This window comes from Mangifera indica, unplaced genomic scaffold, assembly GCF_011075055.1.
Source record: "Mangifera indica cultivar Alphonso unplaced genomic scaffold, CATAS_Mindica_2.1 Un_0038, whole genome shotgun sequence".
Lineage (NCBI taxonomy): Eukaryota > Viridiplantae > Streptophyta > Magnoliopsida > Sapindales > Anacardiaceae > Mangifera > Mangifera indica.
Window position 1 is genome coordinate 115,860 of NW_025401130.1, and position 52,930 is coordinate 168,789.

The 52,930-nt window shown below is 33.0% G+C and overlaps 4 protein-coding genes and 1 pseudogene across 5 annotated transcripts; 2 read left to right on the forward strand and 3 right to left on the reverse strand.

The window, feature by feature from the left end:
- Positions 1-6,940: 6,940 nt before the first annotated feature.
- LOC123206499 lies at positions 6,941-8,650 on the reverse strand (annotated as a pseudogene).
- Positions 8,651-13,403: 4,753 nt separating this feature from the next.
- Positions 13,404-15,169, reverse strand: LOC123206481 (berberine bridge enzyme-like 15). Its single transcript, XM_044623709.1, has one exon. The coding sequence runs from the start codon at positions 15,149-15,151 to the stop codon at positions 13,538-13,540; it is 1,614 nt and encodes a 537-aa protein (XP_044479644.1). The 5' UTR covers positions 15,152-15,169; the 3' UTR covers positions 13,404-13,537.
- A 2,181-nt stretch (positions 15,170-17,350) lies between these two features.
- Positions 17,351-21,285, reverse strand: LOC123206475 (WD repeat-containing protein WRAP73-like). Of its 2 annotated transcripts, none has more exons than XM_044623702.1 (6): positions 20,974-21,285; positions 19,841-20,329; positions 19,068-19,289; positions 18,902-18,974; positions 18,400-18,507; positions 17,351-18,158 (listed from the first exon to the last, which is right to left on the reverse strand). In XM_044623702.1, the coding sequence occupies exons 1-6, from the start codon at positions 21,088-21,090 to the stop codon at positions 17,791-17,793; spliced, it is 1,377 nt and encodes a 458-aa protein (XP_044479637.1). In that variant the 5' UTR covers positions 21,091-21,285; the 3' UTR covers positions 17,351-17,790. The 2 variants fall into 2 exon arrangements, with proteins under 2 accessions (XP_044479637.1, XP_044479636.1); XM_044623701.1 differs by having other exon boundaries at positions 18,400-18,510.
- Positions 21,286-26,159: 4,874 nt separating this feature from the next.
- LOC123206490 (uncharacterized protein At3g06530-like) lies at positions 26,160-47,217 on the forward strand. The gene is made up of 39 exons (XM_044623715.1): positions 26,160-26,465; positions 26,917-27,130; positions 27,239-27,334; positions 27,429-27,546; positions 27,628-27,801; positions 28,120-28,290; positions 28,863-28,918; positions 29,997-30,086; positions 30,174-30,316; positions 30,565-30,647; positions 30,722-30,850; positions 30,933-31,007; positions 32,618-32,786; positions 33,317-33,453; positions 33,564-33,656; positions 34,461-34,641; positions 34,848-34,945; positions 35,066-35,218; positions 35,300-35,456; positions 36,643-36,776; positions 36,955-37,036; positions 37,124-37,286; positions 37,795-37,870; positions 38,027-38,200; positions 38,288-38,356; positions 38,456-38,560; positions 39,067-39,156; positions 39,672-39,883; positions 39,996-40,197; positions 40,318-40,500; positions 40,802-40,897; positions 40,989-41,056; positions 41,132-41,477; positions 42,714-42,929; positions 43,216-43,884; positions 43,996-44,405; positions 44,834-45,092; positions 46,076-46,246; positions 46,722-47,217. The coding sequence occupies exons 1-39, from the start codon at positions 26,306-26,308 to the stop codon at positions 46,950-46,952; spliced, it is 6,453 nt and encodes a 2,150-aa protein (XP_044479650.1). The 5' UTR covers positions 26,160-26,305; the 3' UTR covers positions 46,953-47,217.
- A 935-nt stretch (positions 47,218-48,152) lies between these two features.
- LOC123206479 (ubiquinol-cytochrome-c reductase complex assembly factor 1-like) lies at positions 48,153-51,573 on the forward strand. Its single transcript, XM_044623707.1, has 7 exons — positions 48,153-48,563; positions 48,635-48,848; positions 49,122-49,288; positions 49,898-50,022; positions 50,268-50,328; positions 50,806-50,854; positions 51,136-51,573. The coding sequence occupies exons 1-7, from the start codon at positions 48,414-48,416 to the stop codon at positions 51,210-51,212; spliced, it is 843 nt and encodes a 280-aa protein (XP_044479642.1). The 5' UTR covers positions 48,153-48,413; the 3' UTR covers positions 51,213-51,573.
- The last annotated feature ends 1,357 nt before the right edge of the window (positions 51,574-52,930 follow it).

The window sequence follows — 52,930 nt, forward strand, 5'->3', positions numbered from 1 at the left end:
TCTTTGTTTGTCCACTATGGTACTAGGTGACACAGAACCTGATATTTTAATATTTCTCTAATGACTCAATTAATTTACTACTTAAAAACAGAAACGTGTTCACATTTTCAGCAAGAATTTTAGTAATAGGCTTGTTCGTTTTGGCTGCTTCTGCTCATAGTTATGATTCCATATATATTTAAAGTTTAATTATTAGAAGTTTAAACCTGCTTCTTTGTCAACACTGGATTTATCAAATCGGTAAGGTTTAGGCAGATTCTCTCATTAATCATTATTTTAAATGCTGGCGGAAATGTTACGGTGGAAAGGCTACCAATGAGAGAAAAAGATGGTGAAAAAGCTAGTCAACGGCAAAAACAGATTCCAATCACCAAAGAAAGAAGAAAAAACTTAGAAAAAAAATGAATTTTTTAAATTTTTGTGTAAAAGAAAATTGTTAGTTTTTTAAACTAAAATGAAAAAATGAAACAAAATTTTAGATTTCTTTTTAATTTTTTATCAAATAACAGTTTTATTTTTAACTTTAACAAAGAATTTTAACAGAGTAAGTAAATATTGAGTTTTTTAAATCTTACGGGTGTGAGTTTTGAGATTTGACCAAGCCTTGGGTGAGATTGGGAATAAGTCTTTTGGCCTTATTACTCATCGGAAAAACTCACCTCCTAAAAAAATGCTGATGAATATACAAATCCAATTTCCACGATGTGAGACTCAATTGGATTTGTTAGTTGTTACGCAATCCTACTTTTTATTTCATGAACTTACTACTCGAACACACTGCTAATGTGCAACCGTTAAAAGCCAATTGAATGTGAATTCCGAAAATGACTAACATTTTTAGGGAAATTAAAATAATTGCCCTAAAGATTAAGGGCTAAAACGAAATTACCCCTAAATTTTGACACTAAACTAAAATGCCCCAAAATTGCGAAGAGACAAAAATGCCCCTCCACTCAAAATCGTCCATAACCACGCGTACAACAGCCAAACACACAAAACTGAAAATTTTGAATACACGATTCGCGCACTCGGCAACTCCGATTTCATCCGGCGATTTTTTCGACGTCTTTCGGCAACGACGATGGACAAAAAGGTTAGTAAAAGAACCCTTGTCATCTCTTTATGCATTTCGTTTCACAATTTGAGCGATTTGATGCGAAATTTGGGTGTTTTGAGTTAGGGTTTACGGTTTGAAATTTTCGAAGAAAATGTTTGATTTCTTGCTGATTTTGATGAATTTTGTTAGGGCTTTTATGTTAGATTAGGTTTAGAGTTGATTATTGTTGAAATGGAGTTTAAAAAACGAAGTTTGGAAGGTGAAATGTGGCCACACGAATTCGACAGTCACCACGCGAATGGCGCAGTGACCACACGAATTCGTGTGGTCAGAATTCGTGTGGACGGGGAGGTGTTTTGAACTTTTCAAACTTCGTGGACTACACGTGTTCGTGTGGTTGGGGGTGAAAATGCGTGTTTTCATCGTGTGGTGGGGCATAGATAAATAGGAAAACGTTATGGGCTGGCAAAATTGTGGTCAACCCCCCGAATTCGTGCGGTTGACTCACGAATTCGCGCGGTTGACGCGTGAATTCGTGTGGTGGGGCAAATTGCGATTTTTCAGAGTTATCCAGCATGCGTTTCCTCTTGTTGGAATCAGGGGGCAGAATGCAATTCTATTAAATTTTAGGGCTGTTTTGATATTTTTCATATGGGATCAAATTGAAATTTAACCATCTTAAGGTTTTTTGACGTGTAGAATTCGAATTTGATATCTGTTTTTCCGAATAAGGCCTCTATGTATAGAATTGAATAATTTATTCTCTAAAATTTATAAAAATTTAATATAATTGTAATTTAATTTCATACAGGGAGCTGTATAAAAGAGAAAAAGAGACGAAAGCAGAGATGAACTGCGATTCCCTCTCGAAAAGCACTTCAAGGCTTAAGTTACTACACGTGAATATAGAGATGTTGGAGCCGTGATAAAAAAATTATTAACAGAGAGACAATTACAAATGTTTCGACGTACATGTTTCGGACACTTCCTAGAGTTGAAGGATAGTCGATTTAGTGAGGTCCTAATACATTCCTTCATCCTTCGAGCAGTAAATAAGGTGACTTCGGGAGAGGAGTTATGGTTTCGGGTTAATGACGTGGATGTCAGATTCAGTGCATATGAGTTTGCTATTATGACGGGCCTTCGATTCAGTCATTTGGTAGATATCGACCTCTACATTCCATCGAAGGCCACAGATCGGATCCTCCAGACATATTTTCACGAGTGTAAATCAGTTACATATGCTGATCTGAGTAGTGTTTTCCAGCAGAGACCGTGGGGGGAGGATGACACTGATGCAGTTAAGTTAGCATTGTTGTTTTATCTTCACATGGGGTTGTTAGGGAGTGACTTGAGAAAAATAATTCCCCAGAAGATATTACAATTAGCTGATCATTTGGATGGGTTTAATGCATACCCGTGGGGAGTACGAGTGTGGCAGATGACATATCGCTCTATATGCGATAACATCTCCCGAATTTCTATTGATTCAGGTCCGAAAAAGAAAAAGGAAAATCAGCTTAAGCAATATGGCATTATGGGATTTCCATTAACGTTTCAGGTAATTATGATATTTATTAATTCAAACAAAAAATGAATGTTTAAAATAAAATTAGTTTAATATGATTGTAAATATATACAATAATCGATTTATATTGACATTGCAGTTTTGGATTTACGAGACGCTGGACTCGTTATTTCGATGGGTAGACGAGTCGCCGTATGTTGGAGCCGCCCGGATGTTGAGATGGCACACGAAGGACATTCCGGGATAGGATTCTATCTCAGCTATCTTCACTGGAGATCCAGTAAGTACTAATTAATTAAATATTAACATATACTCTGGATATGACAATAATGAATACTGAAAATAAATATCTTGTAGGATGATATTAATTTTCCATTAGATTTATCTCCTGTTGAGAGAGATACGGAGTGATATGAGGATATCGTCCGATATACAAGGATATCGGATAGTCGATCTTCTTCGGCGTCAGGAGATGCACCATCGAGTCCTCGTGACGTCAGTTCTCCGATCGTTGCTCCTCCTCCTGTTGATGCTTTTGTTCAGCCCCCTCCCACGTGCCTGATTAACGATCCTATCGAGGAGCTTATATCATCGGGTCCCGGGCCTAGACCCCTTACCACTGAGCACATATCATCGGATCCCGTGCCTATGCCTCCTACCACTGAGCAGATATCAGATGATCGTCCTACCACTGGGTCAGATTTCTCCATTCATCACTTTGATGCTGCATTGGCTCGATGGGGAAATCTTATCTTAGATCGACTTACTGGATTAGAGGCTAGGATGGAGGATAGGTTTAGGGTCATCGAAGGTAGGATGACTCTTATGGAGGATAGATTGAGTCGTATAGTGGATACAACGACTCGTACGGAGGTCGGACACTCTCATCACCACAAGTACATGTATGCTCCGTCAGGTCTACCAGGGCATCATATTGGCATTGGCCACTACCAAGAACCTGGTATCGCTCAGTTGTTATAGGACGCACTTCTAAGTTCGAAGACTTTCGTACATGTTTTGCGATCTTATCTTCAACCCAAGGTGTGACTGGACTGGTACAAGCATCTGTAAATCATATAAATATAAATTCATCTGGTTAGTAACCAAGTATAAGTTTGGTAACACACATTTATAACATAGTATAACAGTGAATATGAACTTACTAGCATGATTTCTTCTTTCATAAAACCATCGCTGCAATGTACCTCTAATGAACTCGATCAGCATAGTAATAGGTAAACCTCGAGCGTGTTTGACTAAGGCATTAAACGACTCAGCAATATTGGTAGTCATTACATTGTACCTATGGCCTGGAAAATATGCTCGTGCCCATCGATCAAAACCCACTTCATGCAGGTATGCAGTTGCCTCAGGGTGCAAACGGGACAGTGACTTCATGATCTGTTGGAATTCAAATTCAGTGTATGCCTTGGCTGCTTTCCAGTATATCCATGCGACTTTAGCATTCTTTTTGTACTTGGACCGCATGTTACAATGGAGATGGTGACAACAATAACCATGATGCACACCAGGGAAAACTTCAGTCAATGCAGAAAATATGCTGACATGTTGATCTGAAATGATGGCCAAATGAGGTACCTCCCCAATACAATCCCTCAGTTTTGTTAAAAACCAGGACCATGTGTCATGATCTTCCCTGGGACCAATCCCAAAAGCAAGTGGATATATTTGATTATTCCCATATAATGTGATAGCAATAAATAGTTGACCCAGATATCGACCCTTCAAGAAAGTAGCATCAATACAAATAACCGGTCGAATATGTTGCTGAAATGCACGGATACTACAACCGAATGCCATGTAAAAGTATTTAAATCGATCCTCCTCATTGTTAGTATATGTGTCACCGTCCCCGGATTGCAACGCTGTAAATTGAGGCAATACTTTGGCAGCAACATAAACGACTCTTCTGGTGTGCCCCTCAATGATTGAAGCGCCAAATTTCTCGCCCGCCATGCTTGTGCGTTTGATATATCAATTTTATATCGGTCGACGATATCAGCAATGATCTCCTTCGGTCGATAAATACGATCAACTAAAATGAATTTAGTCCTCAAAATCTACCCCAAAGCTCGAGCACCTGCTTGCCTATGATGAGGTAATATTTGATTTCTGCAACATGTGTGACAACTATCCATACGACGTAATTCAAAGCTATCAGTTTCTCCCACCCTAACTGCCCGTGCACCCCATTTACATTCTTTGTTGCGACATTTAAGAACCCATCTAAGCGTGTCTGATTTTTGCACAAAAAATTGATATCCCCTACGAAGCTCGTCTTGAGTTATCGCATCAATGACATGTTGTTTATTAGGAAATAATGTACCAGCTTTTGGAGAATCAGTATCGGTCGATGCTTTAGAGTTTCTAAATGTAGATGGTTGATCAGGAAAAGGTGGTAACCAATGAAATGCATCAGTAAGAACATTCCCACCAGCAGGATTTATTTCTGGAAAATAACTCGTACCTCCAATATTGTTATTATCATAGGTCTTCTCTTCAATCGCTGGTTCTTCGATTGGAATATTTTGTTCAAATTTTCCATTAAATTCACTCTAGTCTAGAAAAGTTGCTTCGTTCCCATGAAGGAATTCTTCTGCGCGATACAATGCATCAACGTTAACTTCATTTATATGTGCAAAATCTTCTTCTAAGAATTCTTGTTTCGGATTGATCTCGATATTTTGAATCTCTTCTACACCAATAGTTTGATTTTCTAGATAACTGCTCGACTCCCCACCTTGAAAATCTTCGTGTGCTTGTTGAGTCTCATAACTATCATCAGTAACTGTAGTTATAACAAAAACTAGAACACATTCTTTGAAGAGGTTAGATAGACTGTTAAGAACCTCAACATCCTCATCATTCGAAATTTCTATCGGAGCACCGTCGTCGAGATGCCTCGGTTTCATACTCAACTGAATGTTAAATATCCGTCGATCTATATTACACTTGTCGCTCACTATTTCGATTAATTCTTCGAATGATGTGTGTTCTGAAATTTTAATCAATTTCCTATTACCTCCAACATATTTTATAACATTATCACCCTTTTCTATCCAATTTCCCCCATATCTAATTGAAGCATATCCAGCCATTTAGATTAATCTTACAATAAAATATATAATCAACATAAATAATACGACTGAAAATAATATTTACAGATAATTATTACATAATTATACTTATTCTATAATTAAATTATATATTGTGACTACTTAAATATATCATGTTTTGGTATTACCCTTTAAAAAATAATAATTTAGTTTAAAAGGGTAGTTTTGGTATTTAAGAGGATATTTGGGGCATTTTCGTTTAAATACTTTAATATAAAGGTATTTTCGCCTAACTCTTAAAATTTGGGGGTAAATTGCATATTGTCTAAATCAAATATATAATCAACATAAATAATACGACTGAAAATATTATTTACAGATATCTATTACACAATTATATCTATTTCATACTTCAATTTGACAAAATAATATTATTAAACATACCCTACTAATTTTTATTATTTTACTTATTACACACAACTATAATTTATTATATAAAATATCACATATAATTACATTATTAATAAAATAATAACGATTGAAGTAATATCATGTTATTCTATACTACTATAATATTTAAGACATAACCTATCTAATTTTTATTATTTTACATATTACATACAACTATAATTTATTATATAAAATATCACATATAATTACATTATTAATAAAATAATAACGATTAAAGTAATGACAGGGATAAATACCTCGTAATGACGAACTTTTCTCTTCACGCCCGAAATTTTGAACACGAACTTATTTTCTCTCTTCAGAAATCTCTCTCAGATATGTTAAAAATGAAGGAAGATATGTGGTTTATATAGAAATAGAGGAAGGGTAGTTTTGGTATTATTTTGGGGCATTTTTGTTTAAATACTTTAATTTAAGGGTATTTATGTTTTACCCCAAAATTTATGGTAAATTTGTTTATTACCCTTAAATAAAATAGTAATTTAAATTCGAAGGGTAGTTTTGATATTTAACGGGATATTTAGGGCATTTTTGTTTAAATACTTTAATTTAAGGGTATTTTTTTTAACCCCAAAATTTGGGGTAAATTTTTTAGTAGCCCACTAAAAAGGGCATTTATTTTAATTTCCCACATTTTTATTCTATCTGGTAGCAATACAGCAGAAAAGCCACAAAATGCTCAAACTTATCTGTCCATGGAGCATCTGATTCAAATTGATTAATTTTAAAGTAATAATAAAGTTTAACAATCACGTCACTCAATTATGAATTGTCATTTCAATTGATACGGATACACATTTTTATTCGTTAGGATTTGAATGACAGAGGTGGAATACTCTGCTCATGCCTGAAGACATTTCCAGGATCATATTTGGTTTTTACTTTCACTAATCTGTAGAAATTATGCTTGAAATACTTCTCCCCCCAGACCTTCGCCTCCTTGTAACTCGTGTTTCGCTTCTTGTTCATCCCCAAGTCAAGATCCCTGTAATTCACATACGCTTCTCTTGGAGACTGAGAAACATAAGGCCCCATGTAACTATAAAGCTCCCTTAACCAATTCATATGCCGTTCATCGCTCTTTTCTCCATCTACCCAAGCTGTCAAGTACTGGATTTTGAATAAATTTCCCTTTCTGTGAGGAAAAGGAGTTGCAGATTCGGAAATCCTGCTCATCATTCCACCATACGGGGTCCATATTGAATACGGAGATTCTTCCTGTAAAAACCTTTTCCATAGCCCCTCAAGTGCCTCTTCAGGAATGGGCTCTTTAACATAGTCTGATTTGGCTTTGAAATACACCTTGGGTAAAAATGGCTTCCCCTGGAGAAGAAATTCTGCTGTTATGTTGCTTGGATAACCGGCGATGTAAAGCACAGAATTAATCCAGCTTGTTTCGATGCAATCTTTTGGCAATAATCCCAATTCCGGGAAGCTCTTCTTCATTACCTTGAGAAGTTCATTGGCAGTGCCGAGAAACAGGCAATTGTATGAAGTTGTTACAGTTCTGCTGCCGTTTTGGCCTGCAGTTGTTTGAATGATGACTCTGATGAAGAGATTCTCATCAAGTTTATCTGCAATTTGTTGCCATCTATGGAGGAGCTTTGTGGCGCCTTGTTCCAGGGTCTTGGGGACTGTAAAAACTGTAACAGTTTCCGGTACCGGAACCAGTTTTATCTTCCATGAGAGAATGATTCCGAAGCTTGCTCCGGCGCCACCTCTGATGGCCCAAAAGAGGTCTTCTCCCATGGAAGCTCGGTCAAGAATTCTGCCATGGGCATCTACAATTCGGGCGTCGAGAACATTGTCAACTCCCAGGCCCTATTTTCTCATCATGGAACCGTAAGCTCCGCCTGTAATGTGTCCACCAATGCCTAAACTTGTGCAGAGGCCGGCGGGAAAGCCGTGAACTTTGCTTTTCTGAGCAATCCTGTAGTACACTTCACCAATGGTGGCGCCCGCCTGAACCCAGGCAATGTTCTGCTGAATATCAACGTTAATGGATCGAAGCTTGGAAAGGTCAACCATTACAAAAGGCGTTTCGATTTCGGAGACATAAGAGAGACCCTCATAGTCATGGCCTCCACTTCGGACTCTCAGATGAATTCCGAGCTTTTTGCAGCAGATAACAGCTGCCTGGACTTGGGATTCAGCCAAAGGCATGAAAATAAACTCAGGCTTAGGCTTTGAAGGCTCCAAATACCTCAGGTTTTGTGCAGTGGAATTCAGGATTGAAGAAAATGATGAAGAATTATCTGGGGTGTAAAAACTTGAGGAAGAAATAGATACAATAGAATTGAAAGAGAGGCACTTCTTGAAACTTTGCAGAGTTGCAGCTGGATTTGAAGTTGCCCATGAAACTGAAAACAAAAAAACTAAAACGAGTACAATGAAATTGCTTGAAATCCCCATGATTTTCTATCAAGTGAGGAGTTTAGATTTCATACTCGTGGCATATATAGGCTATGATTTGGATGATCCCTTTTATAATAAATTGTTGATAAATTAGATATTCAAAACTGGGTGTATTTTTTATTTTGAGTTGCAAAGAACTGAAATGTGAATTTTAGTTACTTGGAAAATGTGAATTGATCTATTTCCCGGTCTGTCAAATTTTGTTTACTTTTTTATGAAGCTAGGCTAAGTAGCAGGAAAATGCCTGAAATTGAGCCGTATTCAAAGGAAATGAATGAAAATGAGTAATATACAAGCTCATATTGTTTAATATGAACATTTCTTCCAGCCGGATCCTTAGGAAACAAGTAACAACTCTTGAATATATAATAATATTTTTAAAAGATATATGGTCAATAATAATATTTTAATATAAAATATAAGTCAAATGACTATTTCCCACTCCATGTTTCATTGATGATGATGCATCATATTCTCATTCTTTAAGTTTGAAATAAGTTATTTTGTTACTTGTCCATTAAATTTGTTAGAAAACCTGTTAATTTTTCTTTAATAAAATTGTTGATAAAACCAAAAAAAAATTGATAAAGCATTGATCACTTTTAAATTGGAATTAAATCGGTGAGAGGTGTCTTAACATAGGTGTTAGGACCCAAGATGACTTTGTTGTCATATATAAAAGCTTCTCAACCTTGTGAATGATTTAAGGGGACCTAGAAAAAGGTTTGAGTGGAAAGTTGAATTTAGTATTGAATTAGCGTCTAGTACAATACACTTATCTAAGGCATCATATAGGATAACCCTAATTGAATTACAAGAGTTGAAGGAAAAGGGTACCTTAGGGTTACTATTTATCTTTTTCTTCTGAAACCATTAGGCTCTATCTTAATTTATTAGTCATGTACAACTGTACATATCCATAAGCATGGACCGACTCTTTTTGGGTTTTGATTTGCACCATCCACCCCTCATGCATCAAGGTACATGACCGCACTATTATTTTTGAATCTGATGTCAAAAAACCCCCTAAATCTGCCCTTTTCCTATAAAGATAGTGATTGATCATATCGAAATATGTATAAAAGTTATAGTAAACCAATAAAGAATTCATCACTTCCAAACCCGAGAGTTAAATAACACTTCATCCCTAAAATTTTATGAATTAAATTTCCCCTAATTTATATTTTTTTCAATTAAAATTTAACAATCATTGGTGATGTCCAAAATTACACTGATTAGTGTGATGTCAATTGAAATCACACCAAATTGGTATGATTCTCGACCAGAGAAGAAGTTGCCAGTGAAAATGGGAAGGAAAAAGCTAAAGTAAAGTATTTAGGGTTCAAGTGTAATTTGCTTATCCCATTAGGTGTGCGAATGGTACTAACCCTATATTATTACATTGGAATAAATAAAGTATCATAAATGTTTTTTTATTGATAAAATTAATGAATCCCTTTAATAATCATATGGATTGTTTTAAATCGAGTTAAATTTGCTTTAAGAGTATTCAAATTTAACTCATTTAAGAAAAATTAAACTCAAATAGAACTTTGGGTTAGACTCGATACTAAAACGATGTTATTTTAATTAATTTGTATCAAACTTTTTTATATTCACGAGTTTAACAAATCAAATACTTTCAAAACTCTAACTAGAATTTGAATTAAAAATATTTAACTCTTATACTCAAGTTTAAACTTGAACTTACTTGAATTGAGTTTGTTACAGGCTCAATTAAATTAAATTCAAGCTCGAATCTAACCTTTGACAATGGGATGAAGAAATGAATTTTTTGAAAAATAAAGGATATGAGTCTGCTGTTTGATCAAACCTCCATGGAAAATAGTGAAGAGGCCGAAATAAAAAATAATTTAAGAAAGTCAGCGAAGTACGTATACCCCAGTGGCTTCACATTTCATTTTAACAAAAGAGGGTTGTTCATCCTTGAGCTTTCTTCTCTGATTTTTTAATTGGTTAGGAAAATAGTTGGTTTTATTTGAAGACAATTATGTCACAAAATAATTTAAACTAAAAGATTTAGCTTATTATAATGAAAAAATAATACAGCTTATTCATAAATATACCATAATTTTTCTCTTCATCAGTTAAAGCCTTCTTGTTTTGGGTCACAGCCAACTGAGATGTTGGCCAGCTACCGTCGACTACAAAAGGCCATGGCTGTCCGTTTGTTTTAGGCCAAAAGACCTTATTTCCACCGGGATTCGATAAAATCTCAAACTTATATATTAAGTTTTAAAAATTAAAATACTTATATTTTTATTAAAATTTATTATTAGAATTAAAAATAAAAATATTATTTAGATAAAAATATTAAAAAAACTAAAAATTTATCACATCTCACCTCCGAAATTTAAAAATGAACAATCTTTATTTACCCAAAGTTTGAAAAGTAGTTATTTTCTATAAGGCTTTTTTCGTCACTACTTCTGGCGGCCATCATTATCTTTGGTCACATCCTCTCTCCCTCCAATCCTAGTTGTTTTCATCAAAGATCGGATGAGTTAAAGCGTGATCTGTATTCCCATCTTCGAGCATAAATTTGTCGTATGAGCATCTCCTTTCCTTTTTATAGAGCGTAGTGAGATTTGTCGCTTCTCATCGCACTTGCTTCTCATTGAGCATCCTTCCTTCTTGTCGTTCAAGCGTCTCCCTTCCTTCTTCCTTTTGTTGAGGGGTCATGACATCTATTGCTTCTTGTCGCACTTCCTTCTTGTCAAGTGTCCTTCCTTTTTGTCATCCAAGCATTCGATCTATTGCCCTTTCTTCTTCTTCAACCACCAATAGAAGATGGTGGGAAAGCCGGTTCCGGTCACTAAAAAAGAAACTAGAAAAAATGAAAACCCTAGAGGGAAAATGACTACTTTTCAAACTTTTGGTGAGGGGAGATTATTAGATTTTTACCCTTAACCTTGATATTTATATTAAATTATATTTTTACCCTTAACCTTAATAATAAATTTTAACAAAATAGTTGATATTTAAATTTTTAAATGTTAACTAGTATGAGTTTGAGATTTTACCAAAACTTTGGGTGGAAATAAGTCTTCTGGCCTTTGTTTTATGAAAGTATCATGTCCAAATAAATGAGCTTAATTTTTTTTTGTCGGAGAGATACTTAAGTTTCGGGGGTCCAATTTTTTGGAAAAATATTTAACGATTTTTTTATTGAAATTATACTTTGAATTTTTCATATTTTATGGGGGATTTTTAATAATTTCAAAAGATATTTAATATTTTCTAAAAGTTACTTATAAGTATAATATCTATACCCACTAATGTAATTATATCCTTTAAAATGAGAATAATTGTTAAAATTCTGATTTTATACCAAGACCTATTTTTCCCCAAATTTTGAGGTTTAAATATTTTTAATGTGTTATCCTAGATTTTTTTTTTTTTCATTTTAGTAATCTAGTTTATCGTTGTTTCTATTTGTAAACCCATAAATTTTTAACATGATTTAGTCTAAAATATCAAAAATCTACATTTACGGTAATTTTATAATATGATTAATGTAAACATGGAGTGGTATAACAAATCTAAAGCGGCAATCGAATGCTAAAAGGTATTTTTGATAGGATTAGGAAATAATTGATATAATAATAAAAGTTAAGATAAAATTAGATAATAATGGAATTGAAATCAAGTCTTCCCATTAATCTTTCTACTATTAGGAATTTATACCACTTGTGGTTAGAGTTACATATACATTTGTCTTATAAAGTATCGAAGTTACTTACAGAAGATAAAAAAAAATATTAAAGTTTGTTGGTTGATAGGGGTTTTTGTGATTTTGATATAGTACGAGCATAATTGTACATTAAGTGTGATTGTTGAAACCGAGGAAACTGATTTTGTGATAATAGGGAATTCATGCTTAACACTAAGGGAGTATTTGGTTTAAAAAATATTTTATTATTAAAATTAGAATATTATATTTAAGATAAATTATTTTGAAGATTATTGAATATAAATTATTACTATATTTGATAAAACTATATAGATATAATAAAAAAATGTTAGTATATTATTTTATTTAAATATTTTGAGTATAATTATTTTAAATTATTTTTTGTGTTATTTGTTATATTAATTGAACATACGATTATTTTTATCCTAAAAAATCAATAAATAAGAATATAGTTATAATAAAATTAAGATTATCTTAATAATCTTTTAATACCTAAAGTAGATATAGTAATCAGATTACCTCTTATATTATTTGTCATATTATTATTGATAATAAAATATTATCGAAATCTTTTATTACTTATAAACCAAACAAAATAATGTAAGTAATAAAAGATATATTACTATAATAATCTTTAATATCCCTAACCAAATACCTTCTAAGTAGATTGTAAGATTCATGTTGGTTTAGACCCTTGTTTCCTATTCATGACTTTTAGAAGAAATTATGTCTTGCTCAAGGTTTTTTCTTGAGTTGCTAGTTGGTGTAGCACATATTTGTAAATCTTTGGTCGTTTTTGCAGATGTCATATTCAAGAATTCTATTAAAGAAGATTTTTTTTATCACATATAAAGTTAAAATTTAGCCTTTTAACTATCAACTCTCATTAATAAGATTAGCATTTTAAATAACAATAAAACATGTGCACTAACATTAATTAAGTACATTTCAATATAAACCAATAGTATATTGCCCGGGATGGCAAAATTCCTGAGAAACGGGGCCCCGCCCCCTTCGGGTCATGGATATATACCGAAATTTCGGATCAAGTCTCAGGAATGGAGATGATTTTTCATCCCCACATTAATTTTCGTTCCCACTCTAATAAACAAGAATTTTCTTTTGTTGTGGTGAGAGGAATATCGCAAACTTGATAGACAGTTTTATTCGTTATAATCAAACCAAGCAACAGAATCAAAATTATGATTTAACTATACATATACTAGTCCAATCAAACCTTAGAAAACTCGAACAAACTCAATTTGAATTTAACTCTATTCAATCTCCACCTCCCTAATGCGTGGAAGAGGTGGAATGCTTTGTTCATGCCTAAAGAAGTTGTCAGGGTCAACTTGTGTCTTCACTTTCACCAATCTGATGAAATTATCCTTGAAATACTTAGCTCCCCAACTACTTGCCTGAATGAAGCTTGTGTTTTTATCCTTGTTCTCTCCCAAATCAAGATCTCTGTAATTCACATATGCAGTTCTGGGAAGCTTTGAAACATAAGGCCCCATGTAATCGTACAACCTCCTTACCCAGTCGAAATGCTGCGTCACATTCTTTTCATCATCTTGCCATGTACTCAAGTACTGGATTTTGAATATGGTTCCCTTTCTGTGAGGGAAAGGAATTTCAGATTCTGAAATCTTGCTCATCATTCCTCCATAAGGGGTCCATATTGACAGTGGACCCTCTTCTTCCAGGATCCTTTTCCATAGCCCCTCAAGTGCAGTTTCAGGAATTGGCTCTTTGACAAAGTCTGATTTGGCTTTGAAAAAGTTCTTGAACAAAGACTTCCCTTGAAGTAGAACTTCAGGAGGTGTGGTAATTGGGTATCCAGCAATGTAAAGCACTGATTTGATCCAGCTTGTTTCAATACAGTCCTTTCTTGTTAAACCCAGTTCAGGGAAGCTCTCTTCCATCACCTGGAGGAGCCTGGTGGCGCCGCCGAGAAACAAGGCGTTGTATGAGGTTGTTATAGTTCTCTTCCCTTGTTGCTCTGTGCTTGCTTCAGGCGAAATGATAACTCTAATGAAGAGATCCTCATCCAGTTTATCTACAACTTGTTGCCATCTATAGAGGAGCTTTGTGGCACCTTCTTCCAGGGTCTTAGTGACGGTAAAAACTGTGACAGTTGATGGCACAGGAACCAGTTTCAGCTTCCAGGCTAGAATAATTCCAAAGCTTGCTCCTCCTCCGCCTCTTATCGCCCAAAAAAGGTCTTCGCCCATGGCTTCCCGATCAAGAACTCTGCCACTAGCATCCACAATTCGGGCATCGACAACATTGTCAGCACCGAGGCCATATTTCCTCATCATGGAACCATAAGCCCCTCCTGTAATGTGCCCGCCAATGCCTAAACTTGTACAAAGACCAGCTGGGAAGCCATGAACTTTGCTTTTCTCTGCAATTCTGTAGTATGTTTCACCAATGGTGGCGCCCGCCTGAACCCAAGTGCTGTTATCGTCGATATTAACACTGACATTGCGGAGTTTTGAAAGGTCCAGTAAAAAGAAAGGTTTTTCAATTTGAGACACATAAGAGAGGCCCTCATAGTCATGGCCTCCACTTCGGACTCGGAGATGAATTCCAGTTTCTTTGGAGCAAATAACAGCTGCTTGAACATTGGATTCACACAAAGGCGTGAAGATGAACTCAGGCTTGGGCGCAGAAGGCACAAGGTACCTGAGGTTTTGAGCAGAAGATTGCAGGATTGAGGAAAATGAAGAGTTGTCAGGGGTGTAGAAAGTGGAAGGAGAAAATATCAAAGAATGTGCAGAGATGCATTGCATATAGTCATCTAAAATGGAAGTTGAAGTGGCCCATGAAGCAGATAACAAAAGAACTGTAACTGTTGAAACAAAGTAAGTTCTTGAAATCACCATGGTTCAAGTTCTGCTTATGTGTTAGTACAAGAACAAAAGGTGAAATGAAATATATAAGTGTTATGGGTTTGATGAAACGTGCATCAAATTCATAGATTATCCTAACTTCAAGTTAGGGAGTCCCCACCTTTTCTGGTTTGGCTTTATTATTTTTATTTTATTTTATATTATTAGAGTTAGATTCGAGTCAAACATATTTGAGTTGAACTCGCAATGAATTTGGTTCAAACGAATCTGAAACAAACTCAAACTTAAGTTCAAGCTTTGAAGTTAAATATTTTCAAACTTAATAGCTTAAACTTTATGAGTATTTGATTTGTTGAACTTGCGACTCTAAACAAATTCAATGCGAACTGATTAAAACGACATCGTTTTACCTAATATGAATTAAAATGATATTATTTTAATCATTTTTATTTAACAACAGTATCACATCAAACTTAAAATTTGGTTTAAACTTAAACTCAAGCTCTTAAATAAACCAAATTTAAATATCTTTAAAATGGATTCGAGCTTGGTTGCACTCAATTCAAGCCAAGCTAAGTTCACTTGGTCAAAAAAAGTGCATGATGATATGTTTCCTGGGCGTGGAAAGAGTACACGCCCAAGGGAAAGTGATCCATCCTTGGCTTAGAATGCAATCCCAATAATTATTGAGGGGCTTCGGATAACGATGTTTAACAAGTGAAAAATAATAACGTTAAGTGCTCAAACAAATCTGTGGACTAATTTGAGAAAGCAAAGATTGTGTGCACTCAAATTAAACCTTCCAGGATTGTCCATTCCTAGGTCTTGGTTGCCGGCTAAGAGAAACAACAAAACCCACTTGGACTTATAAACTACACCGAAAGTTACTGTCCAATCTATAATTATTAGTATAAGAAATAGACAATGATTGCACAGTTGATAACAGCCTGGGCTTGGTAGGTGCTCACAGTTCCCTCTTCAACACAAACAAACTGCTAAAGTTTCCCAGACCAAAAGAAAAGCTCTTAGTTTCTCAATATCAACAAGCTCTCCCAGATTGCTTGGTGCAACAAAAGAACTGTTGATTTAACATGAAAGATTAACAAAATTGATAAAGCATTAGAACTTAAAATAAAAAAACTTAGATTCAAGTCTCTACCATACTTATGAAATCTTGATTTAAATTACTTTAAAAAAGAAAAACTGATTGACGATTATATGTCAGAGAACCAATTGAACTGAATTCTTAGATTGCAACTTAACATCGCAATATACCACACAAGAGTTGTTGATTTGACAAATTTGAATTGTAGTTTATCATATAGTCTTTGGCGCTATTTGTCATGTTGTAACAAGAGAACTGTTGATTTGATGATTTTGAATTGTAATTTATCATGCAATAAATATATATTCCTTAAATCAACAATAAATTAAAAAAAATAACACCTAATTAAATGATAACACGTAACGTATATATTTAAATACGTAATAAAAAATATATACTTAATACTATTCATATATGTGAGAATTTGGAGAGTTAAAATAACACAAATGGTTTAAACGAGTGTAATTTAATATCATAAATTTAAATTGATGTAACGATAAACTTGGATTGTTAGGGATGTAACCATAAAGAATAAGATAGTGGCTACCATTTTCAAACTTGGTGTAACCGAAACAAAAGTTACACAAATCTTGAGATGGGTGGGAAAAGCTTGACCACGAGGCTTCAATTCTTCAAGGTCGGCAATTTTTTTTTCTAATTTTACTTCCAACACAATATTAAATAAATGCAGAGAAGCTACAATTAGTTTCCTTGTCTATTGGCAGTAGGGTTGGATTTTAGTTAAATTGAGCTCAAATCAAATGAGTCCAAAACAAGTTCAGTTTAAGTGAATTTAAACTCAAACTCAAACATAAAAGTTAAATATTTTTGAACTAAACTTTATAGGTATTCAGTTCATCAAACTCGCTAACTTGAAAAATTTTGATATGAATCAACTAAAACAATATTGTTTTTATACATATTTTTAACTAATACATATCAAAATGACATCATTTTACTCATTTCAACTCATTACAATAACCGAATTAAACTCAAAGTTCGGTTCAAACTCAAGCTCGAGCTCAAATCCTCTCAAACGAATCGAGCTCAAACACCTTTGTAGCAAACTCAAGCTTGAGCTTAAGCTCCACACGGTCCAACAAGCACTAAAGAAATTCAATAGAAAATGCAGAGAAGATATAATTATTTTCCAAGTTTATCAAAATTGTTGAATTTCATCTTTCTTACCGTCAAACTACCTATTTCAAATCACATGTTCAGTGGAGGCCAGAAGCAGAAAGAATGAAAAACAAATGACTCATGGAATCAGAATCCCATGTAGCAAATCTTTGAGATTGTCCTACATAAAGGAGACATTTAGCAAAATGTAGGATACTGTCTCCCCATAACCCACAGAAATGTAATCCTACCTTTCCACTTTCCTTTCCCAACTATACATAGAAACTAAATGGAAAGAAAAGTGTCCCTAGACAAGGTAATGTTACAACACAACAGCAACGATTGCATAGCCTGGACTACAATGAGGTAATTGGAAAGGGGGAATCACAATTGCTCACATTCTTTCAAATAGTTGCATGCCATCCAGATTATGACATGAAACATTGCTTTAATCATCTGAGCTATAGTCACTGGATTCCGGCAGCACATCCACAGCAGCACAGCAGAATGACTCTTTGTCTTTGAGGAGAAGACAGCTTCCATTTGGATTCCATTTCAGATCAATTATGTTGAACTGTGGTAGTGGATTACTCACACAGTAGGCACCGGAAGGGGTCCACATATACAAGTGAGAACTTCCAGTGCATAGAACAAGACGTGCACATGTTGGGTCCCATGCTGCTGATCGGATAGGGTCCTTCTGTATCAGAATGGCAGCAAGTTCAAGACGACGAATGTCCCATATCCAAAGAGCAGTTGGCATGCTATCATTACGAGTGCAAATATATTGACTATCACTGCTCCATGACATAAGGCCTGAAATTAAAATTAATTTATTCAGTTCATCATATGAAAGGAATTCAAAAACTTTGAAATTGATCGACACTATATTTATCGGTTTGTTAAGCAAGTACTAAAGTCTCCAAGCTGAGTTCTGAGTACTTAACACAGTACACCAGCCTCACATTCTAAATTTACAAGCTGATGCTATTGCCTTCATAGAAAACAAACAGGGTATTTATTCAAAATATTTTGTAAACAAGGAAAAAGGGCTCACCAATTCCTTGTTTAGGGTTGGGTTTGTCGGCAGGAGGCTTCTGAAAAGGCAAAGTAATTGGCACTTCCACAACGTCGTATCTAACTCTGAAGTGTCCATCTGATGCATCTTCTTTGAGGAAAAAGAACACCAATCAAATGATTGAAAAACCAAAATTTGCATATAAAAACAGAGATAAAGGGACTTTACTGTGAAAGATCATACTATGCCAGCATCAGCAACAGGCAAAATAATCACACTGCACGATTATAAACTTCTTTCTTTCTCTCTTTTTTTTTTGGTCTGATAAACTATGTGAGCAATTACCTAAGAAGAATTATAAATATGTTACATGAAATCAGGAACTGACTTCTGGTTTCTTTATTTGCCAAAACAAGATTAAAGAGGCAGTGTCAACCTCACACATTTCAAAATTACATCCATTAGATACCTTGCTTGCTTATGGAACTCAATAATAATGTGATTGTTACTTGTTAAAGAAACATTTGAAAATTGTGCTCACCAGAACTGCCTTGCATAAAATCATCACTCAAACATAAATCAGACATATCAAGCTGCAATGGTTCATCTACCTCCTGCCATTTTAAGAAAGAAGAGGCAAAATTCACTTCTAATAGATTATATCATCTTTCTCAATTCTGTGAACTTAGTAAATGAAAATCAGTTACCTTGAAAACAGCAGCAAAACAAGGAGCACGTACAGTTGATAGGTGAATAAATTCAGCAAATGTTTTCCAAGTCAGGTGACTCAATACTCGCAACATCTGGTCATAACTACCCACAGCTAGAAACTGGCCACATGGAGACCATGAAACACTTTTTACTCCAAGTCCACTTTCATATGCTTGATACTTGAATAGACACCTTCCATCTGGAGAGTAAATTAGAACCTGTACATAAAACAACCTTTTCATGGTTCAGAAAAGTGTAAATTGACGAAAAATCACTACACAAGAAAGTTAACAGATCCATATCCTTTAACATAAAAACCAAAACTAAGATAATGAGGGGGGTTGGTAGTGGTCTAATAAATATGCAGTTAGTCAGTAACATTTATGCCAGACTCTTTTTCAGGCTTATTATGTTCATATAAAATTTCAAGACATTCATTTGCACGGTCATTGTTTCATGCAACAATCAAGTATACCATGATCACATAATCAATAGTCTCAAATGAAAAAAACCCAATTCACACATTCAAGGTCTCATAAATGTTCATCATCTTTATATATGAATAAAAATGCCAGAAAACATGATGCCCTTGCAGTACATAAATAGAAGATTTCATTTAATAAGAAATTCAAAGTGTATAGGTTGGAAACTAGAAGTTTACCTGTACAAAAGGGGCAATCACAATTATTTCACATATTTGTATATTATTATCAATGGAAAATGTAGCAGTAACTAGTTTTAAAGTAACAAAAAGGAAAACATTAACTACCTTATATTCCAAAGGTGAATCCCAAATCACTATAGAGCTATCATCAGGTGACCATTGAATATCAGCCAAATCCAATGTATCAACAGCAAAGACACCCATTATCTCCCAAGAATGGCAGGAGAGCAGATTTATATAGTCCTTGCAATCACGTCTGGTACAAATGGCAGCAAATTTCCCATCTTGGGTAAAAGAGACCCCCTTGGAAGCATGCTTGGGCCATTGCACATGAACACATGCTGTGTTCAGTAGTGACCAAACTGTTAATCGCAGCTGAAAATCTGATGTGGTAAGTATGTGACGGCTATCTGGACTCCATCTAGCATAGGCAATGCCTGCAGGACCTTCATCTATCTTGCATGTCCATTCAGGTTGGGTCAATGACCATGCCTGTATCATTGGTCTTTTATAAAGACCACAAAGAATATATTCAGAATCAAGTGCCCATTCGATATAGCTTATCTTATCCAAGCATGAAAACAACTGCACAACCTGCATCATAAACATAAAATACATTCAAAGGTCTATACTACTCGGCAGTCCCAAAGCATCTGAGGACCATGCATCCTTGACCAGCACTAGGTAATAGCCTTGTATATAAATTAGTTTAAAATTCTATTCATCTTAGCCTAATTAAAACTACATATATTGACAAACCTTCCTCGCATAAAGATTAAAGATAAATTTTAGAAAAAAATTGTGTCAAAGAAAGAATTCAGAAAAATTCTGAAACACGGGCTTTATGCATGCTTATATTTCAACCAAAAAAAAGGCTATGTCAATAAAATTTTCCCTATAATTAAAAGCTAATTGATTAAGTACAAATCAGAAGCAACAATTTTAATTGCAAATGATTTTAATCTCAGAAACCATTTTAATTCAATCTGGGAACTTGATTATACATCTAAATGGTTCCCAAAAGTCAGGATTTTACATATTGTACCTGATCTTATCATAATGTTACAAAAAATAGTTAAGAAATGAGCCGGTATTATATATAATTCCGAAATAAGCCCGGGATCTAATTAAGTTGCAACAATCACCAGAGCGAGATCTCGACCAATTTTAAATCTTAGATTACAAGATACATTTACAAATTACAAGCCAGCTAAAAGGTAAAAAAGAAAAAGAATTACCTTAAACGAGTGAGTATCCCGTATGACGAGACGATAATCGACGGCCACAGCTACGTAACGCGAGTTAGGCGAAAAACAACACGGCCCGGTCTGTTTATAAGCTTCAGTGAACTCCATTACAGTCACGACAGAAATAATAAACCGAAAACAGTCACAAGATTTGCAAATTCATGTCGGCAGAGGCAGTGAATGCTTAGATCTTGTTGAAGGTAAGTGCGTTTGAAACTGGAGAGATTTTCAAATTTTTCGAAGGGGATAGTGAAGATCGAAACTCGAGAAAGAAACTAACAGAAAACTAAAAATATTAAAATGGTTAACGGCGTTCCGTCTGCGCCTCGAACGGATATATAGTGTGTGGGCCGGTTCGGGTTTTGAGGTTGTGACTAATTGGATATACTAACAGGCCCAAATCAGCCCCAAGTGGAAAAAATTTTATTTAAGGGGGCGTTTGATTTGAATAATATTTTATCATCAAAATAGAAATATTATTTTAAAGATAAAGTACTTAGAAGATTATTGAGTATAAATGATTACTATGTTTGATAAAATTTGATAGGTATAAATAATTATTGTGTTTTGTTAAAAGTAATAAAAAATTACTAATAAATTATTTTACTTAAATGTCTTTTAATGTAGTTATTTTTAAAAATTTTTTATGTTATTTGTCATATTAATTAAAAAAATTATTTTTCTCTCAAAAAATTATTAAATAATAATATAATTATAATAAAATCAAGATTACCTTGATAATCTTTAAATACCTAAGGTGAATGTGGTAATCAAATTCTCATCTATATTACCTATCACGTCAGCATTGGTAATAGAAGATTACTGTAATATTTTATTACTGACTAACCAAATAAGAGAATAAAAGATAGATTACCAAAGTAATCTTCAAAAACTGAAATCAAACGACCCCTAAGAGTAAATTAATTTTCCACCCGTGATTTAGTTTAAAAACATTTTTCATAACATAAAATTAAACATTTTTTATAATAAATGAATCATATAAAGACAAAATAGTAATTTCACAATTCATAAAATTTGAAAAATTTTAGAATAATAGTTTAACAATTAAACTCAAATATTTTAAGCACAACATTTAACTTATAAAAATGTTTAATAATTTATAAATAGGTCCCTGCAATTATTTTAAAACCCTAATATTGGTGTTACTGCTTCGCCACCATAATCATCTCACTACTGTAGTGGCGGTGTCTAAAACTGGAAATCAAACTTTGGGCTATTAAAAGAATTAAAAAATATATAAACAATTAGGCAACAGGCAAAAAGAAATTTTTTCCTTTTTTTTTTTTTAAATATGAACCCTCCTCCCCTCATTCTCCATAAGTTTCCAATCTCTCTTTACATTTTCTTAGATCTGAAACTCTCTTAATCAAATTTTAATTTTATCTATCAACCTAGTTTCCATTTGTTTAATAATTTTGTATTTTTTTATTATTTTTTTAGAATGCTTTGACAATAAAAAAACTTAATATGTTCTAACAAAAAAAAATGTTTGAACAATTAAGATAAATTCATTTTTGTAAACTCAAATAAAAAGAGATGAGTTTAGTATCAATACTATAAGAAAGAGCTCATAGGAACAAGTGAAATTAAATTTCTAATTTTTATACATCATTATAAAGATATTATGATTTAAAAAATCTAAGTGAAGTAGTGGATAAAGCAAAAACAAGAAGTGATTCTTCAAATTATTTGGAGTGATTCTTCAAATTATTTGGAGTGACACTTCTGACTTTTGCATCATCTGTTACTCCATTTAGATTTTTCAAATTAGAGGATCTTTATAATGAAGTATGATAGTGAAATATATGATTTCATTCTTACTTGTTCTCATATGGTTTCTTTTACAGTATTTATATTACATCAATTTTTCTCTATTTGAGTGTACAAAAGTGAATTCATCTCAATTATTTGAACATGTTTTTTGTTTTGAACATATTAAGTTTTTCATTATCAAAGTATTCTAAAGAAAAAAATAATTAATAAAATGAAATTTTTGTTGTTAGACATTAAATAAAAGATAGAGTAACAGATAAAACAAAAGTGAGAAATGACACTATTTGATGCCTACACATGCAAGTTTTTTAGTGTTTATGTTGGAGGAGCGGATATGACGTCACATCAAGGTACAAAGAGTACATCTAAGCTTCTGGTAGAAGTCGCTTGTTTATGAAGTTGTAACTCAATATTTTGTCCACATAATACCTTGAAATCTCCATGTTCAAAGATAGTAGAGACACTATCTTTATAACCATCGCTCCTACAGGTGAATTTGTGAAATGAAGTTTTAAAAGTTTGGTGGATTTGAAGCGATGAGGAGAGTTGGTGCATGAGGGATAATGTGAGAATGATTTATAAAATGAATACACACATGTGAGATAATGGTTGATAAACATAGTTAAAATACTGATAAAATTGTAAAAACAAAATAAAAAGTTTCATTTAATTAAAATATAAATATAAATAATAGAAATATATAAATGATTTTACATTATTTGAATATAAATACAAAATATAATTTGTAGGGTTAGCCCACTATTTACAAAATACTGTTTTCGATTGTATTAATTTGAAAATGAATATAAATTAGTCATTTTTTATAATTAATAAAAAATAATTTATTATTAAAAATTGAATCAACCCACCAAAAGCCAATGGGTTAACCTAATTAGGGCTTGATATTATACGACCTGATATATTGTGGGTTATGTCGCAAACCCTCATAAGTTAATGGACCAATCCAGCTAGCTAGCATGATGAGTCGAGCTAAGGCTAGCCTAGCACGACTCAACTCGACCTAATCAGTTGACATCTCTATACTGCAAACAAATTTTTAGGATGCAAATGTTAATTTTTAAAACTTTTAAGGGACAAATATATATTTTTCCTTTCTTATTCAAAAAATGATCATATTTACCTTACATACTTGGAAGTTTGAAGTACTATTATAGATCAAATATATTATAATATGACACTTATATATCTAATTAGTTGTATTTATTTAAATTATTTAAATATATAATTGTCACTTTTGAGACTAACAAATGAACATATTAAATTATAAAATCTTTCAAAACACCTTTACATTTTTTAAAATTTCTAAAAACTTTTTAAATTTTTTTATTAACACCTTAAAAATTTTAAAAAACGATAGTTTACTCTAAACATATCATTATACATTACTAACACCTCTATTTAAATTTTAATTTAGGGATATATGATAATTTTAAGAAATAAAATGGTAATTTAATATTTTAAAATTGTGCCCATGTTTTTAAATTAATATAGTTTAATTTTAGGTGGGTAAATATTTTTTATATTTAATTAAAAGGTGAAAAAATGTTTTTATATCAAACCTTTTTAGGCAATTTTCTCTAGGATATTAATTAAAATAGTCAAAATTTTATTCGCTTAAATCTTTTTAGGCAAACCTACAATCATTTTACCTTTATAAGCAAATATATTTGTAATTCTAAAAATACCCTCCCAACTTTGTAGGTGTCATACAGGGTGCGTAGGCGTGAGAATGAATGCTTGGGTGCGTGCGAAGTGCATGGGTGTGTGCGAAATGTGTAATGCGTACGAGTGCGTGCACCCTCATATATATATATATATATATATATATATATATATATATATATATATATATATATATATATATATATATATATATATATATATATATATATATTAAATAATATAATATAATATTTTAAAAATATAATAAATATATATATTAAATATTATAATATTTAATATAATATATACAAATAATAATAATAATTTTTAAATATATATTATATTATAATATTTTTTTTATATATATAAGACACAGTGCGAGGTTGCGCGCACCCTCACACTGTTTTATATATATATATATATATATATATATATATATATATATAAAAGAAAGAGTGCGAGAGTGCGTGCAGAGTGCGCGCACCCTCACACTATGTTTATATATATATGAGGGTGCGCGCACTTGTACGCACCGTGCACTCTGCATGTACTCACGCATTCTGCATGCACTCAAGCATTCTTTCTTGTGCCTACCCTGTATGACACCTACAAGGTTGGACGGTATTTTTGAAATTACAAATAAATTTGCTTATAAAGGTAAAATGACTATAGGTTTGCCTAAAAAGGTTTAAACGGATAAAATTTTACCTATTTTAATTAATATCCCAAATTGTATATATAATTTTGAGCAATAAAATATGTACATATTTTATTGTATAAAAATAAGGCTAAAAGACTTGTTCCCACCCAAGGTTTGTTTAATTGTCAAGGTTCCACAGTTAAGTTTAAAAACCTCAAATCTCATTCCTTTGTTAAAATTTATTGTTTGAGTTAAGAGTAAAAATATAATTAAAAAATTCTAAAAATTAAAATTTTACTATATTTTACCCTTTTAATCTAAAAATCTAATAATTTTTCTTCATTTAAAATTTAAAAAGTGATTATTTTTTTAAAGTTTTTTTTCTTTCATTGGAGATAGCGAAACTTGTTATCTATGAGTGCGCTCTCTCCCTTTTAGTTGGTATTTCCCTTCCAGTCTCTTCCCTAGCTATTTTCATCTTTGATGAGAGCAATGAGAAAGACCGAGAGGGAGAAAGAATGCTAACGACTAGAAAAGAGATGATCATCAGAGAGGTGGTGAAAAATATTTTAAGGGAAAATGATAATTTTTCAAATCTTAGGTAAAAGAAAATTATTATATTTTTAAACTAAGAGGAGAAAATATGATAAATTTTTAGTTTTTTAAATATTTTTAACTAAATAACATTTTTATCTTTAATCTTAATAATGAATTTTAACAAAAAAGATAGATATTTAAGTTTTTTAAACTTAACAAATAAAACTGTCATTTTAGTAAACATTAGGTAGGAATAAATTTTTTAGCCCTATAAATAACATGTTATGTGATTGATTCTAATTTTATTTTTAATTGAAAATCTCCTTACTCTAATATGACAAATCTTTTTTACTCCTAATTATATATTTAAAAATAAAAATAGTTGCATATTACAATAAAATAGTTGCTTCAGTGGTAAATTCGTAAATAGAAGCTGGTTGAAATAAAATTATTCAATAAACAATTCTTTTAAAAGACAAAAAACCCCACAGCCGGAGCTGTTTCTCCCAGACACATAATAAAACCCTAATCCTTGCAGCATTCAACAAAACCCCTTCTTTCTTTCTGGTGGTAGCGGTACGTCATAAACCCTTGATACATAAACCCTGAGACTGAGACAGTAACGGGCAAAGCCACCGAGGAAACAACTTTTATCAGTTTTGTTTTGCCATGGCAACCTCCATAGCTTCGCAGTTACAAGCTGTCAAGACATTGGTGCAAGCCAACGAAGAACCGCTCAAGAGGCCTTTCACGCGCCCTTCTGTCTTATTTAATCCTAAAGAAGCTGCTGATGTAGATATTGAAACTATTCTAAACATAGCACTTTCAGGTTTATTTTATTTCGTCGCTTGTTTTTTTGATTTATGTTTCCCCGAGAAATACTGTGATTTTTCTTTGAAATTAATTTTTGCGTTAATCTAGTTCAGTAATGTTATGAGGAATATTTAACTGTGAAAATTACCGGGAAACGATAGAGATACTTTTCGTGGATATTCTACAGTATTAAAATTGATGTTCTTATATTTACAACTTAGATTAGTTGTTGTATTAAATAATCAGGGTCGTTCTTTCTCTTCTAACACGTGAAAGAATTGCTAATTATTTTGTTTCATTTTTAATTGATGGAATTCAGTTTTTATTGATAACAGTTGAACATTGGAGATTGGTGATCGTTTAATGTTATAAATGTTGGATATTTGAAAGGAGTAATTTGACTTCTATAATTTTGGTTAGGAGTTTCCAAAAGTAAGTTTTCTGGTTGTTTGCTGTTTGATTTTCAGGGCTAGATGTTCTTATAAGTGTCAATGAGCGATTCAGAAACTATAAGAATGATCTATTCAGTTATAAAAGTAAAGATTTAGATAGAGAATTGATGGGTATAGAGGAGAACAATAGGATTGACACATCAATAAGTTCTTATTTACGGTTACTTTCGGGACATCTTCAACAACCTGCATCACTCAAGACCCTTGAGTACTTAATTCGCAGACACAAGTAAGTACTATGCTTAACAGTACTTGTTCAGTTTGACTGTAACTTTTTATTATTAGATGCTATTTTTCTTTCCTGTTCTGTGTTTAGAAGTAATGATTTGAGTTTCAGGATTCATGTATACAATACTGAGGAGTTGATTCTATGTTCTCTGCCATACCATGATACCCACGTGTTTGTTCGAATAGTGCAGTTACTTAACCTAGGGTGAGGAGCATGTTACTCTTTCACATTGTTAGAATTGATGCAGTAGGTTTGATGCAATTTGCTGTATTTTGATCGCTCTTTCCTTGTTATGTAGAAATAATAAATGGAAATTTCTCGAAGGTGTTAAAGTTTCGGGTGCACCACCACCTAGGGCAGTCATAGTGCAGCAGTGCATTCGTGATATGGGGGTGTTGGAGGTCTTATGTAACTATGTAAGCTTCTGCTGCATTACCAACTGGTAGTTTGGTCAATACCATGCTATAGGTTTAATATGATTGACTGTTCTGCTACAGGCAACTCCTACAAAGAAGTTTATGCCTTTGAGGCCTGTGGTCAGCTTTTGTACAGCAGTTGTTGTTGAAGCTTTGGGTTCTGTTATGACTATTGATAGTGATGCTGTAAAGAGGATCCTTCCATTTGTGACCTCGGGACTTCAGCCTGGTACAATAGGAGGTTCAGATCACAAGGTGACATGTGAAACAAACTGTTATTGGATAGGGTTGGATACCTGTTATCAACTCTTTATAGCACAATGATTGTTAATAGATAGGACATACTTGTATATAATCAAAGGAGAGACATATTGAACTGCATATGAAATTTGAGCCATGAAAATTTTATTTCTTTTTATTTATTATAAGAATAAAGGTGTATATTTGTGCTAATCTTATCTAGATTTTTGTTATTGCTTTTAAGTTTCTATTAGAATGTTCTGAATATTCATTTTGTGAGTTGCATTCTACTATTACTTTTAATTTCTAATGGAACCTCTGTATCTTTTGTAGGCCAGTGCTTTGATGATTGTTGCTTTACTATCAAGCAAAGTTGCATTGTCTCCAAAACTCATCAAAAGTTTAATTCGCTCAATATCTGAGACAGCTCGAGAAGATGCAAGAGAGTCGACTGACCTGCAGTGGTTTCGATTGTCAATGATGGCTTTAATTAACCTTGTACAGGTACTTATATCCATAAGATGATTCAATTTATGTATAATTATCTTTAGATTCCACCGCATAGCTAAGTTTTGTATGAAATATATTTACACTAATGAACACACGCAATCACACGATGTCCTGTTTCTATGTTACTTTTCAATTTTGGGCTGTTTCATACATCTATAAGTACACCATGGACAACTTGTTCTCTTCTTTGTACTACTTAATTATATATAAATTTTTTGAGTTTCTTTAAAATAAAAAAGAAAAAAACTGGAACCAATGATCAATTGTTATAATTATTTTAATTCTGTATTAGAAGATAGAAGAAAAAGTTGTTGTGCTCAAAGAATTTGTCTCAACTTTTGTCTCTAAGCCATTTCTTGTTTTATTTTGTTTATAATTTTGCTGACTCGTAATTTTGACGCCAAAATCGGCACACACACACAAAGGTGAAAACAAACAGGTTTAGCATTGATTTTTGTTAATTTGTAATGTTTAGGAAAATATGGTTATTTTTATTCTGTTTGTTTGCAATTAGTTTTGTGGTTTTGTCCTTCACTTTGGTTTCCATAAATTTTTTCCTCTGTCAGTTGCAACCTGTGGATGTGTTTCCAAAGAAGGCCATAGACAGTTTGAAGGAAATCAGGTAAGCCCCAAACGTTCTTTGACATTTTTTGCATCCATTGTCCAGTGGTGGAGCTAGATACTTCATTCAAAGGTGGTAATAATGCACTTGGGCATAGGAGATGAAAGAGTAATTTTTAATTGGAGGATAATAAATAAATTGGATTGATTACATAATTTAAGGTTCCATCATCCCATAGTAATTTGTGAAGCAGGTAAATAATCAACAAGGTTAAGATTATTTAAGTTTGCTTTAAGCTGTATTATTGTATTACATTGTTAGAAACAAAGATTTGCGATTGTGTCTAGTTTTCAGACATTATGATGCATTTTAGGAGTCTGGGTGTAATTGGGATCTTGGCCAAAAAAGAAACAAGGAAAAAAATGGTGAAATTGGTTTAGACTTATACCAATTCTTTAGATTGTATCCAATATATTATTTAAAGCACTCAAGGATACAATTCCATTCATTTTTATTTTTAAAGAAAGCAGAGGCTGTGTATTGAAATAAAAAGATGAGGAGATCATTTTTGGACCATAAAGAATAAAAAAACTGAAAGGGAATAAATCTTTACTAAAAAAACATTTAGTAATCATCCCTCCCTTGAATAAAGTAGCCGACAGTTATGTAACAGCATCCCACAACCCCCTCTTAATTGAGATTTTTTTTAAAAGAAGAGTCTTGAAATTTCTTAGCTATAGAATCCAAAAGGAAAGGGAAAAACAAACTTAACCCTAAAACCTACTGCTCTTCCTTACCAAACTCCAATTATTTTTTCTAGTCAAATCACTCAACTTTTATCTGAGATAACAGATTCTCCAAGGCATTTGGATTTCTTTACTCCAAATCCAATAACATTCTCCAGACCAAGTGAATCACAAGAACTTGGAATAAAACATTTTAATTTTGATTCATTGATGTGGATTTCTGGTCCACACATTTGTAGGCTTTTCCATTTAATAAATTTTTAGTGTTTTATCAAAAAAGAATTGCATGGTCACTGGGTCCATGCTGGTACCCGACCACTGTTTGTACCTATCAATTATTTCCTTCATTTGGATTTTCCAAGGTTATTTATTTATTTTTGTGCATTTTCAAGGGACATTGCTGGTGTTCTTTTGGGATTGTCTAGGGAGTACAATATTGATAAGTTCCTTGCTTTGCTTTTGGAATCTCTGGTTGACTACAGGTGTGGAAGTGTTAACTTTTTTTGATTATCCTGTAAACTTGTATCTTTCCTGTTCATCACTTGAAATTCATTTTATTTGATGTGCAGTTCCTCTGATGACCTGTGCCTTCCTGCTTTAATATCAATAATAGAGAATGTTCCTATAAAGAATTTAGTTGATCATGTGACCTCTAAGGTTCTTTTATCTTGTCTGAGGTTATCACAGAAGGATAACAATTTACCTTCCTCAGGTAATTTGCATATGGACCTTTATGTGTGGTTGTGTCATTTGGCAGATCCTTCAGTTTTTCATAAGCGTGTTTCCATTGACTGAATTTTAATTTTACAACTTTGTTGAGTATTCAGATTTTCCTACTTTTGGTTGTTTATTCATTATTTTTTAGCATAAAATTGAAAAGCTACTAGGCCAAATGTTTCTCTACTATTATATGTTTTGGTGGGTAATCTTAATTCTTACCATGATATGGATTGTTATTAGGTTGCTGGGCCAGGAAAATCTTGCTTGTTATTAACATGAAATATCCTTCTGAATTGCATGGAGCAGTTCGCAAATTTCTTGAGGTGTGTCTTCAACTTGTCTGTTTCTTGCTTTGGTTTTAGATGTCAGATTATGATCCTTTGTATCTTTTTAACAGGACACCAAGGTACAATCCAAGAAAGAAGACACAGTATATGAAGTTTTGTGTAAAATGTTGGATGGGAATATTGATTTGTCGGATGCTATCTCAGATTCAAAAATATGGTTTGCATTGCACCACCCGAAGGTATGGAGTTCTGTAAGAATTATGAATTTGTTATTTGTGAACATGTGCTCAAATCTTCTTATACTGGTGTAATGGAAAATAGCCTGAGGTCCGACGTGCTACATTCTCTGGTTTGAGCTCAGTTGGAATTTTGAAAGCAAAAGCTGTTGACACACAGGTACTTTCAATTCACTATACCATATTATCTTGTTCAATGTTAGTAATTTTGAAGAGATAGTAACATGTTCCATGTATTAACTATATATGTTTATCTTATTGGGTTATTATTAATTTAAATCTTTTGATACAAAACTACAGTAACTTGTATTACATCAGATGCGATATACAAAAAATGAACATGCTGTCCACTTAAACTTGAGACTTCCTTGAAAGGATGCAAAAATGACATTTGCTTTGCAGTTAGTGTTGAAGAGTCTTGAAAACTAAGACTACAAAGACAATGTGCTCTCTAAACAAACTAAAACAAACTTGAATCTCACCATATTAATCCAAAACCCTTTCCAAATATAGATGGATGAAGAATAATAATAAATCCTAAATTATTTTAAAAATAGAGACCCAAAAAGAAGTTGAACTTACTCTATTCCTTAAAATGTCATTTTTTTTAATTTATATATTTTTCATTGACATTGTTTTGTTTAAATTTCTTGATTGTCCTTACTTTTAGGTGTAGAAATATTTTTTGAGTTTTCAAGTTGATATTTATTTTCTTTTTCTAGCTCTTGTAAAGTGCTGTGTTTTGAGTTATTTCTACCATTTTATTTACTTTTTTCTTTTAATAGTAGACTAACCACTCTGTATTATAATAATAAAAGAATAATGTGAGACATTTCAAGTTTGTGTCATAACTGTTGCATCATAGTGATGTAGCTTCAATAAGAGGTTGGCTTATCTTTATAGGGATTTGTCAAATTTTTCCCTTAAGGACAGATATTGTGGGCACTTCAAAACCTAAATTTGTTTATATCCATGCAGTACTTATAAGAAGACAAAATAAACTTTCATTGATGTATCTGTATAATAAAAATTTTGGATTGTATTGTAACTTTTGCCATTGGGGAAAAACTTAAGAACACCCTTTGCTTTATTATTTCACATTACTTGGATATAAAAGTTGGCATATAAACTTGTTACGTAAGACATTACCCTGTTGGAACATGATAGACATGTGAATCACTTGCCCACAAAAGTCGAAAAACCGAGGAAGGGGTAACAATTCTATGCTAATTCAAGAAAGTTGACCATAATAGTTTCAGCTTTTAGAATAAAATTTGCCTTTATGTGTCACTTTGGGCTTTGGCTCTGAAGGATCTTCAAATTTTCTCTTCCTTTCTCTCTCTAGTCTATGTTAATTGTAAGGGAGTCTTGAGGTATTTTTACATATATATTTTTAATTTTTTATCAGGGAGGGGGTAGTATATATCAGGGTTCTTACATGTGTACTTAGCCTGTCTTTGGATAGGTTGGATGTCCTTTCTTAGGGTTTTGTCTGTGTTGTGGTTTGTTATCTACATTTGTATCTTTTCCTTAAAATAATTATTATAAAATTTCCTTAGGCAACACCAAGGTCTTGTTTGGTGGTAAAAGCCTTTGGTTTAACTGAGGCGTTAAGATTTGGAATGAGAATTTCTGTGTGAGAGATCGGTATGAAAAAGTGTTATCTGTTTGCATTTGTATCTGTAAAATTGTGTCCACATCTTGAAATACCATGTGTTGTATACTAATTTTCCAATTAAAGAACTTAACTATTGTCTTTCCTGTTGTCAGAGGCTTGTAACTATCAAAGATGCCATATTGCGCCAACTTCATGACGATGATCTAACCGTTGTTCATGCTGCTCTGTCTATTGATGGTTTGTCCGAATTGATAAGTTCTTCTGATCTTCTTGCAGCAATGGATGACATTCTTAAGAGATGTGTTAATATTCTGATCTCAAGTAAGTATAATTTTTGTATGTGTTATGTCTTTGATTGTTTATTGGTTTATCAGTGCTTATCATATCTACTTATTTTAGCTGGTGTGAAGTTCTCTGTTAATATATGTGTTTGTATCTGCTTGGCTTAGAGCCATTGTAGTGTTAACTCTCTTTGGTTTTAGTTGCATTCTTGTTCACTTGTGAGTTGCATTCTTTTTCATGTGCTAATTATGATATGTTTTTGAATGTTTTTGGTTTAAATTGTAATTTGCTTGTCAAGATCTTAGACTCTTCTTAGTTTATATTCCTTATCATTTTAGAGAAAGGCCTAGTGTGACTCTCTAAGGAAAGCTTTTTGACTCAGGTTTTCTTTGAAGTAGTTTTGAGACATGCTCAATCTTAAACATGAAATTGGTTACCTACTTTAGATATAAGAATATTTCATAGTAATTTGGCCTTGCGTATCCTGGCTATTACATGTTTGTTAAAAAATTATATTTGCTGCAAATTGTACTACTCAGATTTGTCTAATTATTAAGTTCTGCTCGCAGGTGTTTGTGATAAAATTACTCTAGCTGGTGATGTTGCTGTTTTGTGCCTGAAGATTGCCTCTACCTTACATAATAAAAATGAATTTTCTAGGAAACTCTCTGCCATGATGTTTCCGTTTCTGCTTATTCTGCCTAAGGTATTTTGCTCTTGTGTTTATTTTTGGTTTCTAAAGTTTCCATATTGCAACCAATTAAGCAACAGGGTTTTGTTTTATTGTTTATCATTTTTTCATTTGTGATTTTGCAGACACAGAAAGCAAATTTAAAGGTATTGCAGTTAGTGAAGGAGCAAAAGTTGCCATTTTATCAGAATCTTGTGGTTGTTTCAAGCAACCTAAAGGTAGCCGTCATGCATGTGTTTTTATGACCTGCTGATTAATTGGTTTAACTTTTTTTATTTTTTGGAAACAAAGTTGAGAATTTGTTCAATGGTCATTTAAAGGTTTTTCGAGTTGTGGCGTACAAGTCAGTGAGAAAATCTTCATTTCTCAGTGTAAATTCTTTTTGGTTAAGGTTTCCTTGTATCTTGATTTTTATTTTTTGGGACTTTCATGAGTAATAATAGAAAACAAAGTTGATTCAAAATTTTGGAACTAATTCTTTCACCATCTGTGCAGATGATTCATATTTTGAACTTTGCATTACGTTCATCTTTGTTTTACTTTAAGCTCTCTGTAATATCTTTAGAAATTGATGGTTTTTGCGATTTGTTATCGTACACCTTAAGATTTTGGTTTAGAAGTATAGAGATTCTTTTGCTCTCCATTGTCAATGTTTCATGCGAAGGTGGTTGCATAACTTGTATTTCTCAATCATACTTTAGTTTGTCCAAAGGAAGAGAATAATCAAGTTCTAGTTTTATTAAATTATCTCTTCATCTTTTTGGATAGTGTGATATCTGAACTGATAACCAAGCTGATATCAATAAGTTAACCTCATTTTTACCAGTAGATATGATCGTGATGTTCCCTACTTCTTAATATATGTAGGACATTGCTATAGGTTAATAGGAGAATCTTTAGTGCAGCCATTATGAAGCTTTCTTGCAGAGCATTAAATGTGGCTATTACTTGCAAGTTAATACATTTGTTCAGTAGTTAATGGTTAAAATAATTCTGAAATTATGATCTGTTGAAAATTGCAGAAGTCTGAACCTGGAACCATATCGTCAACTAATATGGACATTGTAAGCAGTTTGGCGAAAACATTCTCGAAAAATCCTGATGAGTATTTGTCCTTGCTTGCTGAGAGTTGTAGAGATTTCAAATTGTCAAAGACACTGTTCTTTTTGGTTTTGATGCAGTCGTTGCTGATGAAGAATAATGGTATGTGCTGCATTTTTCACTCTAAAATTTAAATATTATAGTTGTACCTTCTGTTTATCTTATTATCCATGTCTTGTTTGGAAAAATTGTCAAATGATTTTAGTCTATCTCAGAATATCTTTTATTTTTGCATATAGTGTACATTGTCTTCTAGTTATTTTGCTATATAATACTGAGAGGTTGTATTATATTCTTTTGGATCCCAGGAAGTGGTCTTTCTTTAGAATTTTTTCAAACTTGCTTCTCCGTTCTGAGGACTGAGTGGGAAGTTTTTGCTCATGCTGCTGATGGTTACATGAAAGAGGTACCGAGATGTGATTTATTGGGTGAATTAGTCTCTCATCATATATCCTATTTTACATATATAATCATATAAATGATTGATTTTTTGTCAATTGGATGTGACTTATTTTCTGATTGACAGTTCAATGCAGAAATGTTATCTTGGGATTGCAGAAGATATTTAGATCAGCTGTTTGATGCTGATATTGGGGACTTAAATATGAAAATCCTAGTGTGCACATTTTGGAGGTTACTTGAGGCATTTATTTCGACAATGCCTTCAGATGTGTTGCTGGTTGGTCCTCTTCCCTGCTCTGTTGGCAAGTCATTGCTGCCATATTTTTGGTTTAACTATACTAACACTTTGTACTTTCAGGATGCTGATGAAGTATGGTTTAGCAGACTCCAGGACTTGTTTGTATTTTTTGCAAGCGCAAATTTGAATCATGTTTTCAAGGAACATCGCCAATTCCTTGTTTCAAAATGCAAAGTCTCTCCTGTTCATTTTCTGACTAGACTTTTCACAGAAGAAGGTGCTTACTTTTGTTTTTTTTATCTTTAATGCTCTCTTATAATTCTCTAATCCTTTTGGAAGAGCAGTGTCATATCTGATTTTCTTTTGGCTATGAATGTGTCAATGTAGCTTTATTTTCTTTTCAAAAAAATAATTCTTGTCTTGTATCTTGATGATGGATCTTTAGCACATGTTTAAAAAGTTAATCTTATTGGGATTTTCTGTTTGATTGATTTGCTTCCTTATGTTCACTTTTAGTTCCTTGTTTTTATTTTTTCTTTTTAAAGTTTTCATAAGATTAAGTTTTTCTGGGCTCTTCATAGATTGTAAAATTGGCTTTCTTAACTTAGTGACATCATTTCTTACATCTTTTCCTTAATGCCTACTGGCCTTCTGTTTATTGGCCAAATTAAGACATGAAAAAGAAATTTAATTTCGTCATTTTGGTTCACCGTCTGAAATTGGTATACTAGAGAAAATGTAATACCTGAGGTGGCTAAATGATTGCATGATTGATGTAGGTAGAATGAAGTGAGAATTTGTTCTTGGTAGCTTAAACTGTTGTGAATAACTTATTCAATGGTCTCAAAGTGTTTGTCGCTGCAGTTCTTGTTTGTTTGCTTGTTGCATTGTATTGTATGAACTTGGCAATTTTATCCTTGCATGTGCTTTTGTAGGCTGTTTGTCGTAGATACTTAATGGTTTCTCATTATAATAAATTTCTGAAAATCGATAAATCTTCTTTTATTTCTGCAAAATGCTAGTACCAAACATGCTTTTGTTGTTTTTATTCCTAGATACTGTTTTCCAAATACTCCATTTGAGAACACAACTGAAAAACCATAGAAGAGAAAGAAAAAGGAGAAATACAAGATAGAATTTGAGGGGACCTACATTAAAATTTAATTCAAAGTACAAAAATACAGTTTCTCATTTTCATTTAAAACTGTTTTAGAAGCAATTTAATGACATATTATTATGTGGGCTTTTACTTTGTTTTTGGGGTTTATTATTATCAACTGATTTTCTTTTTACTGACAAATAGTTTGTATGAGACATAAGAGATTAATAGTTGTTTGGATGTTAAATATCTTGATTAATATTTTAAAAATGTATTAGAACGTTAGGTAACTTTTAATTTCATTGGTATGTTGAACAGTTAGTTGACAGTAGTGTTTCTGATGATAGGGCATTTCATTTTGCAGATGTTCCTCATGCTGTCCAAATGGAGAGTCTCCACTGTTTTGCATTCCTTTGTTTTCAGTCAGATGATAGATTGTTATTTGAACTTCTGGCTGAATTCCCTTCCATTCTTGTTCCACTGGCAAGTGATAACCAGGTACCACTGATTCATCCTTTACCACCCCTTTCTTTTTGTTGGTAATCTCTTTGACACTGTTTTCAAATGCAGTTGCCTGGCAGATTTGAAAGTGGCTAATTTTGTTCTTTTTTATTTATTTAGTTATAGGTGTAAAGTGGTTTGTCCAATTTTTATGATGTGTTGTCTTTCTTTCCAGGATACAAGATTAGCTGCCATGGGCTGCATTGAGGGTCTATATGCACTATGGCGTCGTGTTGACTTTTCTAGCAAGAAAAATGGTATACTTGCAATGGCATTGTATTTTGCATGTCCTGAATACCTTTATTTTTGGTTATAAACATAGTTATTGAATGGGTCAATGACAGGAAATGTTGCTATTTGGAGTCATTTTCTTGATGAACTTTTGGGCTTGATGGTTCAGCAAAAAAGGCTTATCTTATCAGACAAAAATTTTCTTGCTTCCTTTATGACATCTCTACTTGGCTCGTCATTACATGGTTTCTTAGTCCCACAAAATATTGAACAAAGGTATACCTTTAATGCAAACAAAATTGCTGACCATCATCACTATTGTTCTTCAATGCATTTGTGCTTAAAATTAATTGATGCTTCCCTAACATTGTTGCTGTCTGACTTGCCCATTGTAACACTGTTTAATTTGTACATTATTCTTAATTAGTATTTCTTCATCTTGTGATTGGATAATTTTTAATTATTAATTGTTGGTTCTTTTATTAAAACTTTTTTGATGTTCATTTGTGAGGAGCAAACATTTTATTGTAGGAGACAGCAGGCGCGAGGAAAATGGGTCCTTCTTGCCCTCTAAATTGTTGATTGCCATCATTATCATATTTTTTATCTTTTAATTTTTATAACAACGTTTTGTTTGCTAATTTGGTGGTTTTTCAATGGAAACTTGTACTAGTTTTTTTAACTGTTTATGCATATTTGGTTTCTGCATTTTCCTGTTAGCATTTGTTTGTCTTTACTGAACATGCATGATAATCCTGGCTGTTTTTACCTTAAACACTTTCAGATTCGATCAACCTACAAAAGAAAAGGTTCTTGCTTTCATCTTGGGTTCTGCTGTAAGACTTTCTGCATTTGGGAAGGTTTGCCTGCTTAGATCTGTTCCTTTACAATATAATTATCAGATTGTATCTATTCATGGTGAAATGGATGTTGTGTTTCAGGTTCTGACCATTATTCTTTTACACATATAAATGATGATTGATGGGATAAATGTTGATTGGGATTTTTTTTGGCAGCTAATGATTCTTTCATTGCTGAAAGGACTGGGCAGTGCAATTATGTATGTTAAAGATGCCAGATCTTGTTTGTCTGTACTTCTGGAAAGGCGCAGTCAATACTGTTTTGAGCTTAATAGGTCATCTCAGAAATTGTCCCAAATTGAAATTAAAATTTTGTGCCTTCTTTTGGAGGTAAATATATATCGTTTTCCCATTTTAATTCTTTTACACTTTAATATTATGTGGTTTGATGTGAATCCTGTCTGCTGCCTGTAACAGAGCTGTTGTGCTACACTCTCCTCATTTGATGAGCACGATCTAAAGGGCCATTTGTTGAAAGCTTTGCAAGTAAGAATGTGTTTGTAATTTTTTAGGTTCTGGTCTTTATTATTGATGCATTCACTTTTATTTTTATTGACATTTCCCTTTGCATTGTTATCCATTCAGGTGGATTTTAGGTCTCTGGAAGACCCTGCATTTGTTGAACCTTGTATTACTGTTCTGAAAAAGCTAACAAATCAACTTTACAGTGGATTGACAACTGAGATGCAGGTACCTTTATTTATATGTGGAGTTATTTCTTGGAATATGTTTTCTGATTGTAAGCTTCTCATGGTAGCTATTTGCCTTCTTGTGGCATAATACTGTATGTATACTCTGGTGTGACTGAACATATTCTCTGGTGTGTCATGGCAGCTTGTCATTTTTAGCATTTGTTCTTTTGAATTGAAGGGTCACCACTTGAATTTCCACATCTTTTTTTGTTTATGTAGCATTCTGTGAGATTAATTTAGAAGTAAACGGTACATGTAATGCCATTAACTCTTACTTTAATGCTTTGACATGGTTCAAAGTGTCTTTCTGAATCCTATGTGTTTGCCTGAGAATAATCTCCAAAGTCTCAATGTGATGTGATGAATGTGCATACAAGATTTTTTTCCTTTGATTTCTATCGTTATATTAATGATCAATAGCTTAAGAGAAAACATTGTTTGATTTGTTTAATAGTTTTTTCTTTCATGGCTGCAACCTAATTTTATAATTCTTCTGTCAAGCAGGAGTGTTTGCTTTGTCACCTGGTGCTGCTCTTTCGGCATGCTAATGGTGATGTACAAGATGCAACTCGAGAGGCCTTATTTCAGTTGAATGTTCGTTATTTATATCTACTTTGTTTAAGTTATATTTTATTTTATTTTTATTCTTGGCAGCATTTTGTCTATGAAAAAGGTTTTGAATAGAAATGCAACTTATTACTACTTTCCACAAGCCATTGGATAATATGGAATAATAGAATCTACAGGGTGCTAAATTGTTGCAATTTATATCCTTTTGTGGGGAATTTTGTTGTAGTTTTTGGAGCTTGATGGATTGAATCAATAATGATACAAAGCCACCTTAAGTTGTGTTTGTGGTTCAAAAGTTTTTGAAATGATTGATTACTTCTGTAAAATGTTCGAAGGAAAAGAAACTTGATTTGTTGACTGCAATAAAAACTGTTGACTAGTCTGAGATAAACTTACAGGGCTCTTTTGTTTTTGGCTTTAAACTTGATGGAATAATTTGCATAGTGTAAAGTTTCTCTTGGAGAGTATGTTCTGCTTGTCTGTTTATGCAATACATTATAAACATTATGGATTAATTGGCACTGTACCATATTTTGCAGATTACTTGCTCCACGGTAGGTCGGATACTCGATCCTCTTTTGAAACAGGAAAATCTCGTAATGGGATCAGTGTATGGGAAAAAGAAGAAGAACGCAGCTGATAAACAGAAGTCTGACCTGCATCTGGACATGATTTATAAAGGAGAAAATGCGCTCTCTTTTCTTAGCTCTCTGCTTGACATACTGCTACTTAAGAAAGATATAGCTAACAGGTGTTTTTTTTTTTTAAAATTGCATCTGGTTCTGTACGTCAATCTTTAGAGCTATACCTAGTGATCAATGATTTGCCAATTAGATTAACTGCTTTGGATTTAATCTTTTTAGGGCTTTGCTTCTAGGGCCCTTATTTAAGCTTCTTCACAATGTCTTTTTGGATAACTGGCTACACACCAAAGATGAGAAGTGGATGGAAGCTTCATCTGGCATTTCTGAGACCATTTCAAGCACACTGATTTACATTCAGCAGACTCTTTTAATAGTGCTGGAAGACATTTTTGCTTCATTTATAAATGATACTCCTTTAAAGGTTTGACCTATTTATTGTTCCATGACAGTGTTAATTAAGGAATCCAACATGTGTTCATATCTGCTGTTTTCACCTTTGGTTTTCGTTCTTGTAATTTTTTTGTCACATCTTACATGCCAGGATGACATACTTAATGTAGTAGACATTAGATTGTTGGTTGAGTGTGCTTGTTCTGCAAAGGATGGGGTTACTCGGAACCATGTATTTTCACTGTTATCGGGAATTGCAAAGGTTGTTCCAGACAAACTATCAGACCATATATCAGACATACTTGCTGTTGTTGGAGGATCAACAGTTTCTCAGGTTAGTTGATATCAATGCTTCAATGAAGTTGCAATCTTGGTTTTTTATGTGCAAAAAAAGGGATGTTTTCACTTATTATTTCAATTTAACATATTTGGTCCTATGATCTGAATGCACTTTAAAATGTCATTAAATCCTGAAAAGTCTTCTTGACAGAGCTCATCAGTTTGGCTGTGGATTTAATTTGAACTAAAATCTATCCTCATTTACTATATGTTGGATATGGATTCTAAAACAGATTATTAAAACTTGTTATATACCCCGGTTTGTCTAATGTTTTCTACATTGTTCCTGTTTACAGAGTGACAGCCATTCACAACATGTTTTTGAGGATCTCATATCTGCAATTGTGCCCTGTTGGCTATCAAAATATAACAAGAAAAACGAATTGCTTCAGGTGATTTATCAATTTTTTTTTTTTTGTTCCAAGCACCTTACTCCAATTGTGATAGTTGTCTGTGTTCTAATCTTTGTAATTTTATTTTTAGGTTTTTGTGAATGTGTTGCCTAATGTTGCTGAGCACAGAAGGCTGTCAATTGTTGTCTATCTATTAAGGTATTATTTGGATTTACATATTATTATTCTTGTTGGTTCTGTAATTTCTACTAAAGTTGATATACTTATATTCAGGACTTTGGGAGAATGTGATGGTTTGGCTTCGTTGCTTGTCCTCCTTTTCCACTCCTTGGTTTCAAGGAAAGAATTATCTTGCCTTGGTGATGCACACAGTGCAGATAATTTTGTATCTTCTGCACAAAGAGAGTGGGCATATGCCTTTGCTGTACAAATATGTGAGCAATATTCATGTGTCATATGGCTTCCTTCGCTTGTTATGATGCTTCAACAGATAGGGATTGGTAATTTGGAAGTAATTTCTATGGAGTTGCTACTGGCAATGCAATTCATTTTGCACAAGATGCAAGATCCAGAATTTGCATTTAAGTGTAAATCAACAGAATATTTAGATAGCATTCAGGTAAGAATTCATCTGCTTTTGAATTATTAAACCTAGATTTGTTAGAAGGTATTGGTTCAATTTCTGGAACTTCGTGGGTTAGGTTTTTGTTTTGACTGAGGGAATTTGGTGGCAAAATGTCATGGGAAAGCTTGGGGGCTTCTTTTATATATTAAATATAAGATTAAAAACATCTTGGGAACCACAATGCCGTTAGAGCCCTATATCCTTGACATTTCCTATGCATCTTCATCCTCGTCTTGCATTCCTTTATTTGAATTACTGGTTAACACAGGGCAAAAGCTGAACACTGTGCTTACCATGATGCAATAACTGAAATTAGTTAGTTCCAGTATTTCGTATTACTTTATGCTGACCATAACTGCTTTTACAACTAGTCCTAAGAATTTTGATTTTGTAGTACCAACCTCATGAAACTTAATTTCTATTTTTTAAAAATAAATTTTTAAATGAACGTGGAGTATATTTTAATGAGAAGTTGCATTGTCCTGATCAGCATTTGTTTGTTATGTATTTTTTCCTGTGGCTGTTTTTTGAGTACATAAGGAGGTTCCTGGTTTTTGTGGCATTGCCAGGTTTTTTTTTTTTTTAAGGGTATTTTTGTTGATAGCTTGTCTATTCCTAAAACTCTGTCCTTGTAAATCAACATTCTTTTCATACCATAGTTTTTCTTGTTTCTTTTTCTTAGAAGAAAAAGAATAAAGCCTTGATGGAGTAACAAAAGTATCTCCTGCATGGTGGGATACAATTTTTTTTTTTTTTTCTGAGAAGACGCTGAATTTTGTAAATATAATGCTTATTTTTTTAATAGGAAATACACGCAGTCACAGACACACAAATATATGTAAAAATATAATTTTTAGCAAAATGGATTTCATGACTTTTTCCAACATTTGACACAAGTATTCAACTGGTGAGATATCATTAATTTTGCGTACAGTCTTTGAGAAAGAAATCTACTGAGTCTTTGTAAGCTTGCTATACAACTGCATTCCACCTTCTGGTTCCATATTACCCATAGCATTAATTGACTTGCGAACAATGGAGAGATAATCTATGTTGCTTTCTTTTAGAGTATGTTGTTTGACTTTTTGATAGGGAGTGCAGTCATCAAAGTTACAGATACATATTGTACTTGCCTGCGTGTGATCAGTGGGAATGCTCATTATAATATCTCAGTCAACTATAATTTCCTTCATTTGTGAGTTTTAATCTTATGGATATTTGGCTATGCAGAGAACACTTGAAGAACTTATGGAGCAGATTGTTTTCCTCTTACAATATGTTGACAGAAGAGGAAAACAATTAAGTGTTAATGTTGCTATTAGAAAAGAATTGAAGGAGTGTATGCATGCTGTCTTGAGGACTATTACAATGGTCATGATGCCCTCTGCATACTTTAAAAGCATCATTAATTTGCTTAGGAATGCGGATGGCAATGTGAGAAAGAAGGTATGTTGTTTGCTTAATTCATTTTTTAATCTAACTTCTGTATATAAGAAATGCTTATGTTTTTTTACTGGTGAATGTTTGAAACATCAAGTTTTGGTGGGGGAGTGTCTTGCAAATCAATTCCTTTTACCTTTCTCATGCACTGACTGTTATTGCTTTTGATTATGCTTATGTATACTCTACCTGTGGATGCATACACTTGAAGTGATTTTGTTACTATTCCATTTGTAACTATATTCTTCAAATTTGATTCATTTTTAATGTATAAAGTTGTACTTGTGAGCAGGGTCTTGGGCTTTTATGTGAGACAGTGAAGGGCCATGAGTCAGTTAAACCAAAGCACAAGGCGAGAAGAGAACTTAATCCAAATTCAAGTAGTCATTGGCTTCATCTGGATGAGAATGCTTTTGAATCTTTTAATAGGATGTGCTTGGAAATTGTTCAAATAGTTGATGACTCCGCTGGAGAATCAAACATTTCATTAAAACTGGCTGCAGTTACAACTTTAGAGGTTTTAGCCAATAAGTTTCCTTCATATTATTCTGTCTTCAACGTGTGCCTAGCATCTGTTACAAACAGCATTAGTTCACAGAACCTGGCTATCTCGTCTAGCTGTCTCCGAACAACTGGTGCTTTGGTCAATGTGCTTGGGCCAAAGGCATTGGTGGAGCTCCCTTGTATAATGGAGAATGTGATAAAGAAGTCACATGAAATCTCTACCACTATTGACTTTAAAAACGAATCTGATGATAATGTAGCTCTGAGAGAATCTCTGACAGCATCTGTTCTTATCACCTTGGAGGCAGTTATAGACAAGCTTGGTGGTTTTCTAAATCCATACCTTGGAGATATTACAAAAATTTTGGTGCTTCATCCTGAATATCTGCTGGGATCAGATTCAAAACTGAAAGTGAAAGCTGATGCAGTTCGAAGGCTTCTCACTGAGAAAATTCCTGTAGGTTTCCTCACACGATTGTTGTTTATTGATTTTGGAATGAAAATTCTTTATACATCCTTTATGAATTCCTTGCAATTGATATAAAATGATTGGCCTTTTTTTCTCCAGGTTCGACTTGCTCTGCCACCCTTGCTGAAAATATATATTGGTGCCGTTGATGCTGGTGATGCAAGCTTGGTAATTGCTTTTGAAATGCTAGGAAATGTTGTTGGGAGAATGGATAGATCATCTGTTCGTGGTTTCCATGGAAAGATTTTTGACCAGTGCTTGATTGCTCTTGATCTTCGGCGCCAACACCGTCTTTCAATTCAGAACATTGATATTGTAGAAAAGAGTGTCATAACTACAATGATTGCTCTTACAATAAGATTAACGGAGACTATGTTTAGGCCTCTTTTTATCAAAAGTGTAGAATGGGCAGAGTCAGAAGTGGAAGATATTGTCTCTATGGGAAGCAAAAGTATAGATAGAGCGATAACTTTCTATGGCCTTGTAAACAAACTTGCTGAGAAGCATCAGTAAGTTGACTAATTTTATGTATTTCTGTCATGATATATATTTAGCTTTTCAGATTTCATATGATCTTGATTTTTGTTCTTGCTTTACCTCATGGATATGGTTAGATTATGTTGATTGAATCATTATAGCCTAAATTATATTTACTTAGACCTTATGATGTGTCATTGAGTGCATGTTTCTCAAAAAATATGCACATTTTATAATTGGATAGAAGGTGGGATTTTATGATCTAGGTGCTCTGGGATTAAAATCTGCCAAAACCATTTATCTTCCTACACAGTTATACATTTTGTAAGTGCACGTGTGTGTATAAATCTTTCCCAGTTAGTAGGTATCTTTTTCTATATTTTAGAAATTTACTTATTTATTTCAATTTTTTAAGTAGGAGCATAACATTTTCTCCTTGATTCATGTCACTTAAATGCAGGTTTTTGTTCGTCCCTTATTTCAAGTACTTACTTGAGGGTTGTGTTCGGCATCTTACTGACACTGGAGATGTAAACTCTGCTAATATGACTCGTAAAAAAAAGAAGGTCAGGACTCAGGAAGCAGGCAATGTAAAAGAGCAAAACAGTTTATTATCAATTACTAACTGGCACCTCAGGGCTTTGGTCATATCATCATTGCATAAATGTTTTCTCTATGATACTGGGAGCCTGAAGTTTCTTGACTCCTCAAATTTTCAGGCTAGTCAATCTCTACCTTTTCTTCTGGATGGAATCCATTATTTTTTGTGCATGGAAACTAGTTAGAATGGTGCTCTTACTGAAAAATAAAAATCTCAGCTCTCGCATTGTCTGTGGAGCAGCTAACTGTGAAGTTGGATTTATGGCCAAATTTTGCATTATCTCAATATTAGATATTCCTTTATGTGATATATATATATACACTAATTATATCTTGGTTAATTGCCCTTGATGCTTACATTTGGAATCTTAATTTTTAAATCGCCTAGTTTTGTGAATCTTAATTGAGGGAGGCTGGGGGTTTTGAGTTGACATGTTTTTTTTTTTCTTTGTGGGTTTTGAGGTACTTTAGTCTCTCCTTCGGTGTTCATAGGCCCAAGATTTTTGAGTTTTTTGTAAAGCTCTAATGCTTATACAGTCGACACCAAGTCTACCTTTGTATTTCTTTTTATACGTTGATATACTGATGTTTCCATAAAAAAAGTGGGGAGGCTAGTTCCTTTGTTTTAAGATGTATGTTTATTTAATTTTATTTGTTTTGCACAGCTGAGGTTTATCTGCTGTTAACCCTGCGGTTGATACTGAAAATCTTTACTAAATTCCTAAATCCTTCATAGAAATTTGGCTAGCTGATTTGATATTGTAGAACGTAATATTCTATAGTTACCTTGCTAGTTGCAATATATATATTGATTGGTGAGTATACTAATTAGTGAACTGCCAGAAAGTTAAATTTTAATTATGCTATGTAAAAATTAAAATTTCAAATGTTCCTTTTGTGTGCCTTCTCAATTTAAGTATGGTATAGTTGGAGAGGGAGAATGTTTCTTGATTAACAGTGATTGTACTATTAACAGTTATGATTTCATGCCAACTCTTATTCATAGTGGAAATTTCGTGTAGTCCCTCTTCTTAATTCTTTCACCTTTTGTTCCTTCTTTTGCTTTTATGTAATGTTGAAAGTGCTTTGCATGTTCTTGCAGGTTCTATTAAAACCTATTGTCTCACAGCTCATCGCAGAACCACCAGCTAGTCTGGAAGAGCATGTGAATGTACCATCTGTGGATGAAGTTGATGACTTGTTGGTTGTTTGTATTGGTCAAATGGCTGTTACTGCAGGAACTGACCTTCTGTGGAAACCCCTGAACCATGAGGTGAGATTTTGATTTTTCCGATTTCGCTATGCTAATTGTAGGAAGGATAATCCCCTCATGATTTAAATGCCCTTTGATACCCAGCAATAAGACTTTGGGACCTTAATTTTAAGTATCAAAAGGTGATACTGAAAGTTAAGGAACTAGAAGATATAACCAGCTGTCACTGTGTCATTGGAAGCATTCATAAGTTTTTGGTGGTTTTCCCTTGTCATCTCTGCCTTCATTACTTTTGGAATCAGTTTCTTGCTTAGTATAACTTCAATTTGGAACCCAGTTTGATTATCATGTTGAAGTGTTTTTCCCAAACTTTTTGGATAACTTGGAGAGCAACTGCTTGCTTTTTTCCCAAAATTCTACCTTTATATATAGTACTACTATTTTTCACTTGGATGTTATTAAGATTTGATTCTTGTTTATTTCTAAAATTGTTATTTCATATAAGTTTTAAAATTGAAATTTTGAATCACGGCAGGTCTTGATGCAAACTCGTAGTGAGAAGGTGCGGTCTCGAATTCTGGGACTGAGAATTGTGAAGTACTTTGTTGATAACTTAAAGGAAGAATATCTGGTTTTACTGGCTGAAACAATACCCTTCCTTGGTGAATTGCTAGAGGATGTAGAGTTACCTGTGAAATCTCTAGCTCAAGATATTATAAAGGAAATGGAGTCTATGAGCGGCGAAAGCCTTCGACAATACCTGTGATGTACTTTGTCTGTACACATTCAATTTTGTCATCCAAATGCGATAATTGAGCCAATGTATTAGGCTTCCAGTTTTTGAGGGGAAACTGTAAATTAATAGTGGGTTATAAGTTTTGTAGTTTTAGGCAAAACCAATTGGTTCAATCTCAGTTGGTTCCAGTGTGGAACAGGTATAGGACTTTTAAGTATTTATATGCTTGGGATAAGTTAATTCCTCGAGTAAAAATTGCCCATCGAGTAAATTATGAACATTATGTTGTGCATCATTCTCAACAAAGCCATCGTTCTTGTTTAATGTGCTGGGGATATTGCCACTTAACTTGCCATGTTTACTGACTTTTGATAAAAAAAAAAAATAATTTTCTTTCACAATTATATCACTTAATTATAAATTTCTACCTTAATATTTATAATTATATCAATAAGATTTATTTGTACGCTTAATTTTATGTAAATGACTTCAAATTAAATAATTGATTTTCTTTTGAAAAAGAAGTCTTAAAAATGTGAATATTATGGAAATTTTAATTTAGTTTTGTAGGGAGATACGATATAGTTAATTTTTGAGGACTAATGTTATACCTATTTAGAATAAAATTATACATATAAATAAATTTTATAAATGTAATTGTATCCATAAGTGACAATTTGTGATTAAATAGGGCAATTATTTATTTTTTTTCTTTTTCAGAAATTATTTAATCATATATTACTATATAAGCGCATATGAACTAGTCTTTTACTTCACAATACCAAATCCCCCTTTTGCCTAAATTAATATTTATTTAATTTGTGAAAGAGAATTCTCTTAAATAGGAGTAATGTCATGTATATTCATTTTAGATATGTATTTTATACGTGTTATTAAGTAATTAAGTATTATTTTATCTTTAATTCAAAAGAGTAATGTTATATATACATACGATATGTACAAATAATAATATGAGAGATAAAATGATATTTAATCACATAATGATATATCATTGTTTGTATACATAATTTTATTAAATTTAAAATTATTAATTACTCAATAATATATATAAAATATGTATTAATTTGTATACTTAAAATAAGTATAAATAGTTTTATTCTCATTTTGAATGAGAGAAATGGGAATTTATTTTGTTGTTCCAAAGAGAAAAAAATGTTACAATTTTCTCCCTATTGTTTATACGGTGAAGCACAACTTAAGGAAGGACATAATTTTCCCTAATTTCAGGTGACATATAATATCTAGCAACTTGGTTATTTGGTTGCCGTTGGATTTGCTGACTTCTCTGTCCTCAAGGGTTTAGGGCTTATTAGAAACGGAAACGGAACCGGAACACCAGGAACAGAAAACAACCAAAAACCCAGCTGCTTCTCCATTCACTTCACTTGTTTTCTCCTCCTTCAATTCAATTTCTTTTTTTTTTTTCTCTCTCGGAACGACGTTGTTTTCAATCTGATCGGATCACAAACAATGTTGCCAAGATGTAGCAGAGCACTCGCCTCACTAAAATACGTAACACAGAGAAACCATTTTCATTGCGTTTCTCGCCAAAGCTATGCTATGTCTTTTTCTTCTTCTGCTGCTGCTGTAGCTCCAGCTCCTACTCCTGCCAAACAGATGGTATTCCGAATTACCGCTTCTCTCTGTGTGTGGTTTAGATTTATATGTGATTTTGTTTATTATTTGTGCAGGTAAATTTGGATAAATTGTTCTGGTCTAAGCCTTGTTCTTTGGCTTTGGCACCGGATTCCCCCCACAGAATTGGGGAGCCGCATTATGAGGGCGTTAAGCGTTTGATTCTCAAGCTCATGTTGTTTTATAGTAAACAAAGCAAGTCTATTCGGGGCGCAAATGTTATATATCGGCGAGTTGTTGCACAGGTTGATAAACCTACCATTTATGATGGTCAGTCCTTTCTCAGTTTCGTTTTAATGCTTCTATTGATTCTTTACTCTGCAATCTTAAAACTTCACTTGAGATCATATTAATAGTATAGCATCAAGTACTGTAGAATGGTAATAACAGTAGAAATGATCGTTGATTCGGAAAGTTGTAACCTTTTTCAAATTTCCCTGTCAGTTTAGGTAGTGAGGTTTGATACATGCTATTTGAGTTATTATATTTTGTCGCTGGATTCATATAATGGTAATAAATCAAACCATTCTTTTTCTTGTGCAGTATTTAATATGGAGAAAACCTTTAGAGTGACATTTTCATTGCTTGTACTTCATATGTGGTTTGTTCTGCGTCGCTTAAAAGAAGAGGGTAAGGAAGGTGTTGAGCTTGGTCAGTATCTGTATGAGATCTACAATCATGACGTCGAGCTGAGAGTATCCAAAGCTGGGGTCTGTGTTCATTTTACTCATATGAACCCCAATTTCATTTTTTGATTCTATCTCATATGTACTTTGTTGCATCTATGATATCTATTCTCTTCCTAGTTTAATTTTTTATGTTTTCCATTTTTCTATCCTTTGTAACTGGAAAAATTATCAGTCTTAAAGAGATGCCCAAATCCCTAATGAGTTCATAGCTGACATAGGAGAATAATGAAGGCCAATCAAATCATTTTGAATACATATTTGATTTTTCTTTTTTAGTGTATGTTTGAAAATTATATAAATTCATTAAGATTTATTCAAAATCCTCATGTTGTTTGCTGAAACATGTTTAGTTCTTAAAGATGAAACCATAGATAATCAGTTCTTATCGGTGCCCCACTTGTGTGCCGTTATATTTTACAACTAGACCCCAAGACTTATTTTAGGTCTCCATCTCACATCTCATCCATGACTGTGTGGGCAATGTTTGGACTACTGGCATAGGTAGCTATGAAACAGTTTTATATCAAATAGCATGGTTGATACTTCATCAGCATTTGCTTTGGATTTGACTACAAATGCATTGTAAGTGTTTACTTTTGAAACTATATCTAATTAATTTTTGTAATGCAGGTTAACTTATTGTTGTCAAAATGGATGAAGGAGTTGGAGAAAATATTCTATGGAAATATTGTTGCTTATGATGCTGCGATGCTTCCAGAGGCTAAACAGGATGAGCTACAAAATGTAATATGGAGGTAAAGAATTTTGTGAAAGTCAGTCTAGGCATTGCATTTGATATGAAGGGCACTGTCAGTGGTCGTATCTTATTATTTCAGTGTCACGGGAGAAACAATCTTTGGTAGATTTTTTGTAATAGTCTGGTGTTTATAATATAGGAACTGATTTGATTCTTGGGTGAGGTAGGCATTTATGCCTGGGCAGAGTGTTTTTTGGATATTTTCCTTGTTAACACTATTGACCAGAGTTGTTTGTGCTGCAGGAACATATTTTCTGATGATGGTACTTCAAAGCCAGATGCTACTGCATTACGGGCAGTTCAGGCATGTACTCAACTTTGCTTTTGTTGCTGTGTTTGTCATCCATGCTTGATGCAAGGTCTCCATTCATTTTACCATGTGATAGATATACCAGACAGAATAATGAATCTCTGGCTAAGATCTTAATAACTGTCATTTTTGGAATGTAATGTACTAATCCTCCATTACGAAGAGGTAAATGTTTCTTTCATGCAATGGAGGGAAGTTCTTCATGGTCACTGCTATGTGAATTAGGTGTAGTGAACTGTCACATCACTTATAGAATTGTTGTCTTTACATTCTCAACATATCATGTCAGTGATTGTGGTACGCATACCCTAATACAAAAGTGGTAGCTGAAAATGCCATCTTTCTATTTTTCTGTGTGCCAATCAACTTCTATCTGCAAATTATTCCACCTTTGCGATCTTCCAAGATTTTAAAAAGCCTTTTCTTCTAAGTTGTTGTCATATAATTGTTATGTCTTTTGCATGTCTGCAGGCTATGACAAGGTATGTCCGTCGGGAAGTCAGTTGTCTGTCTCTAACTGGTAAGTCAACATCCCTCTTTTCTCTGATATGATTTGATGCATATATGCTTATTATCTGTTGGGATAAACTGTTGTGCGGTTAAATTAATTCTCTAGCTCCTAGCTATATTTGATTGACAAAATGCACTCAGCCTCTTTTGCATTTCAGTAGCCTGTGAATGGTTCTTTTAGTTTTCTGGTGGGAACTACTAATTTGCAATATTTAAAATGCTACTATCCGATCTGCTGAAGAGTTTATCCTTGGTATAATTATTTGACAAATTTGAGTGTTCTTTGGGCAGACAAAGAAGCTATGTTTTCTGGGAATTTTATGTTCAGCCCCTTGGAGACTACCGCATCTGGTCCATTGAGAAAGTAAAATGAAAGGCACAAACTGAGAATCCATTAATCCATAATGGAGATTATATTGAAAGCATTCTTACAGAAGGAGAAAGGGATCACACAGTCTCTCTTGTTAATTTACCATCGTAAAGTAGGTGCACTGTCATTTCAAATGGTTTTATATTTAAGTGGTTTTATCATAAAGCGACTGAGCTGATCACTGTTGAAATTTGTTCGCGGTTACTGATTGCCTAACTGTATTATAGTTGAACCCAATTTTTTTCAATGAACAGCCTGCCATATACTGCACTTGAAATCTATAATAAGGTGAAAGAATCGTGCACTTGGCAATGTTACTTCTTTGTAATTATAGCAGTTAACAGAACAAATTTCTAATACTCTGTTTCATTTTCTTTTTACCCATTTTTGGAGAACATTATGATGGTCGCTACTTCCTCCCAGAATATGCTTTTTGGTTGGCAGTTTACAAAATTGGTAGGAGTGGATGCTGTGCTTGCATTTAAATATATATGAAAGTGATGCAATTTGTGTCATTTTTCTTTCCTACTGAGCAATTTCTAAGTCCAATGAATTTAAGCTGTAATATATTACAATATGAATGAGTCGGTTATACCATTTTCCACATCTTATTAGTCAAATAGTAGTGAAAAGAGAATCTGGTTTTCAGCCTTTTTTATATTTGTTATATGATAAAATTATGGACTTATAAACTAATAACCATGGTACCATATAATACATGATACGAATACGGAGATATGATACAAATGTAAAATGATACGTATTTTAAGGTATATTTAATTAGTATGATATGGTAGACTTTTATTTTAAAGTGTGTATTATACGATATATATATTATTAATACAGAATGATATATTTTAAAAAAAAAAATTTCTTATAATACGAATGGGTAATAATGATGTGAATTTATTGTATAAATTTTAAAATCATCCAACTAAAAATGCAATTTTAATTTGAAAATCATTTTGATTTATTATAAAATTTAACTTGCACCATTAGAGCCTGGCCTTAGTATGAGACCTCAACACCGTAAAAAGAAAGCCTAAAGACTTGTTTTTATCTAAGGAATAGTAAAATCGTAAAGTATTTTATTTAAACTTTTTAAAACTCAAATATTTATCTATAAGTGAAATTTTATCAAAAAAACTCAGTTAAAGTTAAAGACAAAATCAACTTTTTAATAATATTATGAAAAAATTATATAATTAATTTCATTTTTTTTTGAGTTTTAAAAAACTAATATTTCACTTTTGTATAAAATTTTTCAATTTTAAAAAATTAAATTTCCCCCTAAACCCTTTTCGACCATCATCTTCGTCTCCGGTGACTGTTGAATCTATATTAAACATTTGTCTTCAAAGTCTTCTCACCATCTAACTATTAAAATTTAAATTTCTAGATGAAAATCATCTTGAAATTCAGACAACTTTTGTTTGGTGACGATGTCCAAAAGAATCGTTTAAATGCCATTTAGATGACGATGTCTAAACGAAAATCATCTAGATTTTCAAGTGATTTTCATTTGGATTTTTAGGCGACATGACTTAAAGAGAGATGATCAGATTTTTCTCCAAGGATTAGAGTTGAAAGCATTGTCGCCGGTGGCTAGAGTTGAGAGGAAGAAAACTCTACATTTTAGGGGGGGAATGTTATTTTTCAAAGTTTGAAAACTTTAGACAAATATGAAGTTGTTAGTTTTTAAAACTTAAGGGAGAG

Excerpts from the sequence above, each read along its gene's own strand:
- LOC123206481 (XM_044623709.1), bottom strand. The coding sequence starts at position 15,151 with ATGGTGATTTCAAGAACTTACTTTGTTTCAACAGTTACAGTTCTTTTG.
- LOC123206475 (XM_044623701.1), bottom strand. The coding sequence starts at position 21,090 with ATGGAGTTCACTGAAGCTTATAAACAGACCGGGCCGTGTTGTTTTTCG. Across the intron at positions 20,330-20,973 it reads GGGATACTCACTCGTTTAAG|GTTGTGCAGTTGTTTTCATG; the intron begins GTAATTCTTTTT and ends TTTATGATGCAG. Across the intron at positions 18,159-18,399 it reads CAACCCTAAACAAGGAATTG|GCCTTATGTCATGGAGCAGT; the intron begins GTGAGCCCTTTT and ends TTTTAATTTCAG.
- LOC123206490 (XM_044623715.1), top strand. The coding sequence starts at position 26,306 with ATGGCAACCTCCATAGCTTCGCAGTTACAAGCTGTCAAGACATTGGTG. Across the intron at positions 27,131-27,238 it reads TACTTAATTCGCAGACACAA|GATTCATGTATACAATACTG; the intron begins GTAAGTACTATG and ends TTTGAGTTTCAG. Across the intron at positions 33,657-34,460 it reads TTGTTTCAAGCAACCTAAAG|AAGTCTGAACCTGGAACCAT; the intron begins GTAGCCGTCATG and ends TGAAAATTGCAG.
- LOC123206479 (XM_044623707.1), top strand. The coding sequence starts at position 48,414 with ATGTTGCCAAGATGTAGCAGAGCACTCGCCTCACTAAAATACGTAACA. Across the intron at positions 49,289-49,897 it reads TGAGAGTATCCAAAGCTGGG|GTTAACTTATTGTTGTCAAA; the intron begins GTCTGTGTTCAT and ends TTTGTAATGCAG. Across the intron at positions 50,855-51,135 it reads CAGTTGTCTGTCTCTAACTG|ACAAAGAAGCTATGTTTTCT; the intron begins GTAAGTCAACAT and ends TTCTTTGGGCAG.